Source organism: Netta rufina (genome assembly GCF_964035555.1).
Source record: "Netta rufina genome assembly, chromosome: W".
Lineage (NCBI taxonomy): Eukaryota > Metazoa > Chordata > Aves > Anseriformes > Anatidae > Netta > Netta rufina.
The window spans coordinates 15,643,987-15,716,075 of NC_140139.1; the positions used below are offsets into that span (position 1 = coordinate 15,643,987).

General features: G+C 48.2%; 1 pseudogene across 1 annotated transcript; it reads left to right on the plus strand.

Annotated features, from left to right (window-relative positions):
- Positions 1-9,804: 9,804 nt before the first annotated feature.
- Positions 9,805-41,253, plus strand: LOC311220868 (delta-1-pyrroline-5-carboxylate synthase-like; annotated as a pseudogene). The gene is made up of 10 exons: positions 9,805-9,903; positions 10,372-10,516; positions 12,766-12,839; positions 13,062-13,161; positions 14,258-14,460; positions 36,908-37,045; positions 37,155-37,350; positions 37,502-37,649; positions 39,456-39,646; positions 41,180-41,253. The product of its transcript is annotated as a delta-1-pyrroline-5-carboxylate synthase-like (transcript).
- Positions 41,254-72,089: the final 30,836 nt, after the last annotated feature.

A 72,089-nucleotide genomic window follows, 5' to 3' on the forward strand; every position in this document is an offset into this window, starting at 1 on the left:
CACAGAAACCCAAACACATGAATGGTTAACTTTTTGTTCACTTTTTCTCAGACAAAACCTTTGTCTTACTTCGGAGAGCAATGTATTGAAAAGCTGAAGGAGCTCCCTCATTGAAGTCATCCATTCCTAGAGTCAAAACAGTCGGTAATTCATCTACTCACAAACATCTTTTCTGCTCTGCTTCCACAAATTATGTCTCATCTCAGAGCAGAACCATGCTACTCTGCCATGTTATTATACCTTCATCTGGGATTTACATGGCTGGGATTTGTGTACTTTTAGACCATCAAAGATCATTCAATACATTTGTTTGACCTCCTGCGTACTACAAACCACAGAGCTTCACCTCAACATTCCCACATCAACCCTGCAGCTCCCAGTTCAGCTATTTTATGGTTTATGATTATAGCTAAGCTTAGACCCCATAGGGGTCTGCCACACATTTATGAGCAGCACCATGCTGATCATACAAGATCTCTGGCCAATTCTACAAAAAACCAAACCAAAACAAACAAAAAACACTAGACAGCCAATACTAACTCCTTACAGATAAACAGCTGAAAAACACTGAGTGGCAGTATTTCTTTCACAACTTTGTACACAACGCAACCCTTTTCATGGAGGAAAGTGCCATGTCAAGCCCCTAGAACACTGCAGCTCACAAATACTGCAGAATACTGTAGTTTTGTGCCACTACGTGCTAGGTTATATTGAATTACAGTACATCACTTGCTGCACTGTTCCTTCCCTAATGCAATATGCATAGGGTTAGGTCACTAATTCATGAACTTTCTGCCTTCTTCAGAACAGAGGTCAGAGGTAAACTATAGCTTTTGTTATTTTTTCATTCAACAAAGAATATGTGTATATATATCACTCAAACTGTCTACGTACATGTGGGAATGAATGGGTGAAAGGAAATGGGATAGGCTGGATAAACCTGTAACCTAGGTATAGCAAGTTTCAGTGAGGCATATCTTAAGCTCCAGAGTAAGCAAAAAACAAACAAACAACAAAAAAAAAAAAGAAAGAAAAAAAGCAGCAAACAAACAAGTTTCCTGACACTGAGATTGTATGGAGTTGAAAACAGGAGATGCACCAGGGCTATGGGCTAAACATCAGAAGACAGAATTAATGAAGCATTTACAATCAAAAGCATACAATTTTTTAATCTCAATAGGCCTAGCACTATGGCTAGGGGCAGTCAACTGAGGGGGTGGCAAGAGCATAGGAACCAATGGTAGAACATGAGTGGGGGAAGAAACCAAAGAAACAACAAACCAACAATGTAGTGGGAAATGATTTTACGGGTCCTCCAACACAGCATTAGAAGAGAAGTATTTTACTTGCAGTTTTGGAAAACATCACGTTAACAGTCAGAATAGCAGATGTTGTCGATTCACAGTTTGCTCTGTGAAGGCTCATCAGATGGCTCCCAGGGCCTGACACACTGCCTCCCACACACACACAGAATACAGTTAGATAAAAGCATAGTAAGACAGGTGAACAACTGGCTGACGTGTGGGGCCCACAGGGTTCTTGTAAATGGAGTTACAAGATCAGGCTGGTGATCTGTCACTAGTGGGATTCCCCAGGGCTCCATTTTAGGACCACTCCTCTTCAGTGTTTTCATTAACAATTTGGATGAAGAACTTGAAGGATTTTTGAGCAAGCTCGCAGACGATTCCAAATTGGCTGGAGCTGTTGACTCTATGGAGGGTGGTGAGGCTTCAGAGAGAGGTGGTGCAGCTCACCTTGAGAACTGTGTGTAGTTTTGGGCGCCACAGTATAAGAATGACATAAAACTGTTAGAGAGTGTCCAAAGGAGGACAACAAAGATGAGAAGAATCTAGAGGGGAAGACGTAGGAGAAGCAGCTGAAGTCACTTGGATTGTTCAGCCTGGAGCCGACAGAGAGGAGACCTCATGGTGGTCTGCAGCTTCCTCATGAGGGGGAGGGGAGGGGCAGGCACTGATCTCTTCTCTCTAGTGACAGGACCTGAGGGAACAACTTGAAGCTGCAACAGGGACGCTTCAGGCTGGATATCAGGAAAAGGTTCTTCACCAAGAGGGTGGTCAGGAACTGGAACAGGCTCCCCAGGGAAGTGGTCATGGCACCGAGTCTGCTGGAGTTTAAGAAGTGTTTGGACAACGCTCTCAGACACATAGAATTATAAAGGTTGGAAAAGACCTTTGAGATCATCTGGTCTAATCATCACCCTACTACCAATGTCACCCACTGAACCATGTCCAGCACCAGGTCCAACTTCTCCTTGAACATCCCCACAGATGGTGACTCTGCCACTTCCCTGGGCAACCTGTTCCAATGTCTGACCACTCTTTCTGAGAGCTGTCTCCTAATTTCCAACCCAAACCTCCCCTGGCACAACTTGAGGCCATTCCCTCTAGCCCTGTCACTAGTTATCTGCAAGAAGAGGCCGACCTCCAGATTACCTCCAGATTCCCACACCTTTCTTTCAGGGAGTTGTAGAGAGCAACAAGGTCTCCCCTGCACCTCCTTTTCTCCAGACTAAACAACCCCAGTGCCCTCAGCCACTCCTCGTAGGACTTGTTTCAGGCCCTTCACCAGCTTCATAGCCCTTCTCTGGACATGTTCCAGGGTCCTTGTGGGTCCCTTCTGTTATAAATTCCGAGTCAATTTAGCTTTATAAGATTTATGGGGTTAATAAAAGGCAAGTAAACAGCACTGGGTGTGCGGGGAGTCTGGGCTCCTCCAACATGCGCACACGTTACATGAGGCAGCTGGTTTTTATGCTCCTAGGCTAATACATGTTCATTACTACTTCTAGAAAAGGCAGGGTTATTATAATTAGTTCCTGGAATCCAAACCCTCCCACTGGTGCATGCGTATCAGTCTCTGGTGGTCCCTCTGGGGGTCTCTCGTGGTCCCTCTGGGGGTCTCTCATGCTGAAGGCTTGTAGTCTTCCTCCCAGGCTTTGTCCTTGTCCTTCTCCTTTGTCCATCTTGGCCGGATATCAGAGACTTGCGCAGCATCCCATGCAAGCTGTTTTTTAGTCGTTCTTCAGCTTTCCCCTTCTCCTTAATCTCTTGGCCGGATATCAGAAACTTGCATAGTGTCCCATGCAATAGTCACAATAGTTAGCAGTCATTCTGAAACCCAAGGTTTTTGAGACTCAAGGTTTACCCTTCAAGCCCTCTATTGACATGAATTGCTGGAACATTCCTTACAATCCCTCATCTTCTTTTTAATATTCTCAATTCGTGTCTCTTCAACTTTTGCCAGTAACAACTGGATTTTGTCAGTTGGTTCTTGAAGGGTCCATTTCTTAAGCACCATTATTGACACGTTGCCTTTCTTCTCTACCGAAGTCATCACAAATCAGGTACTATTTATTATTCGGCATATCAATAATGTAAAGCAAGGTATCATACAAGGTATGAATAATAACATCATTACAGCACATAAAAATAAAAATAACATCCTTTTAACCCACGGTCCACCAGGCAGCCATGAAAACAAATCCCAATCCATACCCTTCCAAGTTTGTACTGAGACGTGGGCTAATTTTCTAATTTCCTTCGTTACCTGTTTAACCACTTTTCCATCATCATCAATTCATAAACAACAATTAGAATCGTTCAGCTTGCCACACACTCCCCCTTCTTCTGCTAGTAAATAGTCTAAAACCATTCTATGTTGAAAGACAGCATTCCTCACCTGGGTGGATTGATCAGCCAAAAAAAATCCAAAGCCATCGCTGTTTGATTAGTTACAATTTCAAGGACAGCTTGCAACAGAATTATTCAAGTCAAATTACAAATAGGTTCTCGGGCCCCCTATACTACCTCATTCAGGTTCCAGGTAGCTGGTCTATAATGCTGTATGATTCTTTCAGGAGGCCATTCATTCTCTCCCCATTTTTGGGCACTATGCCCAGCTAAGGAAACATCAATAGATCATTTTACCCTATTCAGATAAAAACAAAAAAAACAAAAACAAAAAACACCTCTTTTCAGCTGGAATTATCTCAAACCTTTCTTTACATAGAAAGAAAAATCTAGAAGCCTAACAGAATGACACCAGGCAGAATGACAACTCCCAGAGGGAAGCCCTACAGTGACAATGAGTCAGAACAGATGATCTGTGGCCACCCCAGGGACAGACTCAAATGCCATGACCTGCGACTGAAAGTGACCGCCAGAACTGGGATGATGGACGCATAGAATGCTTGCCTTTAAAGACAAGAGACCGGAAGGATGGGCAGTGCAAACCCCTTAAGAATAATGCTTTGGAAATGAATTCCCAAGCCTGAGCTCCTGGTGAAGCCCAGATGACTTCCACAACAGTGACGATGGAAACGGACACAATCTGAAACCAGATATGCACAAGACCCAAAACGCATCTGCTCTTTAAGCTGCAACTGCAAGACAAGAAGTGCTTGGATCAGCCCTATGATGACAAAACAAGCATTTAGGACCTTTAGTGTGGCTAACAAGTTGCCCATCTAATCTGTCCAGTGGAAGAAGGTGATGAGGATATCAAAACCTGAGGAGCACGTAACATAACGATCATATCAGGAAACATTCGATACAAAATAAAAGTTACACGCACAGAAGAAGTGATCCCTTTAAGCTCCTAATGCAAGACAAGAGGTGCTCAGCTCCCAGTTGAACATCAGCGTTATTCCGATGAGGTCAAGTGTTCAATACCCTCAGGATGGCTTCCCCAGGGCCTGCCGAGCACCAGGAGCAACAGCACAGCACAGACAACAAGCTGGGACTGCCCTGCCTGGCATGTGTTCACACTGTACATGACAGAACTCCCCACACATCATCTCTGCCTGACCTGATCAATCCTGAAAGGCCCCATCCGCTGCAATGACTTACAAGCACAGACCCTTGCCCTATGGGTCCATTCACAACCCCAACTCAAACATAGCACTTGCCCCCCCAACTTAGCTTGGGAATGCTGGGAGGCAGGTTCCATCCTCATCAAGGAACACAAAGGCTAGCCAGGACATTGCTTCAAGCCTGAGGCTCCTCTTCTCCTGCAGAAATAAAGTGCCATCAGGCACCAGCACACCAGCCAAACTTCTTCCAGTGAAACACCCTCCTCAGAAACAAAACAGTAGTCAACTGACCTGCTCTGCTACTGAAATCAGATAGACACCCCCTAGACAACTCCCTGCCTCCCCTGCCAACACACAAGATTTGCCCCTGAACTTAATTCTCAGGGCTCAGAATACATCCTCAATGTGGACCACAGAGACCAGCTAGGATGTTCCCAGTACCTTCTTCATCCCTGAAAAAGAGGGGTCACCCAGAGGTGGACCAATAGACTACCAAACCAAAAACAATGCCCGTTTTCCAACTTTTCTCCACTCACCTTCCCAACCCACACCCAGCGCTTCCATTCACTGTGCCAAGCCAAGGCCACGGGGCTTAGACCAAGGAGAAAGAACAGACAAACGTGACAATCCATAAAACGGTCTATACCCACTCCTCTTCTTTCATCCCCTACCACAAGAGCCAAGGAGCCCCAGACCCACGTTCCCCAACCCAGTATCACCACTTCACTCACCTAACACCCCAAAGAGACACATCTCCAGCATTTCAGGAACTGGAACTGCTGACGTCTGGCGCGCCTCAAAAACATGGCAGGAGACATACTCAGCTGTCGCAAGGTAGTTTGCCCGACAGGCAAAACAGACTAACACAGTCCACTGACCAACTCAGGGCCCACACTGCTGTCCACTCACCCTCGTGCTTCGTTCAAGTTTCCGTGCCCATGCCCTGGGCTACAAGAAACAAAGAGAGAAGGTCATGCCCACGATGGACACTCAAACAGTACAGCTTCTTGCAGAGGACTCAAACACAAAGACCAGAGCCAGAAAAAAAAAACACACCCTTAGTCCACAAATGCCAAAAAGCCATGAATGCACAGCAGTCCCGGCAGGGGTAATTACAGACTTATCCTTTACAAATGAAAAGGGTGACCCTGCTCAGTCTCTTCGTAATACTGCGCTTATGCGGTCGAGCCCCTTGCAATGCATACTGAAGCTCTTTGTGGATCCTCTGGACAGTGACACAAATGGCTTGATATATCTAGAGATTAAAATGTAACCCCCAAAAAAGGAACCATACCCCATGATTTCCCAAAAACAAGTTAGCCAGCAACTCCTACTAAACATCCCTCTTCTAAGTGAATTCCAAGCACTTAAAATCTAGAAGGCTGTAAGGTCTAAAGACTCAACAGCCAGCAAAACCACAGGCAAAAGCTACAGAAATATAACAAACTGTCCCTAACCCTGAACAAGATTACACCTTACACACCTACTGCTGCTGGTTTCAGATACATGCTTACACAGGGAGCTTCGACAATACCTTTCTCCTAAACCCTGCTCCCTCACTTTGCCACCAAGGTTGTAACTGATAATATTTGACATACAGGCAAAGACTCACAGTAAGCCCTGTAATTCTGCAAAAATCCTGAGGGACCCAGAACCACTAAGCAAACACACAAGCTAACATTATTGTCCTATCCATGTACATGCCATAACAATTACTCACCTGAGAAAGAACTGCATGCAATAAAGGCACCTAGTACTATATCAGTTGCTTTACTCTACCAGATCCTACTAATTGCTACCTTAAAAAAATGTGCATACTTGGAAACGCATCAGTCCGTAGACTCTGACCCACCTAAAGAACCCTGCAACTGACTGAAGGAAAAACAAAGCACTTACTCCAAAGAGCAGCCCAGGCAGAAGGAGCTCTCTGATGGCATACCTGGGGCTCATATACCGTTTGGCCGCGCCCAGCACCCAAACCCAATCACCTGGGAAAGGGAAGGGGCAAAGCACAAGAAAGTAGAAAGAGAGCAGAAGGAGAAGCAGCAGCTGTCGTGTTTTTGTTTGTTTGTTTGTTTTTAATCTGATTTAGCTCAACAGCAAGCAGAGTGCAGACAAGAGAATCGGGCTGTTTCTAGAAGCAACATTCCGCATGCTTAGGCTGCAGCTTTTAATCTTGAAAGGACAATATGACCAAGCAAGTAACTGGATTTTTTTCAACTGAAATTAGCTCAAACCTTTCTTTACATAGAAAGAAAAATCCAGGAGCATGAAAAAAAAAAAAAAGCACAACATGCCAAAGAAAAACAATTCAATGTAATAATATCACTCGCAGGAAAAATCACATACTTGAGTAGGCTATCTGAGAACCAAAAGGCTATGTTGATGGGTCAAAACACACTACAGGACACTGGGTCCTGGCCCTCCGCTGCACTGACTTGAAACCCATCCCTAACACAGCATGAAAACTTGAAACCCAACCCAAACACAGACACAGCATTTCAGCCTCAACACAGTTTTGGGAACTGCTGGAAAGCAGGCTTCATCCTCAGTGAAGTGTGCTCAGGCTACACAGCATGGGGCTTCAGGCACCTCTTCACCTACCAAAGAAGACTGCCATCAGGAACTGCCACGCCAGACAACCTTTTTCCTCTACAACACCTTTCTCAGGAACAACGCAGCATTCCAGAGACCTGCTTTGCTCCTGTTCTAAGGGCTATCACAGCCCACCTTGCCTGTGGCACCTGATAAACAGAGGAGAAAGCAACCACAGCAGCAAAACCCACAGCACCCTTTGGACAGTTACTCTCATCCCCTCCTTAACCTCAGCCTCTTACCTGCCCCACGTGGCAGATGCTTCCACCTGTTCTCTTAAGCCACTTAAAGCACCTCTAAAAGGCAAACTGAAATTTTACTCTATTGCATGTAGGAAAATAACTGCAGTGACAACCGCACCCCCAAAACAACTGCTACCTCTGTTCATCACTCACCAGAGTCACTCCAGAGGCAGCTCAGGTCATGACGTCCTGGACTGCACACTGAGTTTCAGCCTGAACAAAGGAAAACACAGCCAGAAGATAAACTTTCAGCTGCCAGCATTAGCACCCATCCCTCATCAACATAAGCGACTCCATCTTTAATTGTATCCTTTCAAAACAGCAGTCCACTTGCCTCTGTACCTGGAAATTAAGTCCAAGCTCAGAAGGAGTAGACAGCATCACCCATGCCACCTGGGAACACAAAAGGACAAAATGACCACTGTGCTTGCACCTGCCACACTGCTCCTCTATCCCAAACAGCCTCACCTCAGACCCTGAGGGAAACACTTGAGTGTCTTCCGTTCGCTTTGGATAAGGGATGACCAGGCTGAAAACACTCTCACCTTCCCTCACTGCTCCGTGACATGGGGATTTCCCTTCCCTGTCCAAGACTGCACGAAGCACCTGCAGAGACAAGAGAGAAGCACACCCTGAGGCACCTCACAGCCAGAGTGTACCTGCTGCAATACCTCTCTCTTCCCAGCTCTGTTACTCCAGCTGCTCACCAGCTTTAACTGAGATTCTTTGCTCACAGCGCCAAAGCAAACTCTGCCCAGGCCACACAACACACACTACACAAGCTACGTTATTTAAGACACACGAGCTGGAACGTTCCTGCCCAAGAATCAGTCGCATCGCATAGGAAGGATGCCGCATGCTCCTAGAAACCAAACCTACCAGTCCTGAACAGCTTCCCTGCCAGACAGCTCCTGCCAACCATGCTCAGCACACGCACTATTTGCCTCTCAAAAAAACCACCACCACCAAAAAAAAAAAAAAAAAAAAAAACAACACAAAAAGTAAGAACATACACACACAAAAGCAACTGAGCTCCACAGATGCCAAAAAGCCACGCACACACAGCAGCCCAGCAGGGGTAATCACAGACCCTTTACAGATGAAAAAAGGTAACTGATACGACCCTGCTCAGTCTCTTAGTAATACTGTGCCTACGTGGTCAAGCCTCTTGGAGCATGTAATCAAGCTGTTTTTAGTTCTCTGGAGAGTTACACAAGTGGGTTAATCCATCTAGAGATTAAAATATAACTCAAAACCAGAAGTGTATCCCACCATCCCTAAAAACAGTGATCCAGCAACCTCTGCTAAATATCCCTCTATTAAGTGAATTCCAAGCACTTAAAACCTAGAAATCCATAGACTCCAAGCTGCCTAAAGAAGCACCTATAGAAACAAGAGAAAAAGCACACCCTGAGGCACCTCACAGCCACAGCATACCTGCTGCAACACCTCTCTCTTCCCAGCTCCTTTACCTCAACTGCTCATTAGCTCTATCTGAAACGTGTGCCCAGGCAGCACTGCGCAAAATTGTGCCATCAGTATTAATAAAAATAAAAATAAAAATAAAAATAAAAATAAAAATAAAAATAAAAATAAAAAAGGCCCACAGCACAACAGCTGCTGCTCCTTCTGCTCTCTTTCTACTTTCTTGTGCTTTGCCCCTTCCCTTTCCCAGGTGATTGGGTTTGGGTGCTGGGCATGGCCAAACGGTATATGAGCCCCAGGTATGCCATCAGAGAGCTCCTTCTGCCTGGGCTGCTCTTTGGAGTAAGTGCTTTGTTTTTCCTTCAGTCAGTTGCAGGGTTCTTTAGGTGGGTCAGAGTCTATGGACTGATGCGTTTCCAAGTAGAGAGCAGTACGCACATCTTTTTGAGGTAACAGCTAGTAGGATCTGTTAGAATAAACTTATGTAGTACTAGGTGCCTTTATTGCATGCAGTTCTTTCTCAGGTGAGTAATTGTTATGGCATGTTTACGGGTAGGATGTCAATGTTACTTTGTGTGTTTGCTCTGGTGTGTCTGTGGGGACACTCTGTGCTTGGCTGGGAACCTGGGGCGGAAGTGATGCCAGGGCCTGTCTTCAATCAGGGTGGAAGCACTGTGTGATTGGCTTGGAGGAACCCAGGGCAGAAGCGGCATGCAGGGCTTGCCGGTGCCATGGGCAGAAGCTGTCGGGGCAGGCCGGGACGCCGAGGAGGGGTGCCGCAACGAGGTTGGTGGTCGGTGGTGCGCCAGGGTGGGCCGGATAGGGAGGGGGCGAGGCGGCGGGTGGTTGGTGGCTTCTGTGGAAATGGCCCTTGTGCAGGGTGGGGGTGGTGCCTTCAGAGGAACCTTGACAGGCTGCAGATAGGGGCAGGCAGGAACCTTTTGAAGTTCAGGAGAGGGAAATGCTAAGCCCTACCCCTAGGGAGGAACAACTCTATTGACCAACACTGGATATCTGGATACTAAATAAGCATTTCTTCATGGAAGGGGTGGTTAGACATTAGAACAGGCTGCCTGGGGAAGTGGTAGAGTCCCCATTCTTAGAAGTATTTAAGAGACGTGTGGACATAGCACTTAGGGATATGATTTAGTGGTAGCATCAGGTTGATGCTTGGACTTGATGGTCTTAAGGGCTTTTTCCAACATAAGAATTCTTGTTGAGGATGGGGATTCAAATAACAAGTGCATTTTCAGGAACTGGCTCTATCCTTCACTGTAGGTGACAGCAGCTTTGTGGGCCCTTCGAGGAGGCACCTCTGTAGTGATTGTAAATGGAGTCTACACGAAAATCTCGGGTCATGTCATCACAGATATTGTAGAAGGGAAGAAAGTTGGAACTTTTTTTTCAGAGGTAAAACCTGCAGGTGAGTATGGAAGTAATATGTATGCTGGGAGCTGTAGAGATTCCTTGGAAGTTTAGGGTTGAAATTTGGCTAGGCCTGTCTGTTCAACAAATGGGAAGCTATGCTCTGCTTGACAAGCAGCTTTGGAAAGGTAATTTTCAGTGTTGGAATGGAATATCTTGAATCCTCTGCTTGGGTTCCTTCCAGCTGATGACTTGCTGCATCAGCCTTGCATTCAAAGAACTAAGTAGAATTTGTCTTGTTTTCAATCTTAGAGGTTATCATCTCTTATTGATGATTTCAGGGTGAAAGCATGCATATAGAATGTAGTGCTGAACTAAGATAGTGTGCGGTTTCATTTTTTATCCTAAGTTCTTTTTATGACTCAGTCTTTTGTTACTGTATGTAGCAATGTTTTCCTGCCTCTGTGTTGCTGTGACAATGTAACAAGGGCCGCAGAAAGTCAGACCAAAGATCTGTGATCTTAGCAGAATAGAACAAGTATAGAGTGATACTCGTGACTTGCACTGTTATACAAGCAAATGCCTTGGAGTATAAAAATGTTTAATGGATTTCTTGTAAAAATTGGCCATATCCTTTGGACCCATGTAAACACTTAGCATCCATGGGTCACAGGAGTCATGAGCCTTAACCAGGTATTGTGTGTAAACTCTGGAGCTAGCACTATGTGAAGAACTACTTCCTTTATTTTGTGTGTGCTTGTGGGCAGGAGGAGTGAAATTTTCTTCCTGCTAGCTTTTGATGCCCCCACCTTCTGTATGGAAAGAGAACATGGGTGATCAATCTCTGTTCAACTTCTATGATGAGACATTGTCTTTTCCCTCATCACTTTTTCACATGAAAAAGGTGTTTTCTTAGTCCTTTTCTACAGAAACTGTTCCAAAAATCTGTCGATCCCTGTTTCTCTTGGCTGAAACTGTTTTTATTCTACTGTGACCTTTTTAAGGTGAGCGAAAATAAAATTTTGTGTAGCGTCCGAGATGCAAGTGAACCTTCAGTTTATGAGATAGCAAGGCTAACTTTGAGTTTTGATTAGATTGTGGATGGTTTTTGTTGCCTTTCCTAGGCCTTCTCCAAAAGCTTAAACAGGGAAGTTGCTGTTCAACGCTGATGAGCATTGAAGTGATGTTTTCATAGGATTATGTGCACTACCAAGGCCTGATTTCCCCTTTTGTCTCTGCATTGCTTCATGTTTATCTGCTGTGAATTGTACTTGCTATTTTGTTGCATAGTGGCTGCAAAGGAATCACAGGCTGGTTGAGGTTGGAAGGACCTCCAGAGGTCACCTGGTCCAACACCCCTTTTGTGTTCAAAGAACACAAAAATACACGCCATGTTATAAAGTATGACCTTGCTTTAAAAAGCTGTTTTAACAGTCCTTCATTAAGTTTTATTAATCAAGTGTCCCCTAGTTCTTTTCTTACGCTTCCCACTATACCTCCTGTTATTTTCCTTACTGTGGGAATTCCTGCTCTGGCAATTTCTGTAGGACACTTCTTGAATAGAAGTCCAGGCATATTAGTCACATGTCAAGTCATCTGTTCTACAGACAATTTCAAGAGTTAAAAGTGAAAACGTAGCTTATCCAGGAGCTCCTTGAGAACTCCTTAGTGAAATGCTGCCTTTTGACTTGTTACTTCAGTTTCTGTTTCAAAACTTGTTCTGTATCATTTCAGTTTGAGATGGATTCTTTTGACATCAGTGCCAAGAAAAAAACCTTTCCTCTGTAGGAGCCCTTCAATGTACACAGAGCAGAGAGCAGCTACTGTGCAAGCTGTTGCTCAGGCTGGTTTTGGCTTCCTGTATTGTTTGCACATTCCCAGGTTGTTTTGCAATCTTTTCTCTTTTCAGTAGTTATATAATTAAACTTTTTCAAAGGATGCCTCCCTGTTTTCAGTAGCCTCCCATGCCCTGAGATTTAGCTGTACTTGTATTCTTTTGCTCTTTGTCAAGTCTTTTTGATACAGGTTGTATACTTGTTTGTCCCCTACGACATGGATGATCTTACTGAATCTCTGTGATGCCTTGAAAAGGGCTATGCTCGGGGACCATGGCAGCATTTTGGTATCTGATACAGATTTTCCTGTTGTGGCATACAGTAAACTTCTTTGTCTCTTAAGACCGTACCTGTTTTCCTGCTTTGAGTAAGGAGTTGAAAGTTGAAAGGTTAGTGTTCATTTCCTTCCACGTGGGCTGTAACCTTTGTCTGCATGTCTTGTGGTTGTTTGTGTGTGTGTTTGTTTCGGCAGGCCCTACAGTAGAGCAGCAGGGTGGAATGTCTTGAGCCAGTGGCAGGACCCTGGCAGCTCTGCAGCCTGAGCAGGTGAGATGTCCTCGCTCTTTAAGGCTGTGAACATGTGGCAAGCTTTAAAATACAGGCTTATAACACAAATGGGTCCTGGAAAAAATCAGCTGGCTCCAAGTATTCAGGGCATCAAGACAGTGAGAAGATGTGTCAGTAGGAATGAGCTGAAGTGAGCCAGATGTCAAACACCATGGAGTTTGTGTAAGAATGCAGTTCAGACACTTCTCTTTCAGAGAGCAGAGATTTTTTTTTTTTTATCATCTGGCTGACTTATTAACTGATCAGAGAGAAGAAATTCTCTTGGCAAACAAAAAGGACTTAGAAGAAGCTGAAAATAAAGGTAATATTATGGGTCCTTTCATGGAACACCTGTTGTCATGAGCTTTTCTGGGCCTCAAAGGAAAGGAGCAGAACTAGAGTAGTCTGTCACCTACAATTGGATATTATGGCCGTCACAGATTAGGGAGCCCAGGACTTTGAGAGCTTGTCAGTGTAAGCAGCTGCAGCTTCTGTAATTGCATAAGAGCTGTCTCTATCAGAGAGGATGGAGAGGCCTTTGAAAGCAGCAACCCACAGCATTGTTTAAAAAACTAAGAATAGTGTTTTCTTTTGCCAAAGGAGGCTCACTTAAGAAATTAAATCTAGCAAGTATCTTCCCTGTTATCATCATGCATGAAACAGCATGAATATTCTCCTGGGCTGGTTAACGTAATGTTTGGCCCCTGTGGGGAAGGTTGTTACTTAAAAATGATGCTTTCCAGAAAGAACCACCTTACCTTCTGACTGAGGAAAGTATAGTTCAGGCAGCATAGACTAAATCCATTCTTTTGTGTAAGAGTGGTGCATCAGCTGGTCTTGGGTTAGAAAATGTGTGTAACTGGCGCATCAGAAATTGTAAAGGTCAGTAAAAGACATATGGCAACCATTTTGTACTGAGGAGAATGCCTGGAGGGACATTTCCGAGTAAACTTCCTACCTGAATGTGTTCAGACTAGAAAACTCCGGCAGCTCTTGCCCAATCTGAAATGCTATGCGTTCCTTTGCTCTTTGGGATTTCTATCTGTGAAATAGAAAGAGGCAATTACTGCCCAAACCTTCCAGGAATATTTCAAGGGTAGAAATTTGTAAGAAATTCAGGTACACAGTTGTGTAACAGTACTAGAAATAGGACAAACTTTGTCTTTGCGGATGTTACTTCATATACAAATCATTCATATCGTATTAGGTGTATATGTGATGGTAGGTGAAAGCTTTGTCAAATTGGAGCAGTTTGATTGTAGCTACTAAACTTAATGCTTTACATTGTTCATCTTAGGTAGGTTTCTTGCTGCGGTGTGGGAAACAGTGGATTTTTTTCCTGGTTTGACCATTAGGTCACTTTTTCTTGAAACTAGACAGATAAATCTATCTTGAGCACAATTTTTTCTTTCTTCTAGGAAGATTGGCACTTCCTTTGTTGAAACGTCTGTCTACATCAAAGCTGAACAGCTTGGCTGTTGGGCTATGTCAGATTGCAGCATCTTCACAGGACAGCGTCGGCAGCATAGTTCGGAGAACACGCATAGCAAAAGATCTAGAGTTGGAGCAGGTGACAGTGCCTGTTGGGGTCCTTCTTGCGATTTTTTTTTTGAGTCCCGTTGTACTGGGTCTGGCTGGAATGTTAACTTTAAAACCACCTTATGCATGGCAAACTTAAACATAACATATTCTGGTAATTAGAGGTCTCTCTTCAGCTGAGAGCTTATTTTAAGATATGAACTTGTACTGGGTCTGGCTGGAATGTTAACTTTCCCGGCAGCAGCCCATTCGGTGCCGTGCTCTGTACTTGTAGCTGGAACAGCAGTGTTATCACACCAGTGTTGTGTCTACTGCTGAGCAGCAGTGGCACAGCATTGGGCCTTTCTCTAACCCTCCTAGGGGGTGGGCAAAAAGTGAGGAGAGAAACATCACTAGGGCAGCTGACCTAAACCAATCAAAGGGATATTCCATACCATGTGGTGTCACACTCAGCAATAAAAGGTGGAAACAGGAAGAAGAGGGGAGGGGTGGGCTCTCGTTGAGAAGACGTCGGTCCTCCTCTCGAACACCGGCTGCGTGCGTTGAGGCCTTGCTTCAAGGACGTGGTCAATCATCGCTCATTTGTGGGAAGTAGAGAGTAATTTCTTTCCTCTGCACTTCCATATCGCTTTCATTTATTTTGTTTGTTTTCCTCCCTTTTTCCCCTTTCCCTTTTATTTCCCCTTAGTTAAATTGTTTAGTTCATGGTAGTCTTTATTTAATTATTATAATTATTTCCCTTTAATTAAATTATCCTTATCTCAACCCGTGAGTTGTTCTTTGCTTTACTTCTCCCCCTCCTTATCTAAAGGAGGGGGAGTGAGAGAGCGGTTGTGGGGTTTAGCTGCCCAGCACGGTAAAACCACCACAGTCCTTTTTGGCGCCCAACGTGGGGCTCGAAGGGTTGAGATAACAATAGAATTGATTAAACGCATACAACTAACACACTTGCTTGCTAGTAACCATGTTCCTTGCCCTGTTAATAATAATGGCTTTGTTCATATGTCATGCAATTCGTGTCATATTCTCCTTTCTCCTATATATCCGATCCGACAAAGTGCTACAATCTGTGTTCACTTTTTTTAATTCGTTGTGCTGCCAAGCACTGACCTTGGTTTTACTCTGGAATTCAGGCTCTGCGCTGTTATCATTTGGGTCCCATGGAAACTATCTTTCAGAGAATATTCAGAACTACACTGCCTTCCTTTTCTCATCTGGACACCAGTTTATTAATAATATCAGGAATGGTACCTTTCCCTTCTTTCACAGTGGGATAATTACAACAGTTTGGGAGTATTTTGAAGATCCATCTGTAACCCATGTATTGCTATTTCTAATTCTGAATAACAGGTTTCATTTTCTCTCTAAGATTAGTCGATTGTTTAGAAAACTTATTTGGGAATCTGTCCCGAAACAGTCTCGTGGTGAGTGGCACGGTGTGTGGGATGATGTTAGCAGATACCTGTCACGAGTGTCTCCTCCAATAGTTTTGAACTTCACCCCTGAGCAAGTGCTAAATCCTAAAAACTTGGTAGAATGTTTGAGAGTTGTATGTCCTGATCCTGATAATGCCGGAGAACAACAGCTTGCAGCATTGTGCTGGGTCCTGGTTTATTCCTATCAAACACTGTTTAACATCATCCAGCAACTTGAAGAGAGGGAGGAAGTCTCTGAATCTGATGACCAAGTAACACATGCTGTGGCTGACCCAGAGGACCAACCAACTATGGTATCAGTCGCCCCCATAGTCAAGTCAAAACAATGGAAACGGAGGTCAGCTCGTTTAGTAAGGGAAGAAGGCTCTCCTAAGAAGGAGGGAGAAGGGGAATTGGCAGGCACCTCTAAAGCAGAGCCATCACAAAAACAGCAGGAAGACGAGACGGAAATCATAAAGGAATCAGAAATCACTCGATCCTTATCCCTGAGTGAGTTGCGAGAAATACGAAAGGATTATGGTCGACGCCCAGGTGAACACATCCTCACTTGGCTGCTCCGATGCTGGGATGCTGGGGCCAGTAGCCTACAATTAGAAGGCAATGAAGCCAAGCAGCTGGGATCCCTCTCTAGAGAAAGGGTAATCGACAAAGTAATCGGGAGAGGAGCACAGGCCCTCAGCCTCTGGAGACGACTCCTGGCAGCTATCAAAGAAAGATATCCCCATAAGGAAGATATTGTATATCACATAGGCAAGTGGACCACTGTGGATAAAGGTCTCCAACATCTGCGGGAATTAGCTGTGCAGGAGATGATTTATAGTGATTTGGACAATGCCCAGACACCTCAAGACCCCGATGAAGTCCAGTGCACAACATCCATGTGGCGTAAATTTGTGCGGAGTGCACCAGCAGCACATGCCAGTACCCTGGCAGCAATTCACTGGGATGAGGGGATGGGACCAACAATGTATGATGTCTCCTGCCAACTTCAAAAATATGAAGACAATCTCTCTGCTCCGCTACAGTCCTGTGTCTCAGCTGTGGAGAAATTGTCTAAAGGACTTGACAAGCTTGTGGAGAAAGTATATTCCCCCTCATCTAGACAGAGTGATACTTCAGCCACTAAGAATCAGCATTCGCCTGCTCAAGAGAGAGAGTACCCAAGACGTACACCACGTGGCACCTTGTGGTTTTATCTGCGTGACCATGGGGAAGATATGAGGAAATGGGATGGTGTACCTACTTCAACCCTAGCTGCTCGGGTACGTGAACTGAAAGGAAATACAGCAGCAAGAAGAGGGGCTCCTAAGAGAAATGCTGCTCCAGTTTCTATTGAGCAGTACCCCAGAGGCAGTAGAAGAGCTGATGTTATTCTTGACCACGATGAAGGGACCTCTACCTCTCATTTGCCAGAATTTGTGCATTTGCAAGAATTAAGTGGCAGACGCTCCAGCCAGGACTAGAGGGGCCCTGCCTCTGGCCAGGTAGAGGAGAGGGATAACCGGATTTATTGGACTGTGTGGATCCGATGGCCTGGAACATCAGAACCACAGGAATACAAAGCTTTAGTGGACACTGGCGCACAATGTACCATAATGCCATCAGGCTACCAAGGGACAGAACTCACCTGTATCTCTGGAGTGACAGGGGGATCCCAACAACTATCTGTACTGGAAGCTGAAGTGAGTCTAACTGGGAATGAGTGGCAAAAGCATCCCATTGTGACTGGCCCAGAGGCTCCGTGCATCCTTGGCATAGACTATCTCAAGAGAGGGTACTTCAAGGATCCAAAAGGATACCGGTGGGCTTTTGGCATAGCTGCTTTGAGCACAGAGAAGATTAGGCAGCTGTCTACCCTGCCTGGCCTTTCAGAAGACCCTTCTGTTGTAGGATTGCTGAAGGTTGAAGAACAACAGGTACCAATTGCTACCACAACGGTGCACCGACGGCAATATCGCACCAACCGAGACTCCCTGATTCCCATCCATGAGTTGGTTCACCGACTGGAGAGTCAGGGAGTAATCAGCAAGATTCGCTCACCCTTTAATAGTCCTATATGGCCAGTACGAAAGTCTAATGGCGAGTGGAGGCTAACAGTGGACTATCGAGGCCTGAATGAAGTCACGCCACCACTGAGTGCTGCAGTGCCAGACATGCTAGAACTTCAGTACGAACTAGAGTCAAAGGCAGCCAAGTGGTATGCCACAATTGATATTGCTAATGCATTTTTCTCCATCCCTTTAGCAGCAGCATGCAGGCCGCAGTTTGCTTTCACTTGGAGGGGCATCCAATACACCTGGAATCGGCTGCCCCAGGGGTGGAAACACAGCCCTACCATTTGCCATGGACTGATCCAGTCTGCACTGGAGCAAGGGGGAGCTCCTGAGCATCTTCAGTACATTGACGACATCCTCGTGTGGGGCAACACAGCAGAAGAAGTTTTTGAGAAAGGGAAGAAAATAATCCAAATTCTCCTGAAAGCTGGTTTTGCCATTAAAAAGAGCAAGGTCAAGGGGCCTACACAGGAAATCCAGTTCTTGGGGGTAAAATGGCAGGATGGACGTCGCCATATTCCAATGGATGTGATCAATAAAATAACAGCAATGTCTCCGCCAACTAGCAAAAAGGAAACGCAAGCTTTCCTAGGCCTCGTGGGATTCTGGAGAATGCATGTGCCAGGCTATAGTCAGCTTGTGAGTCCTCTATATCGAGTGACTCGAAAGAGAAACTATTTTGAGTGGGGCCCTGAGCAACAACAGGCATTTGAACAAATCAAACAAGAAATAGCTCGTGCAGTAGCCCTTGGGCCTGTCCGTACTGGACCAGCTGTGCAAAATATACTGTACACTGCAGCTGGGGAGCATGGGCTCACCTGGAGCCTTTGGCAGAAAACCCCAGAAGAAACTCGAGGTCGACCTCTGGGCTTCTGGAGTCGGGGCTATCGAGGATCAGAAGCCAATTACACCCCAACTGAAAAGGAAATACTCACAGCATATGAGGGTGTTCGAGCTGCTTCAGAAGTTGTGGGTACAGAGGCACAGCTCCTCTTGGCACCGCGGCTACCTGTGTTACATTGGATGTTCAAAGAGAAAATTCCCACTACACACCATGCAACTGATGCTACATGGAGTAAGTGGATAGCGTTAATTACACAGCGGGCTCGAATGGGAAAACCCAATCGCCCAGGAATCCTGGAAGAGATTATGGACTGGCCGGAAGGCAGAGATTTCGGAGTGCCAACAGAAGAGGTAACCCGTGCTGAAGAGGCACCACCATACAATGAGTTGCCAGAAGACAGAAAGCAGTATGCGTTGTTTACTGACGGATCCTGCCGTGTGATAGGGAGCCATCGGAAATGGAAAGCTGCTGTGTGGAACCCCATACGACGAGTTGTGGAAGCCATGGAAGGGGAAGGTGAGTCGAGTCAGTATGCAGAAGTAAAAGCCATACAACTAGCCCTAGATATCGCCGAAAGAGAAAATTGGCCAGTATTGTATCTTTATACTGACTCATGGATGGTGGCAAATGCTCTGTGGGGGTGGCTGCAGCAATGGAAAGAGAGCAACTGGCAGCGCAGAGGTAAGCCTATCTGGGCTGCTACCCTGTGGCAAGATATTGCTGCCCGGGTAGAAAACCTGGATGTTAAAGTACGTCATGTAGATGCCCACATGCCCAAGAGTCGCACTACTGAAGAACATCAGAACAACAAAGAAGTGGATCGAGCTTCGAAAATTGAAGTGGCTCAGGTGGACCTAGACTGGGAACGTAAGGGTGAGCTGTTCGTAGCTCGATGGGCCCATGAAACATCAGGACATCTGGGGAGAGATGCCACTTACAGATGGGCTCGTGATCGAGGGGTGGACTTGACCATTGAGGCCATCACACAGGTTACCCATGAGTGTGAGACCTGTGCTGCAATCAAGAAAGCCATGAAGATAAAATCTCCCTGGAACAGGGGGAGATGGTTAGGGTTTCAATATGGTGAGGCCTGGCAAATTGACTATATCGGACCACTCCCAAAAACTCGCCAAGGCAAACGGTACATACTCACCATGGTAGAAGCAACTACTGGGTGGCTGGAAACATACCCTGTAAACCATGCCACAGCCCGAAACACTATCTTGGGCCTGGAAAGACAAGTATTGTGGCGTCATGGTACACCAGAGAGAATTGAGTCTGACAATGGGAGTCATTTCCGAAACAATCTTGTTACCTCCTGGGCAAAGAGGCATGGTATTGAGTGGGTGTACCACATCCCTTACCACCCACAAGCCTCTGGGAAGGTTGAGAGGTACAATGGACTGTTAAAGACTATGTTACGAGCATTAGGTGCTGGGACGTGGAAACAATGGGACACAAATCTACCAGAAGCCACTTGGCTAGTTAACAATAGGGGGTCTGACAGCCGTGCTGGTCCTGCCGAAACAAAACCCCTACACACTGTGAAAGGAGCTAAGGTTCCCGTAGTGCATATAGGAAGGTGGATGGGGAAGGCAGTGTGGGTTGCTCCTGCCTCGGGAAAAGGCAAACCCACTCGTGGGATTGTCTTCGCCCAAGGACCAGGGTATACCTGGTGGGTCATGCAAAAGAATGGGGATATCAAGTGTGTGCCTCAAGGAGATTTGACATTGAGAGAAAACTAATCTATAATCTAAGTTATATGTTGTAGGAAGATGCTGTAGGATCAACGACAGGTCAACTTTGCAAGGAGCCGGGCAGTGCAACAAGGACTTGAGCTAAGCTGGTGCTGGTGTCCAGACATCCAACTCCGCCTGCCTTGAGTGGCCACTTTGGCAGATGAAGACCTAATCATCAACAGTTCTTATGAACATTTTCCAAGAAAGACCTACGGAATGAAAAGATACATCTGCCTATTAATCCTGTCCTGTTAAATCCTTGTCCTGTTAAAGGACAAGGGATAATGATGAGAATGCTTGTATGCTAAAGTATGGGGATCTGAGTGTGACACAAATGTTATGGAATAAGGGGTGGAGGTTGTACTGGGTCTGGCTGGAATGTTAACTTTAAAACCACCTTATGCATGGCAAACTTAAACATAACATATTCTGGTAATTAGAGGTCTCTCTTCAGCTGAGAGCTTATTTTAAGATATGAACTTGTACTGGGTCTGGCTGGAATGTTAACTTTCCCGGCAGCAGCCCATTCGGTGCCGTGCTCTGTACTTGTAGCTGGAACAGCAGTGTTATCACACCAGTGTTGTGTCTACTGCTGAGCAGCAGTGGCACAGCATTGGGCCTTTCTCTAACCCTCCTAGGGGGTGGGCAAAAAGTGAGGAGAGAAACATCACTAGGGCAGCTGACCTAAACCAATCAAAGGGATATTCCATACCATGTGGTGTCACACTCAGCAATAAAAGGTGGAAACAGGAAGAAGAGGGGAGGGGTGGGCTCTCGTTGAGAAGACGTCGGTCCTCCTCTCGAACACCGGCTGCGTGCGTTGAGGCCTTGCTTCAAGGACGTGGTCAATCATCGCTCATTTGTGGGAAGTAGAGAGTAATTTCTTTCCTCTGCACTTCCATATCGCTTTCATTTATTTTGTTTGTTTGTTTTCCTCCCTTTTTCCCCTTTCCCTTTTATTTCCCCTTAGTTAAATTGTTTAGTTCATGGTAGTCTTTATTTAATTATTATAATTATTTCCCTTTAATTAAATTATCCTTATCTCAACCCGTGAGTTGTTCTTTGCTTTACTTCTCCCCCTCCTTATCTAAAGGAGGGGGAGTGAGAGAGCGGTTGTGGGGTTTAGCTGCCCAGCACGGTAAAACCACCACACCCGTCCAGACTGTCTTCCACAGGTATGTGAGGAGGGCAGAGAGATCTTTGATAACAAAAGTGTATTTCTACTGGTGAGTTATTGGAAGGCTGCAAGAAGTCTTGCCTCAAAAGACTTCTGCTTGTATTCTTCTGAAATGAATTCTGCTGTCATCCCATTTTTTTTTTTTTTTCTACTTCTTGGGACTTGCTTCTGCAATGTTGAGAGTTATTCAGCGTTGGTTTTTGATACCCAACATAGAGAAGGAGTTAGCTTACATTCAGGTGGTGCAATTTCTGCCTGTGTCTTATCACGTAGCTTCCCTGCTTAACTTGCAACTTACAAGGCTCTTACCAATGAGCACTTTTCTGTCCATGCTGACTACAGTTGAATTGCAGGCTACGATTAAACATCAAATGTTTAATATAGGTTGTTAATAACAAACTGCAACTGTTAAGAATATATGCTGAAAAAGATCAGCATGAAGTAGAAGTTCTAGGCTTTGAGTGGTCTGTCCCACACTGATACTGCATGTTTGCACTGAGGCAGAATATCTTTCCATAAACGTGTAAAAGCTAAGTCTAGGCACTTACTGCCAGTATTTTTAGCAAGACTGATTGAGCATTTCTCTAACATATGAGCAAGTATTTGAGGAGCAAGGGATGGGTATGGGCACTTAAAAAGAGACTGCTGAAGGGCAGCTTCATATTTCATAACTGAATTTTGTGAGTGTTTGTCCTCGTTTCGTACTGAAGGGGAGTCTGCTCTAGGCAAAGTTCATGTGAAAGGAAAAGGCACTAGCCTCCCTTTCTGCCATTATTGCTTCCTTGCTGCTCGCTCTGTTCTTCACAGAAAACCAGTATGTTTACTTGCCAAATTCTAGTCTGCCTTCCTAGACTCCAACCTTTGCCTCCTGGGTCTCTTGCCTTGCATAGCCAAACTCTCCCATTCTCCTCTTCTTTATCTCATTTGTTTTATCAGGCTGACTATTACTGGCTTCCCACCCTCACCCCCCAACTTTTTTTTTTTTTTTTTAACAGACTTAGGATGGCTTGTCTTGTTACTTTTCTTCCTGCCAGCCCCCATCCTCAAGATCTCCAATGTAACTTCAGAGGATCATCTTCGATACCTCTGCATCTGAACACTATGGTTTCTCTCCCATGCTGTAGCTGATAGTAGGATGGACTCTGAGTGCAGAGGAGAGGTTGCTTCCTCCATAGTTTACTATTGCATCTCATACTGGTTTGGGTAAGCAATTACAGAGGAAATTTGACTTCTCCATGGAGTAGTGTGTGCCTGATAGCTAGCTGGAAATAGCATACACGGAATTCAGTCAGTGCTCAGAGTTCAGTCTTGAGTTGCAGTAAAGGTGAAACAATTGCAGACTAACAGTTTAGCTTCTAGTGAGCTGCGAAGCGAGTGTGGAGTTCCGATCCGCGGTTCCGTGTTCTCCGTGAGGGGAGCGGCCGGAGACGAACGAAGTGCGTGACAGACTGAAAAGAAGTGCTGTTTTATCCAAGTGTTGATTGGTGGTGCCCAATATGTGGGCCTGGCAGTGTATCTTGTGATCCTATTTTTGCTCTTAAATGCTTTGAGTGTGACAAGAAAAAAGGCGGGAGCATTATCTAAGTAACTAACAGTTTAGAAGCCTTGGTGTATTTGCTGTGGTGTTTGGTCAGTTTCCCAAGTACTGGAGAGGGGGAGGGGGCTGACTGATTATCGAAGCGGTAGAACGGAGAGAGTCATTTCTTTGGTGGTTCGGGTTTGAGCCCTGGGAATCCGGTAAGAAGGGGGAGAGCGAATTTATTTAGGCCTCAATACCTTTTTAAAGCCCCCATATTGACGGATACACAGGAGTGATCCCTTGTTTTGTATGGGCTTACTAAGAAAGTGCATGAGAAAAATCGGCATTCGGCTTGAAATTCGGTCCTGTTGAAATGTAAATTTTGTGGAAAAGGTGGTCATGTTCGTCTAGAAGACGGAAGGCTGAGTGCTTCAGCTCTTTTCCTGAAGTTCCGTGGATTTATGATTGGAACGGGGCTCCTTAATAATCTGAAATAGTAAAGTTTGTATGCGGGAAGAAGCATTTAATCCCAGAGAACTGGGACATTTGGGAAGAAGATTAGGAAAAGATAGTAAAAAGGTTTGCGTGGAAATTGAAACAAAGGGCGGCAACTAATAAGGAACAGTAATAAATAAATAAAAGGGAATGGAAAATCAAAGAAATGAGTAATATCCAAAACAAAGACGTTTTAAAGAAAGCCTCCTTGGGTGCATATTGGCACATTCGAAGGATATTGTTAGAACTTGGAGCGCAGAAAGGAAGAGGACTTCCACTAAGTATTGCAATCAGTGGTGGCCACTACATAAGCTAAATGGCCACTTTATGGATCAGTCGACTGTAACACTATCTTGCAACTAATGTTTTTGAGGAGAGAAGGAAAATAGGATGAAGTGTAGTATACTGATACGTTGTTTCAGCATCTTAGAGAGAAAAGGAGTGGAATTAATTGGCCCTTGACTGAGCCTTTGGTGTTGGCATGAGAAAAGTACAGGCTGGAGAAAGATAAAAGGAAGTGTTAAAAGAGTTGTGGACGGTGTTAAAGGTGTGGCATGTAGTATTTAACAGAGCTGTTTGAAGTTGAATGAGCAGGGAAAGAGGATGTAGGAATGTTAATAGTTCTGCCTCAACAGGAGGCTGTGATCTCAAAATCACCGGTGTGAGCCCTTTGGGGCAGAGGGACCATGATGGGTCCGAGAGAGTTGTCATGGAAACAGAAGAGCAGCTAACTCTTAAAACAACCTGAGTTTATGAGTGAGCTCAGATTGCCGATGGGACCGCTCAGGGAACTGTTGACAATTGCATTCCCCTGACCGACCCCCCACTGAGACTATAGCCACCCCGGAAATAATGAACGGTAAATACCAAAATCTGGTTAAATTGGGAATGGAGAATCAGTTCCAACAAGGTCCAAAAGAAACCCCTATGGAAATTTTGGACCAACTTTGAAATGCAATGGAAAACAAAACAAACAAATGAAACTGGAGAAAATAGGGGCTAAGTTAGAACAAGGAAAATGGACGCTGCCAGACAGGCGAGAGATACTGCCAAAAGCTTATGCGAAGCAAATATTGGGACGTTTGCATGCACAAACACATTGGGGTACAAAGGTGTTAACTGATCATTTGCTAAAACAGTTTGGTTACGTGTTTTTTTTTTTTTTTTTGAAATAGCAAAGCAAATTACACCACGTTGCTTACCTTGTCAGAAGATAAATAAGAAAGTGTTTCGACAAGCAGCCACGGGAGGGAGAAAAACAGCTTATGGGCCTTCCGAGAGAGTACAAGTTGATTTCACTGAATTGCCCAAGGTAGGGAGGATAAAATATCTATTGGTAATAGTAGATCATTTAATGCAATGGGTAGAAGCTTATCCCGTAGCATGAGCTACGGCACAAATGGTGGTAAAAATTCTATTAGAACACCTGATACCTAAATATGGGATAATCCAGTACATTGACTCTGCTCAGGACACACACCTTACTTCTAAAATAATAAAAGTATTCTGTCAATCATTGGGTATTCAGTGGGAATACCATACTCCGTGGCACCCACAAAGCTCAGGGAAAGTAGAAATCATTGAATTGAATTTAATCAAACAATAAAACAACAATTGGCTAAATCAATGATCGAGACACAAATGCCCTGGATGAAATGCTTACCATTGGCACTTCTAAACATAAGAACTAAACCACACAGTGAGACTGGATTATCGCCATATGAAATGTTATATGGTATGCCTTATTCTCAAGGGATGCCTCTAGGCAACAATGTAGTTGAGGGTCGTAGCATCCGGAAATATATAATTACTATTGGAAGGAGATTACAAGAGCTAAGAGAAATTGGAGTGATGGCTCAAACACCACCTTTAGGATTTGCTATTCATAAGATAGAACCAGGAGACAAGGTCTTAAAAAAACCTGGAGGGAAGAATCATTGAACCCCCATATATTGTTTAGCATGACGTCAGATGGTATGGAATACCCCTTTGGCTAGTTTGGGTCACCTGTCTTGGATCTGTCCCCTCCCAGCTGTTACTGCACCCCCAGCCTGCCTGTTGGCAGGACAGAGCAAAAGGCTGAGATGTCCTTGGCTTGGTATAAGCACTGCTCTGCAACAATTAAAACATCGGGGTGTTATCAACACTCTTCTCATCCCAAGCCAAAACACAGCATTCCACCAGCTACTAGGAAGAAAATTAATTCTGTTCTAACTGAAACCAGGACATCTATCCACCCCTTATTCCATACCATTTATGTCATGCTCAGGTTACACTCTTTTCTATACATTCTAATTAGTCACCATTTCATTTAGGGTATATAGTAGTCATGGTAGTGATAACATACAGTATTATATGGTGATTAACATGGTACAATTCAATTCATGGGCTATTCTCACCCAGTATTAAATCCCCTTGAGATACACACCGGACCTCTCAGTTCTTTTGCATCACCCACCAAGTGTATCCAGGTCCCTGAGCAAAAGCAATTCCACGAATAGGTTTGCCTTTTCCTGAGGCAGGAGTAGCCCAGACTGTTTTACCCAGCATATTTCTTACATGCACTACAGGGACTTTATCCCCATCTACAGTACGTAACAAGTTTGATTGGGCAGGTCCAGCTCGGTTGGCAGATCCCCTAGTATTGACTAACCAGGTGGCCTTTGCCAAATGCGTATCCCAATTTTTGAATGTCCCAGCGCCCATTGCTTTCAATGTAGTCTTTAACAGTCCATTGTATCGTTCAACTTTCGAGGAGGCTGGTGCATGATAGGGGATGCGATATACCCATTCAATACCATGCTCTTTGGCCCAAGTGTCTATAAGGTTGTTTCGGTTTCGGAAGTGAGTCCCATTGTCTGACTCTATTCTTTCTGGGGTGCTATGTCGCCATAGGACTTGCTTTTCAAGGCCCAGGATAGTCTTTCAGGCGGTGGCATGAGGCACAGGATATGTTTCCAGCCATCCGGTGGTTGCTTCCACCATTGTAAGTACATGGCGCTTGCCATTGCGAGTTTGAGGGAGTGTGATGTAATCAATCTGCCAGGCCTCTCCATATTTATATTTCAGCCATCGTCTTCCATACCAAAGAGGCTTTGACCGTTTGGCTTGCTTGATTGCAGCACATGTTTCACAGTCATGAATAACCTGTGCTATGGCGTCCATGGTCAGGTCCACCCCTCGATCACGAGCCCATCTGTATGTTGCATCTCTACCTTGATGGCCTGAGGTGTCATGGGCCCATCGGGCTATAAATAATTCACCTTTATGCTGCCAATCCAGGTCCACCTGAGCTACTTCAATCTTAGCAGCCTGATCCACCTGCTGGTTGTTTTGATGTCCTTCAGTAGCCCGATTCTTGGGCACATGAGCATCTACGTGGCGTACCTTTACAGCCAGGTTCTCTACCCGAGCAGCAATATCTTGCCACAATGCAGCAGCCCAGATGGGTTTGCCCCTACGCCGCCAGTTGTTTTGCTTCCATTGCTGTAACCATCCCCACAGGGCATTTGCTACCATCCATGAATCGGTGTAGAGATAGAGAACTGGCCATTTTTCTCGTTCAGCAATGTCTAAAGCCAGCTGAATGGCCTTCACTTCTGCAAACTGACTCGATTCACCTTCTCCTTCAGCAGCTTCTGCAACTCGTCGCGTAGGACTCCATACAGCAGCCTTCCATCTCCGATGCTTCCCTACAATACGACAGGACCCATCAGTGAACAGGGCATATTTCTTTTCATTCTCTGGTAACTGGTTGTACAGTGGGGCTTCTTCAGCACGACCCACCTCCTCCTCTGATGATATCCCAAAGTATTTGCCTTCTGGCCAGTCCATAATCACTTCCAATATTCCTGGGCGACTGGGGTTTCCTATTCGAGCCCGCTGAGTAATCAGTGCAACCCACTTGCTCCATGTAGCATCGGTTGCATGATGTGTAGAGGAGACCCTTCCTTTGAACATCCAGCCTAGTACTGGCAATCGGGGTGCTAGGAGGAGCTGCGCTTCAGTACCGACCACCTCCGAAGCAGATCGAGCTCCTTCATATGCTGCCAATATCTCCTTTTCAGTTGGAGTATAGCGGGCCTCAGATCCTCTGTATCCCCGACTCCAAAACCCCAGGGGCTGACCTCGAGTTTCCCCAGGTTCTTTCTGCCAGAGGCTCCAGGTGGGGCCGTTCTCCCCGGCTGCAGTGTAGAGCACATTCTTAACATCTGTTCCTGTTCGAACTGGCCCAAGGGCTACTGCATGAACTATTTCCTGCTTGATTTGTTCAAAGGCTGTCGTGGTTCCGCTCGAGTGGGCAGCCGAGCTCCACCACAGCCGCTCTCTCACTCCCCCTCCTCAAAGAGGAATGGGGAGAAAATATGTGAAAAGGGCTCAAGGGTTGAGATAAGGACGAGAAAATCACGCAATAATTATTGTAAAGGGCAAAACAGACTCGGCATAATGAGATAGTAAGATTTATTGCCTATTACTAACAAGCGATAGAAGTGAGAAAACAAAGGGAAAAAAAAAACAAAAGCACCTTCCCCCCCATCCACCCTCTTCCACCTCCTCCCCCCCAGAGGCGCGGGGGAATGGGGGTTATGGTCAGTCTACAGCACTTCTTCTCTGCCGCTCCTTCTCGGTCACTCCCGTCCCCTGTGCTGTGGGGTCCCACCCACGGGATGCAGTCCTTGATGAACTGATCCGGCGTGGGCTTCCCACAGGCAGCAGCTCTTCCAGAACTGCTCCGGATATGGGTCCGTACCACGGGGTCCATCCCTCAGGAGAAAACTGCTCCAACCTGGCTCCCCTACGGGCAGCAGCTCCTGCCAGGTCACCTGCTCCTGCGTGGTCTCCTCTCCACGGGCTACAGGTCCGGCCCGGAATCTGCTCCGGCAGGGGTCTTCCACAGGCGGCAGCCTCTGTCGGTGCAGGGCCACCTGCTCCACCGTGGTCTCCTCCACGGGCTGCAGCGTGGAACCCTGCTCCACCGTGGTACTCCATGGGCTGCAGGGGGACATCCTGCTTCACCATGGTCCTCACCACAGGCCGCAGGGGACTTCTGCTCCGGCGCCTGGAGCACCTCTCCCCCTCCCTCTACACTGACCTTGGCACCTGCAAGGCTGTTTTCTCACTCCCTTGACTCTCCCGGCTGCTGTGTGGCGCAACATTTTTTTCCCTGTCTTAAATATGCTCTCACAGAGGCGCAAACAACATCGCTTATTGGCTCAGCTCTGGAAAACAATGGGGCCCTTCCCAAACATGGGGCAGCTTCTAGATCTTTCTCACAGAAACCACCCCTATGGCCCCCTGCTACCAAAACCTTGCCACGTAAACCCACTACAAAGCTTGTCATTGCTCAGGGCCCCATTCAAACTCATTCTTCTTACGGGTTACTTGGTAGAGCGGGTTTATAATCAGACTGTAATTTGGGATGTGCATTCTCCAAAACCCCACGACACCTAGGAAAGTCTGTGTTTCTTTTTTGCTAGTTGGTGGAGACATAGCTGTTATTTTGTTGATCACATCCATTGGGATCTGACGACGTCCATCTTGCCATTTTATTCCTAAAAACTGGATCTCTCGTGCAGGTCCTTTGACTTTATTTTGTTTTATGGCGAAACCGGCTTTCAGAAGGATGTGGACTTATTCTCTTCCCTTTCTCGAAAACTTCCTCTGCTGTGTCACCCCACACAATAATGTCATTGATGTACTGCAGGTGTTCAGGAGCTTCCCCCTGCTCTAGCGCAGACTGGATCAGTCCATGGCAAATGGTAGGGCTGTGTTTCCACCCCTGGGGAAGCCGATTCCAAGTATATTGGACTCCCCTCCAAGTGAAAGCAAATTGTGGCCTGCACTCTGCTGCTAGAGGGATGGAGAAAAATGCATTAGCGATATCAATTGTGGCGTACCACTTGGCTGCCTTCGATTCAAGTTCGTACTGAAGTTCCAGCATGTCCGGCACTGCAGCACTCAGTGGTGGCGTGACTTCGTTCAGGCCACGATAGTCCACTGTTAGTCTCCACTCGCCATTAGACTTTCGCACTGGCCATATGGGACTATTGAAAGGTGAATGAGTCTTGCTGATCACTCCTTGGCTCTCCAATTGACGAATTAGCTTATGGATGGGAATCAGGGAGTCTCGGTTAGTGCGATATTGCCGCCGGTGCACAGTTGTGGTAGCGATTGGCACTTGCTGTTCTTCGACCCTCAGCAACCCCACAACAGAGGGGTCCTCTGAGAGACCAGGCAAGGTAGATAATTGTTTAATGCCCTCTGTCTCTAAGGCAGCTATACCAAAAGCCCACCGGAACCCTTTTGGGTCCTTGCAATATCCTCTTCTAAGATAGTCTATGCCAAGGATACATGGAGCATCCGGGCCAGTCACAATGCGGTGCTTTTCCCACTCATTCCCAGTCAGACTCACTTCAGCCTCCAATACAGTCAACTGCTGAGATCCCCCTGTCACTCCACAAATACAGATGGGCTCTGGTCCTTTATAGCTCGATGGCATTACAGTACATTGTGCACCGGTGTCTACTAAAGCCTTATACTTCTGTGCATCTGACGTGCCAGGCCATCGAATCCACACAGTCCAATAAACTCGATTGTCCCTTTCCTCCCCCTGGCTGGAGGCAGGGCCCCCCTAATCCTGGTCAGAATCTTCTTTGTTTCTGTGTTTGAAGGACTGTCTTCTGGAAGTTGGAGCAGCAAACTTTTCAGAGAATCCCTTTTTCCTGATTGTTTTCTTTTGCAACTCACATACCCGTGCCTCTAGGGTCGCGGTAGATTTTCCATCCCATTTTCTCATGTCCTCTCCATGGTCTCGTAAGTAAAACCACAGGGTGGCACGGGGTGAGTACCCACCATATCGTCTTCCTTGTGTGGATGAACGCCTACCCCTGATAGCTGAGACACTGCTCTGTACAGGTGCGGAGGAGAATAATCTCTCTTCAAGTTGGTGAACCTTTTCAGAAAGTTTCTCCACAGTGTTCTCTTTTGGTCGGTGGACACTGGTTGGTTCAGGTGGGGAGGAAGATAGATTCTCTTCCAGTTGGTGAACCTTTTCAGAAAGTTTCTCCACAGCTGAGACGCAGGCCTGTAAGGAAGAGGAGAGACTTTCTTCGTACTGCCGGAGTTGTTTAGCCACTTCATCCACTGTGGGTTCCTCATCCTCTTTCCAGGCCATTATTGCCAATGAGCTGGCATATGATGATGGTGCACTCCGTACAAACTTCCGCCACATGGGTCGTGTACACCTGACTTCATCTGGATCTTTGGATGTTTGTCTGAGGTCTGGATCCTCATAAATCACTTCCCGTATGGCTAATTCCCTCAGGTACTGGATTCCCTTCTCCATAGTGGTCCACTTGCCTGGTAGACATAAAAGTTCTTCCTTGAAGGGATACCTTTCCCTCACAGCTGAGAGGAGACGCCTCCAGAGGCTGTGAGATTGTGCTCCATCTGCAATTGCTTTGTCAATGCCGGCGTCTCGAGCAAGGGATCCCAGCTGCCTGGCTTCCCTGCCATCTAATTCCACACAATTGGCTCCAGTGTCCCAGCACTGGAGCAGCCAGGTGACAAGCTGCTCACCTATACAACGACCAAAATCTTTTCGCACATCTCGTAGCTCGCGCTCATATAGGCTTTCGGGTAGTTACTGTTGATTTCTCAGCATCCTCATCTTCCTCCTCCTGAATCCTTGATGGCCCAGCGTCATCATCATCTCTATACCTAGATTTGGCAGAAGACTCTCTGCGTTCTAAACGACCTGAATCTCTATACCATCTTTTCACCTTCTCTACAGGGGCAGCTTGCACTGCTACAGCTCATTTCTCTGACCTTGTTACAGGGTCTGCCACAGGGGTTGGAATACCCTCTGCAGGGTCAACTTGCACTGCTACAGCTCGTTTCTCTGACCCAGCTGCAGGAGCTGGAGCGGCTGCAGGAACTGGAGTTGGAGCAGCTGCAGGAGCTGGAGCTGGAGCGGCTGCAGGAGCTGGGACTGGAGCAGCTGCAGAGTCCACCGTAGGGGTCACAGTGGCCGTTGGATCTGTCACAGGGCTTGGAGTGGCTGCAGGGTCTGTCACTAAGTTGATAGCAGTATCCATGGCAGCTCGATAGGCATGAGCCAGGCCCCAGCACGTTACAATGATTTGTGTTACTTTGGAACTGCCAGAATCATGACACCTTTTTTTCAAGCATTCTGCCAGTTTTTGAGGATTTTGCACTTGTTCAGGGGTGAATTTCCAAAACACTGGGGGTGCCAACTGCTCTAGATGCCTGCCCATATCCTCCCATACTCCCTGCCACCCACAACTATACTGCCTCCGAGCAGATCTCCGGATGAGCTTCCTAAGTAGTTGTTTAACTTTAAGCAGAACCTGAAGCGCATTCAGGAGGCAGAACAACAAGACTATGCTGGTCTGAGTATCCCAAGGATATTCAATATCTTGGAGAGCTATTGTAACAAGGTTGGAGGATAAGAGGGTGGTGAAGGAGGAAGGCATAGTGATCAAGGAGGATACAGGGGTGGTGAAGGAGAAAGGGAGAGTAATCAAGTAAGAAAAAATATCTTCCCCTTTCCCCTCCACAGATTGACTCCTTAATGGAAAAAAGCAATAGGTGTAATTGCTAATAGTTTCCAAGATACAGTTTCCAAAATACAGAGTCGACGATGTTACTGAGTACAAATACCAGGTTAGAGTCATGACCAGATATCTCATCGTCTCGTAAGCCATTGCTACAACACTCAGTACCATAATGATCTGAAACCAGGGCCCGGAGAGGATAAACAACATGACAGAGAACAAATACGGAAAATAATGTGCTATAATACTCAATTTGGAAAACAGGCGCAGCACAGTTGAGATTAAAGCAATCAGCATTATGACAAGTGACTATTAAGCAGGTCTAATACTTACACCAATTTTAGTTTAACACACTCTGGTCAGATCTGCCTTTATCTCAACCTTTCGAGCCCCACGTTGGGCGCCAAAAAGACTGTCGTGGTTTAACCCGGCTGGCAGCTAAACACCACGCAGCCGTTTGCTCCCCCTCCCCCTCCCTCTCTGGGACGGGGGAGAGAAATGGAAAGTGAAGCCCGTGAGTTGAGATAAAGACAGTTTAATAAGACAGGAAAATAATAATAACAATAATAATAATAATACAATGGTGATAATAGTACTACTACTACTAATATGTACAAACAAGTGATGCACAATGCAATTGCTCACCACCCGCTGACTGATGCCCAGCCTAACCCCGAGCAGTCCGGCCCCCTCCCCCGGCTAGCCACCCCTATATATTGTTTAGCATGACGTCAGATGGTATGGAATACCCCTTTGGCTAGTTTGGGTCACCTGTCCTGGGTCTGTCCCCTCCCAGCTCTTACTGCACCCCCAGCCTGCCTGTTGGCAGGACAGAGCAAAAGGCTGAGATGTCCTTGGCTTGGTATAAGCACTGCTCTGCAACAATTAAAACATTGGTGTGTTATCAGCACTCTTCTCATCCCAAGCCAAAACACAGCATTCCACCAGCTACTAGGAAGAACATTCTGTTCTAACTGAAACCAGGACAGATGAGAAGAGTGCTGATAACATGCTGATGTTTTAATTGTTGCAGAGCAGTGCTTACACCAAGCCAAGGACGTTTCAGCTTCTCACTCTGTCCTGCCAGTGAGCAGGTTGGGGGTGCAGCAAGAGCTGGGAGGAGGGCCAGACTGCTCAGGGTTAGGCTGGGCATCGGACAGCTGGGCATCAGCAGTGGTGAGCAATTGCATTGTGCATCACTTGTTTCATACACATTATTAGTAGTAGTACTATCATCATTGTCATTGTCATTATTATTATTTATTATTATTATTTATTATTATTATTATTTATTATTATTATTATTTATTGTTATTTTTCTTGTCTTTATCTCACCTCACAAGCTTCACTTTCCCATTTCTCTCTCCCATCCCAGAGAGGGAGGGGGTGAGGTGAGTGAATGGCCGTGTGGTGTTTAGCTGCCAGCTGGGTTAAACCACAACAGAAAGAAAAGCTGTCAATGAACTTGTAAAAGAAACGAAGAAAATTGCACATGTCCCAGTTCAAACTTGGAATGGAATCGATCTAAGAGGATTATGGGAGGGGGCTTTATTGGCAGTGATTGTTTTGCTAAAATAAGGATGGTTGTATTGGGGATATGTGGAGAATTGTTAATAATTCCATGTTTAATACCTTCTATTACCAGACTGATACACTCAGTTATACAAGGAATGCAAATATCTGCAGTACCTGTTGTGGGAATAGAAATGTTGTTTTTGCAGAGTTCCGTTGTTTAGAGGGAAGGAATCTGGTTCTGAGATATGCTTGCAGTGATAAGAAAGCTTAGCAGGCGATCTTGTAAAATGCAGACAACCAGACTCCTTAGGACAATTAGGTGAAAATGGCGGTGTCAAGTCAGACAAGTGAAGAAACATTACCTCTCCAAGCAGTAAAAATGTCAAAAGAAATTTGAAATTTAACAGGCCGGCAACTGAAGGCTATGCATTGTTTGTGAAGCATTGGATAGATTGTGAACCTGGATTACCCCCTCAGTGGGGAAACGGGGGAAGGTCCTGTCATCAAAAAGCATGTAAACTGTGTTTTGGAACTAGTAGGTGCGCTCTCCTGCTTGTGGGGTGCCCGCCATTGCAATCGCGAACAAATTACTACTTCACTGAGATCCTCGCCTGAGCCTAAGTTATTGGCTACGGAGTTTCTCACACTGTTGTCCCAGAACCAGGGAAAAGAGAAAACCCATTGCCTGATGATAATAAAAACAAAAGAATATCCAAAATTGATACCAATTTGTCAAGTATTGACTCGATTGGAAAGGAAAACACGAATCAATACCATGAAAAAGGAGATGGGGGATTGTGAAATATGTTCATCTGATTCGTGTCAATATGGAAGAATGCTAGGGCCTCATAATGAAATGTGACCTTCTGTCTTACATCCCCTTGTATAAATAACCACAAGTCCAAGAGAAACAGTGGTTAGTGTATATAGTTCTTGTATCTTGCCAAAGAATGGTCTAGCAGTTCGTGTTGATAGAGGGTTTGAAGGGTAAACCTTGAGACTCGCGTCTGGGAGATAAGAGAATAGGGGGGAGTTTTTTGAGATAATTGCTGACTATTGCAGGAGACACAACTTTCTGACATCTGGCCCAGAGACTACTAAATAAGGGGGGGGGGGGAAGCTGAAGAACGACCAAAGGACAAAACCTGTGAGGAAGACTACGAGCCTTCAATACGAGCGACCCCCAGAGGGACCACCGGAGACTGATACGTATGCATCCGTGGGATGGTTCGGGTCCCGGGAAACTGATTATAATACCCCTGCCTTTTCCAAAAGTGGTGATGAATATGTATTAGCCTAGGAGCATAAAAACCAGCCGCCTGATGTAACTGGTGTGCGTCTTCGTGGAGCAGAGACTCCCAGCGCACCCAGCGCTGTTTGCTTACCTCTATTCCTTTAATAAATTGTAAACTTTGATTGTAACCCTATTTGGGACTCAGTCATTTATAACAATATACAATAGCATATTTGTCTCTAATACTTACAAGGCGAAGTTCTGAGATCATATTTCATAGACTGCTTCCTACAGATTTCAAGAAATCCAATTGTTCTGAAGTATAGCCGTGCTCTATTACTATCTAAAGGGAACAAACTGTTTTGAAACCCATTACAGATTGGATTTTTTTAATTTATTTAAATAAGCTTGTCTCTGCAGCTTTCCTTTGTGATACTGATCTTCGGAGAGGCAGATTCTTAACAAGATACAATCAAATTGCATTTTAATGTCTAGTTTTGTATGTTAAAGACACACAGTATCTGGGTACAGCAAGGTTCCTAGATACACTAAATGACAAGGATCTTTCTGAAGTATTCCTTATTTTTTCAGTGTTCTTTTCAAATTGTGGACAGCAGGATGAGGTAGAATATCAAACATGGTGACTGTTTTTTACCCAGAGGACACTAGTAGGGAAAAGGAGTTGGTCTGAGTTGACCTTGACATGCTTAAGGGGTTGGCACATGAGAACCTTGTGAAGTTCAAGAAGGCTAAGTGCAAGGTTCAACACCGTCATCAAGGCACTCCCAAGAATGAATGCAGGCTGGTTGATGAGTGGATTGGGAGCAGCCCTGCAGAGAAGGACTTGGGAGTGTTGATGGATGAAAAGCTCTACATGAGCCAGCGATGTGCAGTTGCAAACCAGAAAGCTAGCCGTATCCATACATCAAAAGTATGACCAGAAGGTCCAGGGAAGTGATTCTCGCTCTCTACTCTACTCCTGTGAGGCCCCATCTGCAGTGCTGCATTCAGCTCTGGGGACTCCAACATAAGAAATAAATCTGTTAGAGCAGGTCCAGAGCAGGGCCACGAAGTTGATGAGGGCTGGAGGACCTCTCCTATGAAGACAGGCTGAGAGAACTGGGGTTGCTTAGCCTAGAGAAGAGAGGGCTCTGAGGAGACCTTATAGTGGCCCTCTAGTACCTAAAGCAGGCTTCGGGTAAGCTGGGGAGGGACTTTTTGTCAGGGAGTGTAATGACAGGACAAGGAGTAATGGCTTTAAACTAAAAGGGTAGATTTAGATTAGATAAAAGGAAGAAATTCTTTACTATGGGTGGTGAGGCACTGGAACAGGCTGCTTGGGGAAGTTGTGAATGCCCCATCCCTGGAAGTATTTAAGGCCAAGTTGGATGGGGCTTTGAGCAATCTGGTCTAGTGGGAGGTGTCATAGAATCATAGAATGATTTGTGCTGGAAGGGAACTTGAAGGTCATCTACTCCCCCCTGCCATAGGCAAGGACACCTTCTGGTTATAAATGTAAAATCAGTGCGATAAAATAAAAGGCTTCTGTATAAGATAGCACAAGTAAAATGTTCGTCATAGGAAGAGCTTATTAGCTACTTCCAGCCAGAATGATTAGGGATAAGAGTTCTTGCATCTGAAATAGTTTTATACAGCTACCGAATTTGTGCCAGAGCCTATTTCTGGGTTTCCTTTGACTTACTGCAGTCTCCCTTTGCCAGTAGTACCCTGAAGCTCAAGTTTGTTCCTGAAACATTAATATACTTCATTTCTGGAGTTACATGTTCTGACTTGGAAAAAATTCTTGGTGCTGTATATTAATATTGAGTAAGTCAGCAGAATGCAAAATCCTGTTCTTACTCTATTTTGCAGATGTTATTCTCCCAGAGGAGTCAGATCACTTTGTTGTTGTTGTTGTTGTTTTAATTCCCTTCTGACAGGTGTCTTCTTTGGCCATAGCTAGTGGAAATGGCTTGCTAATAAAAGGAGGGAAAGAGGCAGCATACAGCAATCAAATCCTTCATCATCTGACTCAAGAAGCACTCTCCATTCATGGAGTCAAAGATGCAGTGCAAGTAGTAAGTGTCTAGAATTAAAGCAACAACTTTTGTGCTGTAGCGTGTAGAAAAAGCACAGGCAGAACTTGAGAATTCAGGCCATTGACTGTTTGTGTCACAACTTTCATGTGTGAATACAAGCAAGGAAGTGGAAGATCTCTGCCATTTGGAGAAGCTGATAGATCTAATCATTCCACATGGTCCATCCCAGCTAGTCAGGAATACCCAGAAAGCTGATAAGGGAATTCCAGTGATGGGACACAGTGAAGGGATCTGTCATGTGTATGTGGACACAGATGCCAGCGTGGAGAAGGCCACATGAATAAGTAAGCTGTGAGAGGGTGACTTGGATACCATGAGTGTAACTGAACTTCACATTTGGAATATGTGGTATGGTTATAATAATAACCATACGTAATAATAATTCACATGCTCTTCAAATTCGTTGTCATAAATGTTATGTAACTAATTTTTTAGTCTTAACCCTCAGAGACTCAAAGTGTGAATATACTGCTGCCTGTAATGCTTGGGAAACACTCCTAATTCACTGAGACCTGCTGAGAACCTCGTTGTTTGATCAGATCATAGACACGTTGAGAGTAGAACAGGTTAGTCATTTATACTTGTGTTGGCTTTTGTTTTGTTTTATTTACTTTTTGTTCATTTTAGGAGCCCTTGGTCTTGCTGACATAGCCCTATGTAGTTTTATGATAACATAACACTTATGTTACCCACATGTCTCTTTGTACACCTAAATGAACTTTCGGAGAGCTTTCTTGGCTTCTCCATGCAACCCCAAGCTTTTCCATAGAAACGATCTGCAAGCAGCTTTGGGGTGGCTGCATGCCATTGCTGGGATACAACTACTTCCTTTTACATAGAAAAAAATCATTCTCTGCCTTGGAAGAGCATTTCCACAACCCTTTCTCTACTACTCTTAATTCTGACTTAATGGCTGGCAACCTCCCAGACCCAAATACTATTCTGATTAAATCTATTAACTTACATTCTTACCTCAGTCATTTCCCATTTTATGTTTCTCCTCCACTAATCTGCTTCATCCACATATTTTGAACATTTTGCCTCACTTGCCTTTATTCCCACCCATTTTCCCGCCCATTATTTCCCCCTCCCACTGTTCCACAGGAACAGTGAAAGGCCACTGTCCTACATAATTGCTTTGACATGCGTAATGTTTTGTAGCAGAGATGCATCACGAGAGAAATATTTGTGAAGTACTTAAATTACACTTAAAACATGGATTTTTCACATAGCATTTCCATTTGGCAAATAGTGTATACAAGCAGTGATTGATGCAGGCAAACATGGTAAAATAGGTCATGTTCTGATAATGTTAAAGTCATATTAAGAGAAGCTGCCAGATAGCTAGTTAGGAGCAAGTCCTCACTTGTTTGTGTTTTCTTTTTGTCTTTTTTTTTTTTTAATGTCTGGTTTGGTTGTGTTTTGTTTTGTGTTTTTTTTCATAGAATACCCTGAGTTGCAAAGGACCCATGAGGACTACCAAGTTCAACCCCTAGCTCCACACAGGACCACCCAGAAATCAGACCATACATCTTGGAGTGTTGCCCAAACACTTCTTGAACTCCAGCAGGCTCAGTGCTGTGACCACTGTCCTGGGAGCCTGTTCCAGTGCCCAGCCACCTCTTGGTGCAGAACCTTTCCCTAACGTCCAGCCTGACCCTCCCCTGTCACAGCTCTATGCCATTCCCTTGTGTCTTGTCGCTGTCACCTGAGAGAAGAGATCAGCACCTGCTCCTCCACTCCTCCCTCTCATTGTTAAGGTGTCTTAGCTGCTACGAATAAAATCAGAGATTGATGATGCATTAGATCTTCTTCATCAGGATCGTAAAATAACTGAAAGTCCTTGCCTTGTTTTGGGCCCAGTAACTCTTTTGTGTCTGAAACATACACTTTGGAGAGGGCTGGTGTCAGTTTACAAAAGAAAAGGATAATAACAGGTAAAGTCTTTTGTAGGGGAGACTTGCAAACCTGGAAATGTCTGCCTTCCTCGAAACTCCCCTCATTTTATATTGCTGACTTTGACATTATATGGCATAGGCTATCCCTTTGGTTAACTTTGAATCAGTTGTGGTTATGTGCTCTCCTAACTTTTAGCAGACCCTCGACCTTCTCACTGTGGGGGGAGAAGAGAAAGCCTTGGAACTGTGTGAGCACTGTTTAGCAACAGCCAAAACAGTGGTTTGTTTAAGGCAAAAATCCAAAATGTAGCAGTATAGGGACTGCTATGAAAAAAATTAACTCTATCCTAGCTATACCCAGAACAACAAGCTGCACTTTTCGCCTGTTACGCATTGGTACAATCTACAGCACAAAATACTTCTGGTATTGCAGGTATTCTGGTATTCATGTATTCATGGTATTCAGGTATTCATGTATTCTGGTATTGCAGGTATTCTGGTATTCATGCTGGCCCAAAGTTTGCCTCTTACTTGACATTCAACCCCTCAAAAGTGAAATCTCTCCACGATGAATATGGGGATCTGGAGAGCTGCATTGAGGTTGTGGACAGTGTACAAGAGGCTGTCGAACATATCCACAAGTATGGAAGTTCTCACCTGGATGTTACCGTCACGGAGAATGGTTTGTGACCAATCTGTTCCCTTAAGCTTCTGCTTTGGTTTCACTGTGGGATCTTGTTATTAGCATAACTACTTACATTGCAGTAGTTTCTCTTATCTTGGTTCTGTAGTGAGCATAATCAGCTGGAACCCAATGAGCTAAATCTATCTGTAGTTGTGTTTAATTCAAGGAGAACATGTTGTGTGCCCTTATTCCAGGAGGTGAAGGCATGTGTTTGAGCAACTGGCCAACAGCAAGTCAACGCATGCTCTTGTCAGGCAGATTGCTTTGTGTTCCTGTATTGTACAGACTTACCACATCAGACAGTTTTGCAGAAACATCTCCTGAATTCTGGAGATGTCTTTAGGCCTCAGAAGGAGGAAGAGATGAGCTTCTATAGAGGGAATATGGATTGTAGGAAAGATCAGACTATATACGTTTTGTCTTCCCAGGTCGCTTTTAAGTCTTGCAAACAAGGACCACAAGTGTTTTTCCCCATCTCTCCCAGTCCTTTATTTTCCAGTTCCGCATCTGTAGCGTAAAAGCTGCATGTATCTCAGTTCCCAGTTTCTTGCTCCTTTGATGCCGCGAACTTCTGTTTCTATGTGCCACTCTGTGCTTCTTCCACTCCTCTGCATGAGGTTTGAACACTCTGCCACTTCAAAACGTAGCTAGAACTGCTCCCAGCCAAAGGATGACTCTCAAGGCTAAAACTTCTTAGAGTCAGCTACAGTAAGGTCATTTTGATTTGTGGCTCATCAGTGTGAGATTCAAGCAGGCATTTGTTTCTGTACCTTCTGCAGAAATTAAACGAGTAGCACCTAAAGGCATGCATTTGATACTGTAAGCCACTACCTGGTGCACTAGTGATTTACTTGGGTGTGTACTGGAGATAGAGTTCATCTTTAGCATTCGTCCCATTGCTCTGGGCAACTGACTTGCAGCTTACAGCCTTACAGAGAAAGGCATCCTCCAGAGTACTAAGGCTCGTACAACTCTGCTTGAGGTTGCTCCAATCTCGCATGTTCTGTGTTGAACTGGGTTAGTTAGCTGACTTCATGTGGTGTTTCTGCATTCTCTTTCCCAAATACTGTTTTCAGTATAAACTTAATATAGGACTTTCCATTAATTTCCATTAATTCCATTATTATAGGGCTTTCCATCTGGAATAGTTCCATGTATCCATTGAGATAATGTAGAGCTGAACATGTAGTTTAACTGTCTGACTGCAAAATGTAGCTTGGGGCTGCTGTCACTTCTTCCCAGTCATACAGCTATCCCTGTTTGCGAGGTCTAGGCTGTAGTAAGAATTAGACATCTTTTCACTTCTTGTCTTTGCAAGCTTCTTGTAATATTTACAGTTGTGTCTATGTGATAAACATATTACGAAGAAGGTGGGTATGAACATGCTTTAATCCAGGCTGTTAAATACTGTCTGATAATGTTGCAGGTGAAAGTTCTGGTATTGTATCTCTTCACAGTATGAGGCTGTGCCTATTTGACTGCATGATCACTCTGTACTGTATCCTATTTTCTTCTCTGCCTCTTTTTCAGAGAAAACAGCGGAGTTCTTCCTCCAGCATGTGGACAGTGCTTGGAATGCCAGTAACCGATTCTCTGATGGATAGAGATTTTTTTTTTTTTTTTTTCTGCAAGTGATATTATTACATTGTTTATTTACATGTTTTTGTTTTTGGCGTGTAATCTGTTATGCTCCTAGATTTTTCTTCCTCTGTAAAAGAAAGGTTGAGCTACTTCCAGCTGAAAAAGTTTCAGTTACTTGCTTGATCATATTGTTCTTTCAATATTCAAAGCTGAAGCAAAAGCATGGGGATTGCTGCTTCTAGAGAAACACCAGTTCTCTCACTAGAGTACAATGCTTTCTCAAAAACATGACAGGCCATTGGCTCAGGGTAGCAATCATGCAGCTTATCGGTCACAGTGCGCACAAGAGCATCAGGTCCCCGTCTCGTCACAGAGCCTATCCGTGGTGTCTCCACTCCACTCTGTGCCCCATCCCGTTCCTTAGAGTCAGTACACGGAGATCCCCTACTGCGACAGCATGTAATGTTGGAGGCGTTGGAAGTCCTGATCCATCCATTTGGAGCAGGAGACTGTGTTTTTATGCAAACGTGGAAAGAATCGAAGCTGCAACGTGAGTGGTAAGGACTGTTCCAAGTGCTCCCGACTCCTGAGATGGCAAGAAGAATGGCTGAGAAAAGTGCCTGTTCCCGTCCTGGTCTCCATTCTGCCAGCCTGCTCCTTTTCATTCCTTCTTTCTGCTTCTTTATTGATGACATAAATTCATCACATTGTGTTGCCTTCCTTTTTTTTTTTTTTATCTTGAGGGCAGGCTCCCCTCTTGTACCCTTCTCTCCACAGCAGTTCTTTTCAAAACAACTTTTCATTGGTCAAACAACTTTGCAAATAACAGTAACAGTAAACACCCAGAAACTTCCATGCCTCAATGGCTGGAGAACAAGAAACCCGAGACTGCATGGAGTCTCCTGAATCACCCTTCTTTGTTCCCTCTAAACTCTTTTATATTCCTGATGGCCTCGTCGTTAAGAGTCTAGTGTTATCTCAACCACGGGGCTTTCCAACCCCCATGGCCGCTCTCCCAAATCTTCCAATTTCTTTATTAATATCTACCATTTTCTCGACACGAATTACCACTCCAAAAATAACATTGATATGGGGGCAACATATTCGGTTCTAAATCAAGCATTAATGCCTTTAGGGAATGATTATGTTAGGGTAAAAGGTGCAACCGATCAACCTGAAAAGGCTTATTTTTGTCAACCTTTGAAGTACGAGTTAGGGAAACAATGGGGCATACACAGATTTTTATATATGCCTAACTCCCCATGGGCACTCTTAGGTAGAGATTTGTTAGAGCAGTTAGAAGCAGTAATAAAATTTGAAAAAGGGGAGATTACTCTGGAAGTAAATGATCAACAATATATAGAGATAATGAGTTTAGCCCTAGTCAACCTTCCAATGGAAGGAAAAGTTAATGAAGAAGTCGTAAACCGGGTATACCCAGGCGTATGGGCTACTGATGTACCTGGAAGAGCTAAAAATGCCCCACCTGTTGAGATTCGACTCAAGGAGGGAAAGCAGCCGGTAAGGATCAAGCAGTACCATCTGAAGAGGGAAGATAGGGAAGGAATTTGACCAATAATAAAACTGAAAGTAGGATTGTTGAGGGAATGTGAATCCGATTTTAATACCCCTATATTACCTGTCCACAAGCCGGATGGGTCATATAGGGTGGTCCAGGATCTATGGGCAATAAATAACTGTATTAACACCAGAACTAGCCTGGTTTACAGTTTTAGACTTAAAGGATGCCTTCTTTTGCCTCCCTCTCCATGAAGCCAGCCAGAAAATATTTGCATTTGAATGGGAAAACCCCAAGAGTGTGCGTAGGACCCAACTCACCTGGACGGTGTTACCCCAAGGATTCAAGAATAGCCCCACAATATTTGGAAGTCAGTTAGCGAAAGATCTGGAATCCTGGGAGGCCCCACCAGGAGAAGGGAAATTACTGCAATATGTAGATGATATTCTGACTGCTACTAGAACAAGGGACACCTGCCTGACTTGGGCAGTGAATCTGCCAGACTTTGACGGACTCCAAGGGTACAGGGTATCTAAGAAAAAGGCCCGAGTAGTACAACAACAGGTAACCTATTTGGGATATGAAATCAGTGCTGGGGAAAGGACCTTGAGACAGGCTCGAAAAGAGGCAATATTCCAAACTCCAAGACCACAAACAGTGAAGGAACTACAGACCTTTTTGGGGATGACCGGGTGGTGCCGTCTATGGATTTATAATTATGGACTGCTTGTTAAACCCCTGTATGCACTCACAACTACTGAACAGAAATGCCTTCAATGGAACAAGGAAGCAATACAAGCTTTCAAGCTACTGAAGAAGGCCCTGATGTCAGCTCCAACTTTGGGACTCCTAGATGTGAGTAAGCCATTTTACCTTTTTTCACACAAGAAGCAGAGAATTGCCCTGGGAATATTAGCACAAGACGTGGGACTATACCGTAGAGCAGTTGGTTATTTCTCCAAACAATTGGACACAACTGCAAAGGGATGGCCTGGATGTTTGTGAGCGGTTGAGGCCGTAGTACTAAACATCCAGGAGGCCCGAAAATTTACCTTGGGCCAGAAAATAACTGTTAGTATCCCATGCGGTATCTGCAGTACTGGAAGCAAAAGGTGGACATTGGCTCTCCCCGCAAAGATTTTTGAAATATCAGGCTACAGTGGTGGAACAGGATGATGTGGAAATTGTAGTCACTAACATTGTCAATCCAGCTTCTTTTCTCAGTGGGAACACAGGGGAACCAGTGTATCACAACTGTCTGGAAACCATCAAAGCAGTATATTCGTGCCGTCCAGATCTGAAAGACAATCCTATGGAAGACACGGAAAACTGGTTCACTGATGGGAGCAGCTAAATCGTAAGTGGCAAACGACACGCTGGTTATGCAGTTACCACTTGCAAAGGTAATAGAATCTGTGCCTTTACCTGCGAACGCTCCACAAAAGGTGGAAATAATTGCTCTGACCAGAACCTTGGAATTCCTTTTACATTCCTGATGGCCTCATCAATAAGAGTCTAGTGTTATCTCAACCACGGGGCTTTCCGACCCCCATGGCCACACTCCCAAATCTTCCCCTTCTTTATTAATACCAACCATTTACTTGACACGAATTACCACTCCATATATAATACTTCCAATTAGGTGGTAAATTCTTCCTTGCCCTCCCATCACCACATAGCCACCAATACCCTATACCTAATTTTCACCCACTTTCCAAAGATCCATCCACTCCAGACTCCTTATCAGGGTCGTATGCTACTTGGATAGTAATATTACAAAATGACCTTAAATTGGCTAGATTATATCCCCCTACATTTACTGTTTTTGAACAGTCAGGTTCCTGACCAAAACTAAGCCCCAGATCATGCAAGATCTTTTGTTCGCTGCTATCATTGTCCCCCATACACCGACTTTTAACAGTAACATTTCCCGTGCTTGTAAATCAAATTTCGGTCCCTCAGGGAGGGTATAATTTACCCTTTCCATTCCCCAACATTTAGTGGACCACGTCTGATTATTATATAATGCATTAGTCCAATTTCTGGAGAGTATCCCATATAGCGGGATTTCCATATTGCCCCTCGGAAGTGCAGTACATATCCAACAGTCAGATAAATTTAAAGATTGGGCGACTTTTTCAGGTATGTTTACATACGAGTTTTCCTTCCATGCTTGAGCTGATACAATAGTTACAAGCAATGTCCAAAGTCTATACGTGTTGCCTTTTCAATTTCAACTTATTGGGTCCCGTCGTTTCAAGTGTCCATGGACCTTGCGTTGACTTCTTGATTCTCATGTGGTGAATCCAAGCAAGTTGTTCTTTAATTTTTACTGCGGTGTATGACGTAAGCAGCACCTGAAAGGGTCCTTCCCATTGGGGTTCCAAAGTTTTTTTCTGCAAGAGACTTTACATATATACATGTATAATCTCCAGGTTGTACATTGTGTATAGGTCTATCCAAAACCCTACTCTGGGTTCCAGCTACGTATTTTCCAATTTTGTCTAATTGTTTCCCTAATGCCACCATATAGGATGTCATAATTTCGTCTCCTGTTGTGCCGACATCCCCTTCTGTATTCCATAAGGTCGTCCACACAGGATTTCAAAAGGACTTAGTCCTTCCTTTGCTCTTGGCCTTGTTCGTATGCATAAGAGAGCCAAAGGAAGAGACTGAGGCCAGGCCAGATTCGCTTCCTGTCCCAACTTTACAATCTGTTGTTTGATCAAGTGTGTTATAAGTTAGACCACACAATTTACTGGTCTACTGAAATTATTTTATTAATCAAGTAAGCAGACAATAGCAAAACAGCGCTGGGCGGCTGGGGAGTCTCTGCTCCACCACGGCACGCAACTTCCCCTTTCCAGTGTCGCTGTTTTATAGCATTGAAGTTCCGGCTTGTCGAGACCTGTCGAGACCTGTCGACTTGTCGAGACTTGTCGAGGCCTGTCGACTTGTCGAGACCTGTCGAGACCTGTCCTGAGACTGCGCAGTCTGTTGTTGGGGGTCGTTATTCTTCCTCCGGTGATCATGCGTTGTGCTTGTGTTCAGGTGGGGGCAAAACAGGATGTCTTGAGGTGGGTGGGTGGTATCTTACAAAATCTTTGTTTTAACAAGGATGTTCACCCAACCCCCCTTCCCCATTTGTCCCCATGTTACAATGCCGTGAGTTGTGAAACCTTATCTCCTCAGTAGATTCTTTAAATTCTCAAGGACAATGAACAAACCCCTACTAATTTATCACAATCCCTCCTTTTTCTTTTTCTAACATATTTTGTTCATTGAATTTTTGCAATATCTGCTTGCTGAGCATCAAAGTTTCTGCGTCGTCCTCCTCCTGCTCAAGAGATTCATACTTAGCACGCACGAGCATAAGATGAGCAGCTTCTAATCGACTTTTCACAATTGTAATTGCTCGATTGAATATACATGGTCCAAAAGTCAGTGTTAATGTAAGTAACAACAAGGGCCCTGCTATGGTTGATAGCAGGGTAGTAAGCCAAGGTGAGTAATTAAACCAGGATTCATACCAATTCTGATGAGCCTCATTTTCCCTTTTGCGTTTTTCTAATCCTTCCCGCAATTTAGTCATTGTATCTCTTACCACCCCAGTATGATCTGCATATACACAGCATTCTTCACGTAGGGCTGCACACAGTCCTCCTTGTTGTAAGAAAATCAAATCCAACCCTCTACGGTTTTGGAGTACCACTTCGGATAATGACCTAACCGATTTTTCCAGAGCTGTTATTGACTGCTCTATACGGGCCAGATCCTCATCTACGGCAATGCGTAGAGAAGTAAATTCCTGGCTTTGTTTTATCAGGGAAGCAATTCCAGTTCCTGCACCTGCAGCCCTGAGAGCCATTAAAGTGGCTAAGGTGACGGCCGTAATAGGCTCCCTCTTTACCAGATGGTATTCAGCCACTGTGTGATGGGTATACATATACTCTTCAGTGTGGTATAGAATCCTTGGTATAACGACCACCTGTACACAAAAATCATGAGATGTGCTAAACAATTTTAAAGATATGCAAGGAGTGACTCCTAACGATGAACATACCCACCTAGTGTTATTTGCAGGAATTAACCATTTGTGTGTTTGGTCCATTTTTTCAGTGACATGGCACAGATCATTTTTATCTCTTGGAACTGTGCCGATACATCTACCTTTTCCCGTAACTTGAGTCAAAGTTATCCCGATTTCCTGACCCCAACTGCATTTGGAAGGATTTAACTCATTTGAATATTCAGACCTCCCCATATCTCCTATAGCTTCATAATATGGGGGCTTAACACTTACACATAGCCAGCACCCTTCAGTTATCTCAGGATTAGTTTGATTTAGTACCTGGAAACTAGCATTTATAACTTTCCACATACTACTCTCGGGTACGACCCCTTTCTTCTTTTTTTTTTTTTTCCACAATGTTTGGAAGCAGTGTGGGAAAGGATAACTCTGTCGACTTACTAGAAAACACTGTAGTAGGTTGGGCAGTCCCAGGTATATTTACAGTCTGGACAACCAAACCTTCCCCTAGTAACTCTTTATTAGGCCCGACTACCTTGGAAGTCTCGGGTTTTCCCTTCTTTATTAGTATGAGTCCTCCCCTATCTGTTCCGTGTTCGTAAAATCTGACATTTTTCCTAGTACCCAGCTAGTATCGTCCGAGTTTGTTATATTTATATATAGAACCTTGCAAATTTCTTTCTTTCCGTGGAAGGTTCCTGTATACCCTATACCATGCCCTCACCACCTGCAACGGGGATCCAATTGTCGGTTACAAGCTTGCAGCCCATATCCCACTTGTAAGAATTTATCCCGACCAGCCCCGAGTGTCCAGTCTGTAGCAATGGTTTCACACCCCCGGTATGCACAATAATACACGTTCAGGCATTTACAGTACCCCCTTCCCAGGTTAGAACTTGGGCAGAAATAAAATCCCATATATTCCCAGCATCGGGGCCTCGAGATCAGCTGACATAGTGTAGAAGTAAAGCTTGCCCCCCCCCCCCCGATGTTATCTGGGTTGCAATAACCTGTTGATCTTCGAATCGACTTAAAGTCCATTTAAAAGGTTGGTGGGGGTGGTGTTGAGTCGCTACGCAGGATGAAATCACTGCGAGAACTCCCAAATACCGATAGGAATGGCTGAGGCCCATGTCTTTCCCCACTTATTCACTCCTCTGCCTCACTCGTCAGTTGGGTTGCAGCCAACTACGAGGTTTTAGTTCTTCTCGGCAGCAGTAGTGTTCTTCAGGGGAGAGCCTCTACCTTAACCCACGGTACCTATCGAGTTCGTCGCAATGTGAGCTTCAGGTCTTTGTTTCCTGGAGCGATCTCCCACTTCTTGTCACAGATGGGTCCTTTAACACGGCTGGCATGCGTCCATCCTTTCTCCGCAGTCCGGACGGCTGTTTCTGTAGTAAGCAAAACAACATAGGGGCCTTCCCCATCGTGGTGTTAAAAAAAGTCTCTTTCCAAGTCTTAATTAGAATTGAGGGTGATCAAGTGGCAATTCCAAGTCATAGGGCATACCATATAGCATTTCAAAAGGAGAAATTCCTACATCAGTTCTGGACTGCGTCCATATGTTTAACAGTGCAAGGGGTAAGCATTTTACCCAAGAAGCCTTAGTTTCCAGCATAAGTTTTGTTAGTTGTTTCTTAATTTCACCATTCATTCGCTCTACCTTTCCAGAAGAGGAGGGGTGCCAGGGGCTGTGAAAATCCCACTCAATCTCTAAGGCCTGCTTTAATCCTTGCAGTAAAGCTTTACACCCATTCAGTCACGTGGTCAATTAGGACAAACAAGTAACTCAGTAAAGTCTACCTGTATATTTTGGAAAGGTCAAAGCCCTGGCTCCCGTCCCCCTCAAGATAGGTTACAGAAGACCTTTTTATTTACCTTTTGACACATAGTACATCCTCTGCATGCGTGCTTCCCTAAAGTATATATTCCTACACAGACATGCTTTCTTAGAACAACATCACACATTGCTTGCACCTCCCAGTGACTCTTCTGATGTAAAACAGTTAATATTTGCCTCATTATCACTTTATTCAGCATTTCTCTCCCATCAGGGAGTATCGATTTTCCTTAAAATGATCCACATATTTGTAATGTTAATACCTTCTTGGGAGGTTGTAATTGCTCCAAAACCTTTTTTAGAATTTACCCAAATAGATAGGTGGCCCTGTAAACCCCTGAGGTAAAATTGTCCACCTATATTGTTGCTTCCACCCCCATTTCAGGGTCTTTCCAGTCAGAGGTGAATATACACGTATGTTTGCTCTCAGGGCCAGAGAGCACTCCATTCATAACACTGTTATTCCAGTCTAACAATTTACTATTTGAATGCCCAATTTAATCATCAAATCCCTTCCCAACAAGTTAGTTTCTGCCTTGGATACATACAATAATTGCCCAGTGATCATTTTATCCCCTGGTCTCAGCTTAGTATTCCCCAAAAATGGCACTGTTATCCCAGTCCCTTCTACCCCCATCACATTTAGGGTTTCATTAGTTAATTTAATCCCTGATGCTTTACAAGTCAGTAATGACTTAGCTGCCCCAGTGTATTGGGTTTGATGGCAAGGTTTGGGGGGGGGGGGTATGAGAGGTGTGGGAGTGGGAAACTGCAGTGAGAAAACTGCCCCCGTGAGAAAAACCCAGAAACCTCCCCGTGGCAGATAAGGGACAATTTCATCTGGCCCCAAAGGGGCCCACTGCTGCCCAGAGCCAAGCCATGAGCAACACAGTCCGTGCCTCTGTGAGAGCACATCCACGAAAACAAACAAACAAAGAAACAAACAAAAACCTGCTGCTCAACAGCAGCTGGGAGAGCGGGAAACCCCCCCACAGACACCAAAGTTAGTGCAGAAGGAGGGGGAGGAGGCGCTCCAGGCGCTGGAGCCGAAGCCCCCCTGCGGCCGCTGGAGAGGCCCCTGGTGGAGCAGGCTGTTCCCCCCTCCCCGATGCTTGGGAAACTGAACAAACACCACAGCAAATATGCAAATATACCAAAACTTCTAGACTGTTACTTAGATAATGCCTACATCACCTTTCCCTGCTCATTCAATTTCAAACAGCTCTGTTAAATACTACATGCCACACCTTTAACACCTTCAGCAACCCTTTTAACACTTCCTTTATCTTTCTCCAGCCCGTACTTTTCTAATACCAGCACCAAAGGCTCATTCTGAGTCCAACTTAATTCCATACCTTTTCCCTCCAAGATACTGAAACAACATATCAATCAATATACCATATTTCATCCCATTTTCCTTCTTTCCAGAAAAACAACATTGACTGTAATATGGTTGAACTGGTTGGTTGTGGGATTATTCTGGGTTGTGCCTGCGTGCACAAAAGGAGGGGTCTGGGGTGCCTGCGAGCACAGTGGGAGGGGTCCTGGGTTCCTGGGTGGGACGTTTTAACACTATATAAGATACTGTCATGCAGCAATAAATTGGCTTACGGCACAGAACGCTGGTCGTTGTGTCCGTTTGTCCCGGGGCTTTCGGTCGGGTTATCCTACATATGGTGACCCCGACGTGATACGAACCCCGACGTGCAACCGGTTGGCGCGAGTTAGGTGCGGCGCGAGTTAGGCGCGGTGCGTACGTGCTAGGTACGCGGGTGGCCGTGGGGCCTGGAGTCGATGAGGTGGTGAGTACTGTTAAATCCTTGGCCAAGGAAGTAGGGATAACACTACGAAAGAAGGACGTACAGTCCCTCTTGTTCTGGGTGACACGCCGGAATCTGGCAAAGTCTCCTGTCCATTGCCTGAGACAGACCGTTTTAGAAACGGTGGGACGGGATTTATTTGATAGCGCCTGCATCGGGAACAAAGAGGCGCTGACTTTATTACCAACCTATGGGTCGGTGCGAGCGGTTTTGGAAAAGGTAGCCAACGAGGCATGCCTGTGGGCTACTGTGCACCGTATGCTTTTGTCCGATGGGGACAGTGAGAATAAGCAAGCTCCTATGGAGCTGCCGATAAAAAACAATCTAAAGGAAGGGTCAGAGCAGGTGAAGGAGGAGGCTCGATTGGGGGATGAAAATAACGTGGAGCAGGAGAAAGAAGAGGGTGGGAAACCTTTTGTGGCCCCCCTGCGAGTTCGGTTGGATCATGAAGGAATAGCAACACGCAGTGTTGCTATTCATCGGACGGGTCCTTTTGGGGGGTAAATAAGAAGGGCTCCCTTATTCTGTTCCCTGCTGGGAGTCCAGAAGGGGCAGGGGTGGCATCTGGGCAAGCGCCGGCGTTTTCGGGCTCCCTCCGGCCGCCGCTGTATGCAGCCCCCCCCGTGTTTGACCCTGGAGAGCGGGAGGGGGGGAAAGCGCGGGTGGAGTCTTTTTCGGAGAAGCCCTTACCATCGTCCGTGTGTCGCGTTCCTGTTCCGTCGGGTGCTACGCCCCGAGAGAGAGAACGAGTGGATAGTGAGAGTTCAACAGATGAGGAGTCTCGAGATCCTCGACAGGTTACCCCGCGGCAGCCGATGCACATCCGCGAGGAGGTGCAAAAGGCAAGAGAAAAATGGACTATTAGTGCGAGAGAATGTCTTCTCTCGGGTTGTGAAATAACGCCAAGTCCTGTGCGGATAGGGTGTTTTCCTGTTTTCGCAGGGTCTCAGGGACATCAGTGGCAGCCGGTAGATTATAAGATGCTGCTACAGTTAAAAAAGGCTGTACAGGAGGGTGGGTTCTCTAGCCCACAGACACAGGTTTTGTTGGATGCGGTGGCCTTGCAAGGGCCCCTGATGTTTGACTGGCGGCAGGTTGCCCGAGCCTGCCTGACGGCAGCGCAGGTACCTATGTTTGAGTCTTTGCTAGAAGAGGAAGGTGAAGTGTTAATGGCGCGTGCATGGGCGAACCCCCAGGATCCTTTACATGGCATGTCTGGGGAAGCGTTGTTGGGACGAGGGCAGTGGAATACTCCTCAGGAACAATTGTTGCTGCCGCAAGCTGTGCTTATTGCCGCCGCCGATTTGGGTCGTAGGGCATTAGAGCGGATGAATGCTGTAGTCAGCCCGACTCCCAGTTATCTGCATATTCGGCAAAAACCTGAGGAACATTTTGGGCGTTTTGCAGACAGGGTGCAGACAGCTGTGGCAAGCAGTAATTTACCACCGGAAGCACAAGATGTTGTTTTGAGGGAATGCTTAAGGACAGGAGCTCAGCCTGAATTCAAAGCTGCTCTTGCAGCGCTTCCGGCTTCAGCAAGCGCGGGCGAGCTGATCGCTCGTGGCTGTGCGTTTGGCAAGGCTCAGGAAATGCAACCTCTTGCTGCTGCCCTCAGTGAGCAGATGATGGGAGTCATGTCTGCCCTCCAGACGTTTGCCCTCCAGATGCATCCTGGTGGTTGTTTTCGCTGCGGACAGCGTGGTCACGTAGCTCGTGAATGTCCCAAGAAAAGGGAACCTGTGGTCGAAGTCAGCCGTGTTCATTGTTGGGTGTGTGGGCGGTCTGGCCACCGTGCTCGGGAGTGCTCACAACGCAAAGGGGAAGTGAAAGAGGGAAAAAGGGATGGGCAGTTGGGAAACGCCAATGCCGGGACAAAAAGGGACCCGCCATCTCAGCTGCAAGCGTGGGTCCCAACCCTCATCGAGCAGGGGTGGACAAGTCCGCCATCCAGTCTCGGGCGGGAAAACGATTGGTACAGGGAGCTATTGTTATTCTACATCAGGGCCAGCTGCAGCGCCTACTGCTTTTTGGCTACGTGTCTGTGCCCCACGTTGCATTTCCACAATGGGATGAACTCCTTGCCCTCGCTATAGAGTGGGCTCGAACAAAGCGACTCCTGCTTGTCCTCGCCTTGTGCCCTGCAGTGTACGGGGGCTACTGGCAGGAGTATGCTGTGGGCTACCGGACCGCTCCGCTGTTTCCAACGCCATACGCTTACAACCTACGGTCTGCTGAGCCAGTACTCAACGGGACACTTCGTGGGTTGTTCCCGCCTGTTATTTGCCAGGGAAGAAAGCTGACTACCATCCATATCAATGCCACCGTGCAGGCAGGTATCAATCTGACACATGAAACACACTTGTCATCAGACGGCACCACGCATGCAACGGAGGACGGAAAAGAAGCCGTTCTGCCGGGGACGCAATTGTGCGGAAGACAAAATAAAAGAAGAGCAGCGTGATGCAGAACAGAATTGGCTGGGGGCAACTCTCGAGGGGTTAGGCTTTCAGCTAGAAGGATGGCTTAAATCGCTTTTGCAAACAATATTGCTACTGGTAATAGTATTCATTGTGATAGGGCTAGTATATGCATGTATTAAAGCAAAAATAGATACAAGCAGTATAATGAATCGCAGCATGCTGACCATTCTCACCAAGAATCATGAAGGGTTCCCATTGCCACCGCTTGCTCCTGGGACGGATACTTGTCTCTAAGTAGTTATGATTAAATCACGCTTAGCGTAACGGGTTAAAGGGGGTACATTACTGCATAAAGAGGGGGGAGATGTGGGATTATTCTGGGTTGTGCCTGCGTGCACAAAAGGAGGGGTCTGGGGTGCCTGCGAGCACAGTGGGAGGGGTCCTGGGTTCCTGGGTGGGACGTTTTAACACTATATAAGATACTGTCATGCAGCAATAAATTGGCTTACGGCACAGAACGCTGGTCGTTGTGTCCGTTTGTCCCGGGGCTTTCGGTCGGGTTATCCTACAGTTGGTGACCTGCTACGGCACTTGGATGTGCACAAGTCGATGGGGCCGGATGGGATCCACCCAAGGGTACTGAGAGAACTGGCAGAGGAGCTGGCCAAGCCACTGTCCATCATTTATCAGCAGTCCTGGCGATTGGGGGAGGTCCCAGTTGACTGGCGGCTAGCAAATGTGACGCCCATCTACAAGAAGGGCCGTAGGGCAGACCCGGGAAACTACAGGCCTGTCAGTTTGACCTCAGTGCCAGGGAAGCTCATGGAGCAGATCCTCCTGAGAGTCATCACGCAGCACTTGCAGGGCAAGCAGGCGATCAGGCCCAGTCAGCATGGGTTTATGAAAGGCAGATCCTGCTTGACGAACCTGATCTCCTTCTATGACAAAGTGACGCGCTGGGTGGATGAGGGAAAGGCTGTGCATGTGGTCTACCTTGACTTCAGCAAGGCTTTTGACACCGTTTCCCACAGCATTCTCCTCAAGAAACTGGCTGCTCTTGGCTTGGACTGGCGCACGCTTCGTTGGGTTAGAAACTGGCTGGATAGCCGGGCCCAAAGAGTCGTGGTAAATGGAGCCAAGTCCAGTTGGAGGCCAGTCACTAGTGGCGTCCCCCAGGGCTCGGTGCTGGAGCCGGTCCTCTTTAATATCTTCATCGATGATCTGGACGAGGGCATCGCGTGTACCCTCAGTAAGTTTGCAGATGACACCAAGCTAGGCGCGTGTGTCGATCTGCTCGAGGGTAGGAAGGCTCTGCAGGAGGATCTGGATAGGCTGCACCGATGGGCTGAGGTCAACTGCATGAAGTTCAACAAGGCCAAGTGCCGGGTCCTGCACCTGGGGTCCAATAACCCCAAGCAGAGCTACAGGCTGGGAGAGGAATGGTTGGAAAGCTGCCAGGCGGAGAAGGACCTGGGAGTGATGGTGGATAGTCAGCTGAATATGAGCCAGCAGTGTGCTCAGGTGGCCAAGAAGGCCAACAGCATCCTGGCTTGTATCAGGAACAGTGTGACCAGCAGGGCTAGGGAGGTGATCGTCCCCCTGTACTCGGCTCTGGTGAGGCCGCACCTCGAGTACTGTGTTCAGTTTTGGGCCCCTCGCTACAAGAAGGACATTGAGGCGCTTGAGCGGGTGCAGAGAAGGGCGACAAAGCTGGTGAGGGGCCTGGAGAACAAGTCCTACGAGGAGCGGCTGAGGGAGCTGGGCTTGTTCAGCCTGGAGAAGAGGAGGCTCAGGGGCGACCTTATCGCTCTCTATAGGTACCTCAAGGGAGGCTGTAGCAAGGTGGGGGTTGGCCTGTTCTCCCACGTGCCTGGTGACAGGACGAGGGGGAATGGGCTTAAGTTAAGCCAGGGGAGTTTTAGGTTAGATGTTAGGAAGAACTTCTTTACCGAAAGGGTTGTTAGGCATTGGAACAGGCTGCCCAGGGAAGTGGTGGAGTCACCATCCCTGGAAGTCTTTAAAAGACGTTTAGATGTAGAGCTTAGGGATATGGTTTAGTGGGGACTGTTTGTGTTAGGTCAGAGGTTGGACTCGATGATCTTGAGGTCTCTTCCAACCTAGAAATTCTGTGATTCTGTGATTCTGTGATATGGTGTTTTAATTAATAGTTCCATTTAGGGGCCACTCCGCTCCATCCTCTAGTTTATAAAGTGGCCACCATTGATTACCATATTTGATAAGAGTTCTTTACTTTCTGTACCCTCTCACCCCACTATGTCCCTCCAATATGTTAGTATACATCCTAGAGGGCTTTTCCTCTGGGTTTCTTTGCTTTGAACATTTCCTATTGTAATCTACAGTGGTTAATATTCCACTGTTTTCCTAGAAGCTCTTTACTAGTCAATCCCAATCCCTCCAAAATTCACAATATATAGATACACAAGTAAAATCAGACCACTGTAAATTAACTGCCTGTTGACAATTACACTGAGGACATTTAAACCTGATGAGCCGATGATATGCCTGGGCAAATTTTGTTCCCTTAGACATACACCTCAATGGCAGTTCTCATATTTACATATTTACATATTTACATATTAACATATGAATAAAAGAATACTTTAACAAAAATGCCCGGGCTTTTATATATACAATATACAATGTACAGTTATTATTCCAGTTAGAATTATTCTTCAGCAGCTGCAAACATTATGCCAGTTGCCATTAAAGCTCGCTTACCCTCCTCCTGTCCTTTTCTTAAAATCTCAGACATCCCCGGAGTTAATGGGGATGGCCACATATTCCATTCCTGGCTGGGGTCTCCCCATCACTATTTTTCGTAGGGGATGTAATCCCTCCCTTAAAACAGATTTCTGATTTCTTGCCCTGCTTCCGGTTACCGGCCCCTGTGTTTCATGATCCGATTCCAATTCTCCTGGATTAGCTAATTCGGGGAGTCCATTAAGGACGGGAGCCGTTGGTGCGGGCGGTGGAATATAGGGCGGGGGCGGTGTCGGGACTTCCAAGTCCTTTCTCTTTTTATCCCGCCCTCCTTTTTCTTTTAGAGGATATAGATGCATCCTCGTATCTGAATTTATCCAGAGGTGCGCATACTCACTTTCTTCCAGACTAAAGGGTTCCTTTGAGTTTACATAAATATTTAGGCCTGACAAACCCAATCTTCAAAAGACCCAAATACAGGCCAGTAAAGGTGGTCTTCTCGAATCTGTTTACCACCCCAAACTTCAACACAATAATGTATCCTTTTTTACTTTATTCCTTCCCCGCCTAAAAGGGGAATCCTGCCAATTTTTAATCATTAATCCCGGGGTAACCTAACATCAGACGTTACCCCACCCATGGGACCAGAAGGCTTACTCTTCTGTCCCATCTTCCGGAACACCATCACACACACACGCATGGATCGCTTCCCCCTTTTTGTGGCCCAGTCCCTCACGGGATGTGGGTCCGCACTACCCAGGGGTCCACACTCGCTTCGTCCGCAATTGGACGTCTCGTTTGTTGTGTTCCGGGATACCCAATCCCAACCGAACGGATCACCGGCCTATACTTACCCACCCTGTGGGTCTTCGTTTGGGCTTCGTGCACAAAGGTTGCCTGGGGTTTACTGGTTTTATTTGCTTGTGTCTAATTTTGGGTTCGTCGGTGAAGGATTTGAATGAAAGTAGTCCTAGCGAAGGCCACTGAAATCAGCGGGGCGCCCCCTTAGAAGGTCTTTCAATCAGATTGCCTTCATCCGAGTCACGGCACCAAATTGTTATAAGTTAGACCACACAATTTACTGGTCTACTGAAATTATTTTATTAATCAAGTAAGCAGACAATAGCAAAACAGCGCTGGGCGGCTGGGGAGTCTCTGCTCCACCACGGCACGCAACTTCCCCTTTCCAGTGTCGCTGTTTTATAGCATTGAAGTTCCGGCTTGTCGAGACCTGTCGAGACCTGTCGACTTGTCGAGACTTGTCGAGGCCTGTCGACTTGTCGAGACCTGTCGAGACCTGTCCTGAGACTGCGCAGTCTGTTGTTGGGGGTCGTTATTCTTCCTCCGGTGATCATGCGTTGTGCTTGTGTTCAGGTGGGGGCAAAACAGGATGTCTTGAGGTGGGTGGGTGGTATCTTACAAAATCTTTGTTTTAACAAGGATGTTCACCCAACCCCCCTTCCCCATTTGTCCCCATGTTACAATGCCGTGAGTTGTGAAACCTTATCTCCTCAGTAGATTCTTTAAATTCTCAAGGACAATGAACAAACCCCTACTAATTTATCACAAAGTGGTTCATCTTTTCTACCTGGCCACTTGACTGAGGGCGATATGGGGTATGAAGTTGTCAATCTATACCTAGATGGTGGCTGATTTGTTGCACTATTCTTGAAATAAAATGCGGTCTCCTGTCAGAGGATATAGTAGCTGGTACTCCTAAACATGGTGTTATTTCCTGTATTAGTATTCTCACCACTTCCCTAGTCTTGCCTGTTCTGGTAGGAAATGCCTCTGGCCAATCTGAAAAGGTGTCTGTTAATACCAACATGTATCGGTACCCCCCTTTTCTTGGGAGTTCCAAAAAATCAATCTGCCATTGTTGTCCAGGCCCATTACCCTTTCCAATTTGGCCTATCCCTAATTTTGGAGTATTTTTGGGTTAGTCTGGAGGCAAAAGTCACACTGCTGAGTCACTTGTCTAACAGTGGTATATAGACTCCTTGCTACAATTTCTCTGATCAAATATTTATATAAGGCTTCAGTCCCCCAGTGCCTCTTTCTATGTTCCTCTCTTATCAAGGGCCATATCATATAAGAGGGAATAATCATTTTCCCTTGGGGGGTAAGAGCCCACCCTTCCTCATTATAGGAACCTTATAGATCAGTAATTAATTTCTGATCTTCCTTGGTATATTTGGGCTTACCTTCTAGGGAGATTTGCCCATTGGGGATCAGGGCCCCATCTGTTTTTACCTCTGTAGCTCACTTGGTGCTTACCTGAGCATAAAGTGAAGCATCCAACTTGCCCCTCTCCATCTCTGAAGCAAGAGAGCCGATGGCATTGATGCAGGGGCCGAGGTGCTGTGACAGCAGTGCTAGATTCTCTTTGCTGCAAGGAGAGGAGAGAAGGTGTCCGTTGGAGCCTGGCACTAGGAGCAGTGCCTAGATGCCTGACTGTAGATGTCAGGGCCTGGGGTCACCAGGTGGGACCCGTACTGGGTGGGCAAGGCTTGTGTGGAGGTATCTTCTCCCTCTCTCGTGCTGCCGAGCCAGGGATAGAGGGCAGTCATGGCACACAGTGCACAAAGCCCTTTCCAGCTCTTGCCTCTCTCCCTTCAGGGAAAAAAGCCGGGAAGGCTTTTTTTTTGCTGAGGCGATCGGCTCCGGGGCAGACGTGTTCTGCAGCGGAGCAGGGGACTGAGGCGGGCAGGGCTTTTTGTCCGGCATCGAGGCCACTCGGGGGAGCCGCCGGGACCCGGCTGTCCTCGCGAGGGAGGCTGACGAGGCGAGGGTGGAGCCAGCAGCGCCCCCTCCCAGGCTGTTTAAAAGTTGCCCCTAGGGAGCGCGAGCGACCAGGAGCGCGGCGAACAGGACGGGCAAACAGGGCGTGGCACGTCGAAGGGCGTGGCAGTTTGCGCGGGCAGGGCGAGCGGGGGGCCCATCGTCGCTCTGTTGCAGCTGCCTCTCCCTTCGGTGCTTGTAACCTGCTTGCGTAGAACCTGACCATGGTATCGACCAGGCAGAAAACCGTGGCCTCCGCATCTCGTGCGGCATCTCCAGCCACGGTCGCCAGTGTGGCTACTCAGACGGAGGGCTCGGGGAAACACGCAGCCGTCCAGGTCCTGGGCTGCAGAGTGTGCCCTAGCCTTCTGTCGGTCTCCGACAGCAGTGGTGGGTATGCCTGTGGGAGGTGTGCCCAGGTTGAAGAACTGCTCAGCCAGGTAGCGGAGCTCCGGGAGGAGGTGAACAGGCTCAGGAGCATCAGGGAATCAGAGAGGGAAATTGACTGGTGGAGGTGCGCTCTACCCTCTCTGAGGCAGGCTCACGAGACTGCCACAGCACAGACGTCTCCTGTTACGCAGAAGACGGAGGTTCCCTCCTCCTGCCAGGCAGCGGGAGGAGACCTAGATCAAGGGGGGGAATGGAGGCAGGTGCCTATTCGGGGTGGTAGGCGAGCCCTCTCTCTGCCCACCTCACCTTCTCATCTACCCTTAAATAATCGATATGAAGGACTAGAGCAAGACAATCTAAATGACAAAGTAGACAAAAACCCGTCCCAGTTGGAGGGGGCGCCTAAGACAAGGCGACCTACGCGTCGCATTGCCACATCATCCTTCAAAAAAGAAAGAAGGGCTATTGTTATGGGGGGCTCCCTCCTGAAAGGGACAGAGGGACCGATATGCCGACCGGACCCAACCCACAGAGAAGTCTGTTGCCTCCCTGGGGCTCGGGTGAGAGACTTTGCCAAGAAAGTCAAGCGCCTGGTACGGCCCACTGACTACTACCCGCTACTGGTCTTTCAGGCTGGTAGCGATGAAGTAGCAACGAGAAGTCCGAAGGCGATCAAAAGAGACTTTAGGGATTTGGGGCGACTACTTAGAGGATCAGGGGCGCAGGTGGTGTTTGCCTCTGTCCTTCCGATAGGGGGGATCGAAGCTGAAAGGCGTGCTGTTCACATAAACTCGTGGCTTCGAGACTGGTGTGACCGGCAGAATTTCGGTTTCTTTGATCATGGGAAGGTCTACGCTACACCGGGCCTGATGGCACCGGATGGGATGCGCCTCTCTCGGAGAGGGGTAAGGATCTTTGGTCAGGAGTTGGCAGGGCTGATAGATAGGGCTTTAAACTAGAGTCGAAGGGGGAAGGGGCTAAAACCAGGCACGCCGGTGAAGACCTAAGGGATGGTACGCTAGAATCAGAGGGGCTGTGTGCCAGTGAGGTCCTTCGGTCAGATCCACAAGGTGCTGAGTGTAAGGAGACGCACTTGAAATGCTTTTACACAAACGCACGCAGTATGAGGAATAAAATAGATGAGCTAGAAGTCCTGGCCCAGTCCCGCAACTACGACATCATCGGCATAAGCGAAACCTGGTGGGATGAGTCCTGTGACTGGGGTGTTGCGATAGATGGTTACAGGCTCTTCAGGAGGGACAGGCAGGGTAGGCGAGGTGGTGGGGTGGCGATGTATGTGAAGCAGGGGCTGGACTGTGTGGAACTTCAGGTCGGCGATGGCAAAGTTGAGAGCCTCTGGGTAAGGATCAAGGGACTAACAAATAAAGGGGATGTCGTTGTGGGAGTCTATTATAGACCGCCTGGCCAGGACGATAGCGCCGATAAATTATTCTTTACAGAACTAAGAGAGGCCTCGAGATTAACTCCCCTTGTCCTTATGGGGGCCTTCAACTTGCCGGACGTTAACTGGGAGTGCCACACGGCTGACACGAGCAAGTCCAGGAGGTTCATGAAGCACCTAGATGATAACTTCTTGGTGCAGGTGCTAACGGAGCCAACTAGGAAAGGTGCCCTCCTAGACCTGTTGCTAGAAAACAGAGAGGGTCTGGTGGGAGATGTGGTGATTGGTGGCCGCCTCGGTCATAGCGACCATGAAGTGGTTGAGTTCAAAATTTATGGTGACAGAAGGAAAAGTGCCACCAAAACCTCATCCCTAGATATGGGGAAAGCGGACTTCAGGCTGCTCAGGGAACTAGTCAGCAAGGTCCCCTGGGAAACTGCTCTTGAAGGCCTCGATGTCCACCAGTGCTGGTCACTCTTTAAGCGATGCCTCCTAGAAGCACAAGATCAGGCAATTCCAAAATATCGCAAGTCAGGCAGGCGGGGCAGGAGGCCGGCGTGGCTGACCAGGAATGTTCTAATGGAGATTAGGCGGAAACAGAGAGTGTTTCGCTACTGGAAGGAGGGCCAGGCGTCATGGAAAGAATACAGGGATGCTGTTCGTGTTTGTAGGAAGAAAGTTCGTGTGGCCAAAGCACAGCTAGAGTTGAAGCTGGCTGTGTCTGTGAGAGAAAATAAAAAGGGTTTTTTTAGATATGTAAATGGAAAAAGGAGAGCTAAAGAATACATAGGGCCGCTCCTTGATAGGGAAGGTCTCCTCACAGACGATGACATAGGCAAAGCAGAGACGCTTAACGCCTTCTTTGCCTCTGTCTTCAATGCCGATGATGGGCTTCGGGACCCAGGGTGCCCTGAGCTGGAGGACAGGGACGGTGGGGATGACAAACTCCCAACTGACCCTGAACGTGTGCGGGATTTGCTACTCCACCTGGATCCCTACAAGTCCATGGGTCCGGATGGGATTCATCCCCGGGTGCTGAAAGAGCTGGCGGATGTCATTGCGGAACCTCTTTCAATCATTTTTCAACGATCCTGGGAATTTGGAGAGGTCCCGGTAGACTGGAAGCTGGCAAATGTTGTGCCAATTTTCAAGAAGGGTCAGAAAGAAGACCCTAGCAATTACAGGCCTGTCAGTCTCACGTCAGTGCCTGGTAAAATCATGGAGAAGTTGGTTCTCGAACTTATTGAGGCGCACCTGGGGGACAAAGCAGTCATTGGTCCCAGCCAGCATGGGTTTGTGAAGGGTAGGTCCTGCCTAACTAACCTGATTTCCTTATGATAAGATCACCCGTATGGTGGACCAAGGGAAACCAGCTGATGTGATTTTTTTGGACTTCAGCAAGGCTTTTGACACGGTTTCCCATAGGATCCTACTGGACAAAATGTCCACCATACAGCTAAATAAAAACATCATACGATGGGTGAGCAATTGGCTAACGGGCAGGGCCCAAAGGGTTATGGTAAATGGGGCTGCGTCAGGCTGGCGGGCGGTCACCAGTGGGGTCCCTCAAGGCTCCATTTTAGGGCCGGTACTTTTCAATATTTTTATAAACGATCTGGATGTAGGAATAGAAGGTATTTTGAGCAAGTTTGCTGATGACACCAAACTTGGAGGAGTTGTGGACTCAAATGAGGGCGTAAAGGCCTTGCAGAGGGATCTGGACAGGTTGGAGAGCTGGGCGATCACCAACTGCATGAAGTTCAATAAGAGCAAGTGCCGGGTCCTGCACCCGGGATGGGGAAACCCTGGCTGCACGTACAGACTGGGCGATGAGACGCTGGAGAGCAGCCTAGAAGAGAGGGATCTGGGGGTCGTGGTAGACAGCAAGTTGAATATGAGCCAGCAGTGTGCCCTGGCAGCCAGGAGGGCCAATCGTGTCCTGGGGTGCATCAAGCACGGCATCGCTAGTAGGTCAAGGGAGGTGATTGTCCCGCTCTACTCTGCGCTGGTGCGGCCTCACCTCGAGTACTGTGTGCAGTTCTGGGCACCACAGTATAAAAAGGACATGAAACTGTTGGAAAGTGTCCAGAGGAGGGCTACGAAGATGGTGAAAGGCCTTGAGGGGAAGACGTACGAGGAACGGCTGAGGTCACTGGGCCTGTTCAGCCTGGAGAAGAGGAGGCTGAGGGGAGACCTCATCACAGTCTACAACTTCCTCGTAAGGGGGTGTCGAGAGGCAGGAGACCTTTTCTCCATCAACACTAGTGACAGGACCCGCGGGAATGGGGTTAAGCTGAGGCAGGGGAAATTTAGGCTGGACGTCAGGAGGGGGTTCTTCACAGAGAGGGTGGTTGCACACTGGAACAGGCTCCCCAGGGAAGTGGTCACTGCACCGACCCTGTCTGAATTTGAGAAGAGATTGGACTGTGAACTTAGGCACATGGTCTGAACTTTTGGGTAGACCTGTGCGGTGTCAAGAGTTGGACTTGATGATCCTTAAGGGTCCCTTCCAACTCAGGATATTCTATGATTCTATAAGGGAGACAATGGAGAGCACTGGGCATGTTGCCGGCACCACTGGGCAGCTGAGGCCTGCCTCAGGCAGCAGGCATTCAAGCCAGCTTCCCATGAGGAAGGACCAGCAAAAAAGCACCACCCGCTCTGTCTTCCTTACAGATTCTGAAATCTCTGGACAGCGTGCTGGAAGTGCTGGTGTGTACTTCATCGGACTACACTGCCACTACGCTGGAGATCATCTTGCAGGTCTGTCCCCAAGGCCGCGATGGGGCATACCCCCTTTCCAGGCTCTTCTCTTGTTCAGGAGAAGCCTGGGCACGCTGCGTAAACCCTGCCCGGCACTTGACAGAGCTGCCGCTACGGGAGCTGCCACTGCATCCCAAAGCAAACCAGCAGCTTTTCTCTTCTCAGGCCCTGCTGCCCTTCACAAGATCCGAGAAAGCGGCAAAGCATCGGTATGCCATGGGGAAGATTGCCAGTCTGAGTGAGGCCCTGATCCCCACTTCTCTGATGCAGGTAAGGAGCTGGTGGTTCTAAGCACTCCCTCACCCCTTCCTGGTGTCTCAAGTGCACTAGCTCAGCCAAGCTGCCACTGTCCATCCTCTCAACCCCAGGACTCGTTCAGAAACAGTGGGCACAGTCAACATTCGCACCTTCCAGAAGAAGCCTGTGCCACTCCTGGGGCAGCTGATGGTGTGCCTCACCCTGTGCTGTGCCGAGGAGGACAAGAACATCAGCTGTGGGTCTGCAGAGGCTCTTCACGCCATCCACAGGAACATGACGGTGCGACAGAGTAAGAGAGGCTGGGGTGGGCTAGCACCTTCCAGACACAAGGGCCCAGTCAAGACCAGGCATGGTGATACGCCGCTTTGTCTGCCCTCCCCAGCTAGAGGAAAGAGCAGCACATTCCTCCAAGGGTGGAGCAGGGGAGCAGCCGTGCTGCACCAACCCTAGGGGGCTCCCCCAGCCCCTATTGGAGCAGCAGGATGTCCCCTGGGGCAGTGGTTTAGTAGCACTCCTGAGAACCAGTGGACTGGAGAGCCTGTAGCAGTAGCAGCATCGTGGGGCTTCTCTACTGCTTCAGAGCAGAAAGCCGGACCAAACTCTCTAGCCTTTCTGCAGACTGCGAGGCGGTTTGCCCTCCTCCCCCTTGCAACAGAAGACCCATTTCCTCCCTGGCATGTCTCCTGTCCCCACCCCCTACCCTCCACCCAACACAGAGTGCCCCTCTTTGACAGACACAGAGCCCTGCCACAATCAGAGCTCTGCTTGGTGTTCTCAGCTGTCTTCTCCAAGCAGCAGCTTCTCCAGCATTCCTACCACTCACCCACCCTCTGTTTGCCTTGCTGCCCAGGCCACATGATGACACCTACCTATCCAAAGCTCAGGCTGGAGCGGGAATGCCCAAGCACCTTCCTGCCCAAGGACGCTGCTAACAAGCTGACGGTAATGAGCCCCTCCCTTCCTGGGATTCTTGGCTGTGAGGTTGACAGGAGACCTGGATGAACCAGTGCCCCAAGAACTGCAGGCAGGAGGCAGGGTCCGTCACGGCCTCCCAGCAAGCTGGCTGCAGGGTCCCACCATATCTCAGCAGGGAGCAGCCAAAGGCTAGTGTCAGTGGCCAGCGTCAGCACTGCAGGTCCAGCTGTCCTGGCCACCCACAAGGCCTGGCTGCCTACACACCACCAAGTGTACCCTAACCCTGACCTCCACCACCTGCCTTCACCCTACGGGGCAGTTCCCTCTCCGCAGCCACTGAGGCTAGTCATCCCAGCCCAGGCCAGCCCTTGCAAGCCCACGCCAGCTCTTGCTCCTGCCTGTGCTGGGGGCACAGTGCCAGCACTGCCCTGGCTCTCTCTCCAGAGCTGCCCTCACTGCTCAGCTGCATCCCGCCACCAAGGCAGGCTGTGTGACGTCTTCCCTTTCGCAGGTATTTGGCAGCTTCCTCTTCCCCATCGAGAGGACAGACTTCATCCTCACCATCTTGGAGGGCATGACACACCCCAGGGTCTCTGACACAGATGGTTGCCCGCGTGTTGGATATGATCACAGACTCACAGATGGAGGAGGTTAGCAGTTTGCAGACAGATTGCCCTGTGCTTTTGCCCTCTCGGGGGCCGTTTCCCCTGGCCCAGGTCCAGGGCTTGGGAGTCCCCAACAGCCATTCGGGATGGCAAAGAGCCATAGGAGGGAAGCATTTGCTGCTGGCAGCTGGGGCCATGGCTGTGCTCTGCTCCATTCTCCCTCATCTCTCCTCCAGGTGCCACGGGTCATGCAGATCATCCATGACCGCCTGGTGTCGGTCAGCAAGGAATCACTCCTGGACATCCTGAAGAGGACCCTTTTCCAGATCACCTCCTTGAACCCTGGGCACGCGGTCCAGGGCCTGCTGGAGGTCTTCCTGTGGTGCGATAGGTACAGGGCCCACCCACCCACCTCTGGCACAGCTCAGGACCCTCAGGGCTGGCACAGGCCAAGGGGCAGTGGCTGGGGTGGCCCCATCGACAGCATGCTTTGTCTCTGCAGGGTTGCCATGGCCATGTGGCAGACAATGGTCTCCGAGCCCCGCGTTGCAAAGGACGTGCTGAGAAACCTGCTGATGCAGCTCACAGGGCCTGAGCACAATGGCTTTGGCCCACACCACAGCTGTGTCCGTTCCTGGGCTGTGAGTTCCTGGACCAGGCCTTGCTCACCCCCAGTGGGGCTGCACTCCCCTCCCCATCCCCTCCTCCCCTCTTCCTCTGTCCCCAAACGACAGCCTCCCCTGGGGCTCCCCAGTCAGGGCGGCTGGGAGCCAGAGCCCAGTAGGGCCACATGCACTGCTGGGGCCCCATTGCACACAGGCATGCAGCCCACCCCTGCCCTGCCGCTCTCTGTCCTCCTCCCTCCCCGCCTGCTCCTGCCTTGCTGGGCAGCCCCGGGCAGGGCGGCTGCCTGGCCCAAGCAGGCTGCAAGGTTTGGCCCAGGGAGCTGAGGACAGCTGGCAAGACCCCCGGGGCCTGTTGGGCCCTTTGCTCTGGACACGAAAAGCTGGCTTGCCCATGCCACAAAGCAGAGACGAACCCAGGGAGCCACTGGGGCTGGGCCCCAGGCCAGGCAGCCAGGTAGCGGGCTCTGGCCTGGTGCCTCCGTCAGCTCAGAGCAACGCCTCACCCCCACCTCCCTCAACCCCCAACCCACAAGCTCTGGCAGTGCTGTAGAGACATCCGTGCACTGAGAGCTGCACCTGACTGTTTTCTGCAGGTAACCAGTGCCATGAACAAGATCTTCCAGCTGCCCTCCAGCAAAAACATTGCGCAGTCACTTTTCCACAAGCTCTACATTGCCGTGCTCTTCCAGATCTCCTTCATCCATGAGTGCACACTGCAGGACTTCAGCAGGAGCAGCAGTCAGATGGGGGAGTGCATGTGGCGTCCAGGCAGCTTTCTCAGGCGCTCCATCCCCTCTGCCAGGTCTGTGCCCCAGGCCGGAGCCAGGGCCGGGGCGCCACATGTGACGCGCATTGTGCTCTGCATGCAGGACTGTGGTGATGACCATGAGAGCTCTTTTCCAACACCTGGGGGGTGCCACTTTGGTTGAAGACATCCAGACGCAGGGTGGCTGGGACACGCTTTTAAGACATGAGACCTTCCACACAGGTGTTGCTGTGCTGACTAGGTGAGCACCTCATCAGTTGTCCTTGTCTCCCCTGGCACTCTTCCCCCGGAGGTGGAGGGCCCCACGTGATCCCCTTCCTTGTGGCTGGTGAGGTGTCCCCAGGGGTCCGAGGGACAACATTGACCCTCAGTGCTGGTGACTGAGGGATCTCAGGAGAGACCGGCAGGGGGAGTGGCCTCTTTGATCTTTAAGGTCCCTTCCAACCCGAGCCATTCTATGATTCATTCAATGATCTGCCTCTGAGAGCTCCTTGGTGAAGGGCTGCTGTTGCCCAGTGCAAGAGGAGGACTCGCAGGACCTGTCACCTTCCAATGCACTCCTTCCTCGGGGACCAGTGGTGCAGGAGAGTGCTGGGGCTGGCTCTGCAGGCAGTGCCACAGCCTGCACTGGAGCTGTGTGGCAGAGCAGCCGGAAGGGTGGCCAGAGAGCGCGGGAAGGCTCAGTGGCCTGGGGATCCAAAGTGGTCAGGAAATGGCATCTGTTGGAAGGCCACAACTTGCATGTAGGCAGGGCGTCTCTCAGTGAATCGAGCACATCTGTGCTCATCACCCTCCATGTTTGCAAAGGCAAGGTATATGGTGAAGGGCGGGCGGCCTCTCCTCAAGCGGATGGCACCAGCTGCTGAAGCAGAGTGCAGAAATGCAAGCCTTGCCCTGGTCTGGCCCATGGGATAACAGCTAGCGCTGACAGCACAGTCCCAAGGAAGTTTGTTTGCCCGGCTTGGTACTACCAATGCGTTCTTCCTCGGCCAGGGCTCTGTGAAGCAAAACACCGCTCTGCTGTGCCTCGGTGTTTGAAGAGGCAGTCAGAGGTCTCTGCCAGAGACAGAAGCACAAGGAGATCGCCACCGTGGCTGTCTTCACGGAGGTAGGGCCTAGCAGCAAGCGGTGCCTCTCCAAGGTGCCTTGAAACTCTGGGCTCTCTGGCAGATTCAGCGTGCTGCCAGGAGTCCTGCCGGCTGGGCCAGGCTCTCACTGGGCTGCTGGGTGTCTTTCAGTTGCTGGACTGCGTAGACTTTGAGCAGCATGTCAATGACTGCATCCTGGACCTTCTTTGTTCACACCTGCGCAGTCAGTCCTCGGTGCTGCGTAGGATGGTGGTTACAAGCCTCATCACACTGTCTATGAGACCCAAGATGGTGAGTGGGGGCATCTGGGCCAAGTGGCGGCATCCGCCTGGGGCTGGGCTGCAGGTGCTGTTGCCCGCAGAGGCTTGTTTGGACTTTGCCAAGAATCGGGAGGGGCGGTAGTGGCTCCACTGCTCTCACTGCCTTCTTCATCAGCCCCTGAGCGCTTCTGGGCAGCCCCTGCCTGGACTGTGCAGCACGAGGAGAGCGGCACCAGTGTCTGCTCAAAGGCACCTCCTGCTGTGCCAGAAAGAGGTCAATGCCAGGCCCCAGGCCAGCCAGCGCAGGGCTGCCTCAGCTGCAGGAGCACCCTACCCAGAGCAGTCATCCTGCTGAGGTTGGGAAGATGAGCCCCCGCATGGGGCCAGGCTGACACAAGTGGCTGCTTCTCCAACCCAAGGCAGCAGCCTTCTGTCTCAAGGGGCCTCAGCACGCTCCTGGAGACAGACCTCTGCTCTGGGCTGTGCCTGCTGTAAGCAAAGGGCTTCTGCCAGGATGGTCTTTGGTGTTTCTGAAACAGAACTGCTGTGTTTCATGTAGGCAGTAAGCAAGACCTGCTGCCAGAGGTCATGCAGCAACTGCAGGATGCCAACAGCGACATCAGTATGAAGGCCGTGACTGTCCTCCACAACACTCTGCGCCTAGCAGATGGGCAAGTGGCTGGCCCCATCGCTCTGCAGCTGCCTGACAGGCTCCTGCCCCTCTTTGAAAACGTAAGTCTGGTGGGCAAGCAGGAGGTTTGGCTAGCGTGGCCACGGGGCACGTGAATGTGGCCTGGGGGTGGTGCGTCCCTCTCCGCGTGTCTCACTGGCCTGCGAATTCTTCGCCCACCACGATCCCTGGGCACGTGCTGGAAATGTTTTGCTTGGTGCTTCTTGGGCTCTCCTGCTGGGGCAGCCCCTCCCTGTGCAGAGCCCTGCAGATGTGTGCTCCACAATGGCAACTTCTCCTCGGCCCCTTGCTGCCCATGGCCACTTCTCCTCTTGCCATGTGTCCCCTTGCCAGACCCAGGGTGGACCATCTGCAACCCACTGCCTTGCCCTTCCTGTGTCTTGAGCCATTTTGCATTGCCCACACACTTGGCCTACCTGCCACAGCTCACTGCAGAGTGAGAGCCAGGAGCGTGTGTCTCCCTGTCTGCCACACCGACCCCTTGCTCACTGTGAGCTCAGAAGAGCCTGGACTGAGGTCCTCCCTTGTTCTGTCTCACCAGGAGTCCAGCTGCATGAGAGAGCTCTCCATCCTTCTCTGCAAGGATGCCATGGAGGTTGCAGAGGGCACCCATAAGATGGAGAAGCAAGTGCAGAGCACCATCCTCCCCCCCTTCTTCCACCTGCATGACCAGAACCAGCGTGTGGCTGAGGTGGGGACACTAAGCTGAGCAGTCACTTGAGGGGGCAACACCTCTCAGGAGGGCCTGAGCATTAGGGGCACGGGCTGTTAGCAAGGCTCCCTCTGAATGTGCCTCACCTCAGGGCCGAAGCTCCCGAATCCAAAAGAAAGGTGCAGAGCCCCTCTGTGCCTGCACCAGGCCCACCACAGCCATTTTGCCCCTACTATGGCTCCACCTGCACAGAGGGCCAGAGCGGAGGGGCCTCTCCCTGCCCCACATCCAGCCCCGCATGCAGCCCTCCACAGAAAAGCCCACTGGGAGGCTTCCTGCAGCCCCAGAGCTGTCAGGGGCCAAGAAGGTGGGCACGGACATTTTCCAGACCTGCCCTGCCTGCTCCCAGCTGTGCTCAGCAGTGCTACGTAGCCACAGATACCTAGGCACTAGAGTTTTCACGGGCATCCCAGCTGTGCCTGCAGGTGTCTGAGGCCAGTGGTGAGGTGCCCAACAGTTGTCAACCCCATGTTATGCACAGGGACCTGCCAGCTGCCTAGGATGAATGCTCCCTTGCTCTCTTGGGCACGAGCACCCTGGAGCCGCCAGCGTGCTCACTGCAGAAACCCTGGCCTGCAGGGTGCCCTGGGCCATGCAGAAGGGTGCAGCCCCTGCCAGGGGTTGCAGGAGCCAGCATGGCTGCCAGCCTCACCAGCCTGGGAAGGGAGCCGCAGCCAGGGCAGGGGTCTGGCCCTGTGTCCGCGGTGGCGGGCTCTGGAGCCCAGGCCCTAGGGAACAGCCTGCTGGGGTCCCTGTGCGTGGTGTCCCTGGCTGCCTCCTGCCCCGGCGCCTCAGTGACTGCAGCGCTTCACTTGCCTGCTGGCCTTGGCTGCAGATGAGCAGCTCTGAGGGACCTCTGTCCTGCAGCCCCAGCAGCATGAAGTGCCGAAGCTGGTGGTTGCCCCACACCTCTGCCCGAGCACTGAACCCTCTGGCAGATGCCTTCTCCAGCTGCTGCACCTCCCCAGCAAGGGCCAGGAAAGCCCCCAAGCCTCACCAAGGTGCAGGACAACCAGGGCCTGTCCCATGCGCAGTGGTTTCATCTCCCACTCTCTGCTGCTCTGCAGGCCTCTCGGGAAGCCCTCCTTGGTGCTGCCAAGCTCCTGAAGTGGAAGCAGCTCAGGAACCTGCTGGAGACAGCACAGCCACAGAGGATTGGCAAGTGCCTGGTAAGGACAACTGCCCGAGGGCTCCCAAAACCTGGCCCAGACAAGGCCTGCCAGCCCTGGCCCAGGGTGCGGGGTGGCTACCCTTGCCTCTAGCCACTGCTGCAGGCCAGAGCCCCCAGCCTACAGCCATACACGCACCCCTACTCCCACGCCCCAGCACATAGCAGTACAGGCTCTTTGACAGCCTCGTTGCTCTCCCAGGTCCCAGGCACACCGACAGCTGACCCTTAGCAGCGGGGTGGCACCTCAGCACCCTGCTCCTTGTTCCCTCCAAAACCTGGCCCCAGCAGCAGCTGGCTGCTGGTTGGGCATCAGGCTATCCCAGCAGGGGAAGCCAGTCCCACGTACAGGGCCGGCCTGGCCAAGGGGTGAGGCTGCACCAGCCCCATCCACATGTACTATTCTCTTCCAGCTGGTGGGGCACAGCAGCAGAGTGGATGACTACCTGTGCCAGAGCCTGCCATACCTGTGGAGCCCCCAGGAGCCCCTGCAAGAGGCGGCCATCAGGTTCATTGGTGAGTCACAACCCCATGGGCCCTCTGTGCCTCACAGCAGTTTGGCCGCAGCCCCAGCTGCTGCTGAATCAGCCACGTGGCTGCAGAGCACTGCCTGCTCAGAGTGGGCCTGGAGTGCCTGTGGGGGCTCCCTGATGCCCTCGCCCACCCCCTGCCCACGCAGTGGTTGCTGGTGGGAAGCTTAGTGGGTGCCTCGCAGCCTCCTTGGGTGTTGTCACACTTGGGCACACATGGCCAAGCCAGCAGGGATGTTGAAGGGGGGACTGTGTCTGGGGCGAGCTGGCCAGAGGGATCTGTGATGGGCTGTGTGTATCCAGGGCTTGCCAGGCAGCACTTGGTGGATGGGCGCGAGGAGAAGCTAAAGAACATCAAGGGTGAGTGAGGGCAGTGGGGTATCAGCAGGAACTGGCTGGGAGGAGAAAAGACCCTGGGCAGTGAGCTGCGACCCCTGCCCCAGCTGAGGAGGTGGGGTGGCCTTGGCAGGAGGGGTTCCTGGGCGTGCTTCCCACTGATACGGGCTCTGACCTCCACTCCGTTCCTTTCCATGTCAGCCCTGAGGAGCATGGAGGGCTACAGCAGCCCTTCGGTCTCCTCCCTGGTGACTGAAACCATCCTGGTCCTGAGAACTTCCTCCACATTCAGCCTGCAAGCACTACGTTACCGGCTCCAGAGGGTGTGGGAGAGGAGGCCCCGTGTCCCGAGAGCTGGCTGGCTGTGCTGCTGCAGCTGTGATCAGTGCTGAGCCCAGCTCCAGCCCTCGGGCCCCCGCCGAGTAACCCCTCTGCTGGACTTTCCCCAAAGAAAAGGCCCTCTTTCTTCACCACTTGAATGTGTCATTTTTTTGTGTGAAAACCGAACGGTTAGAAAACTCCATGCACACCAAGCTGCTCTGCTAGGCTGTGAAACCAAGAGGAAGGAAAGCTTTTGCTTCTCTGGCCACAGCGTGTTAGAGTGTTGGGAATTGGTCTGTGGGGCATGGACATGTATCCACAGAGCAATTGTTTGACCAGAGTTTGTTTTAAGAATAGGCCTCAGTTAGCATGACTGGGGAATGGAAAATTCCGAGGGTGGCAAAAAAGGTGCCTACGCGGCAAGAGCAGAATGTCCTTATCAGGTAGTTTCTATGAAGAGGACTTCATTTCTATGAGGTAGTTTCTATGAAGAAACAGCTGCCAGAAATGTGAGGAAGCTATGTCCGTATGTAACCGCAAGTAGGGGGAACATAAACTAAAATAACCTTTAGGCTTAGCCAATCAGTAAGTGACTAATAGGCATAATTATAACAATCTGTATAAATATGCGCTATCCGGACAATAAAGTAGAACTATGCTATACCACTCATATTGAGTTGACTGCATTTGTTCCTTCAGCCGCGAACCGTCATTAGAGCAACCCACCGCCTCGGCCTTCCTGGGCCTCGGGCCATTTTGCTAGGAACAGCGCGATTTTAGAGTGAGCCTGATGGTACGGAACTGATGGATTGCATGGCCAGCCCTGAGTCTAACTGACAACCTACTCACGTCCTCTGGATGAACTTTGCTCATTATAATCTCATTACAGTGCCAAAA